The following is a 59,651-nucleotide window of genomic DNA, read 5'->3' on the forward strand; positions in this document are numbered from 1 at the left end:
ATCCAGTGGCAGAAAGGGTCCTTTTTCAAAGCTTTTTACTAAACTTCTCCGTGACGCCCAAACTGCCGGTTCGGTTTTACCTGTTGCCGACTGGTTCTTGAGGCCCGGTGGACGGACCACAGTCCAGTTGATGTCGTCAGTCTTCTGCAGAAACTGCTCCATCTCATACATGTTGCTGAGGACGCGTCGGATCATCGGCAGCAGGAGGAAGCGGATCAGGAACGGTGACTGAGCTCCTGAGTTAGCTAATAAACACAAATAAAAAGAGAGCAACACGGTGAAACTCAGGCGAGGCGAGTACATCTGCAAGATACTTTCCAAAAACAAAAATTTAGGAAAAAAATGAAATACACTGCGATAAATTAAACAGACATGCTGCAATGTAAGATATGAATACAATGTCAAAAATGCAATTTAAAAATGCAGTGGAAAATAGTCTTAAGCTCTGATTTAAAAGAATCAAGACTGGAAGCAGAGAGTATAAATTACATGCATGTAGGAGCAGATTTGAAATATGCTCTGTAAATTATATTGGTGTCAGTGGGTTTCACTGGTAATCGTCTATTTTACCTATATAAGGTAGGAACCTTTGTGGCTAGGTAGGGTTTCCAGCCGGAAGGGGACAAATCAGGTTTTGACCGCTAAACGCCAAGCGTGGAATGCTGCACGCCGAACGGCAACTTGTGAATGGGAATTTGTGCACTTTGGAGTTTTTTGGGAAACCAATAAAGACACTGTGTTCAAGGCAAGTTAAAACGAGTTGGACTTTCATCCGTTAGTTCGGTTATTAAGCGCGTCAATTCCGTTTTTATGGTTCCCGGTTGGAGGCTCTCAGTGGCTTAAAGTATTGGCTTAGGCCCTTTAACACAAGTCAAAAACTGCTCTGAAAAGTTCAACAACGGCTGCTAGGACTTTGTTGTCGCGTTTTGCTGGTGAGGACGGGAGGACAAGGGAGGCATGACGGTGGCGGAGGCTTGGAGGAGACACCTGAGCGGATCATCACCTGTTTACCTGCGTTCCTGGACCCATCTGCGGGAGAAGAGGAGAGACGCCGGTGAGGACGCGGAGGAGCTTCACGGTAGCGGCTTGGAATGATCAGTCTTCTGAAATAGGTATGTGTAGCTGCCATTTATAATGATGGCCATCTAAAAATAGTGTGCACACGTTATGGCGTAACCCCAATGCATTGGTTGGTGAAGTGGAAAAACATTTTGACTGTGTATTAAGTGAACTGTCGGACTTAAATGGATGATTGCGCGTTGGGTGACGTCAGTGTTTCACCTGTAGCTGGTAACCCGGACTCTGAGGCCGGCTGTAGTGATACACTGACTGAAAAATAAGCTAAACAAAGCAACCGCTTTAAGAAAAACGATAAAAGATTTAATGCAAAGTGGTAAAACTGATGAGGTACAAAAATAGCTGAATGAGTTTTCTGAACTATGTGGTGAAATAAAGTGCATGCATGATTCTTTAATGGGGTTAGGGTTCGAGTACTGCGCTCTCTGAGTGCTTCTCTTGTTCTTGATGTAATCTTTAAGTTAGAGTTGGATGATTTTGTAATTGTCCTAATGTGGATAAAGTCCATAACTACTAGACTGTTTATAGCCTTTTAGACTGAGAGTGAGCTCTTTTAATAGCTCTTCTTCGTGGTCAAAGACAGCTCCTTCAGAAAATAGTGTGTCTGCATAATTATAATAACATTTTTTTTGTTTTCTATAATCTCAGCCAGTCAGAGCAGACAGATATTCAATAAAGGAGTCCCAAAGAAGGGTGACTTGGGGAATTCTGCATCATTTTTGTGTATTACTAGACCTTCATCAGGCAAAAGTTGCAAAATTGTCCTGATGAATTGTCTAGTACTGAAACGTTGCGCCAGTAAATTTATGAGTGAGTGTGCCGGAGTCCGTTTTTGTGGCTATTGGATGCAGTCTTCCCTCTACCACGCACCTGCCTCATCAAATAGATTCTCCTCATGTGTTTAGATTTGCAATTAGGAATCACCACTAAATAATCTCTGTCCTCCACTGTGCATTGAGCCAGAAACTCTCTCCCAGTTTCTCAGTCTGTCTCATAATAAACTGTGGTCGACTGTGTCAAATGCAGCATTAAGAATCAGGAATGCCAATGCAGATACTTTTCCACTGTCTGTGTTAAAGATTGGATGTTCTGCAGGACTTAAACAAGAGCAGCTTCAGTTCTGCAGTGTGGTCTGAATCCAGATGAGAAAAAATCAAATCAACTGTTTAACAATTAGCCTTTTCATTAGTTTTATTGAAAGATGGGAGGTTTTATATGAGCCTGAGAAGCTTCCACAGCTGCCAGCATAAGTATAAATTCTCCTTCTGTTCCAGAGCCACAAAATAGTGCCTCTGTGTGGCTGTTTGATTTAATTTCAAGCAATTACACAAAGAGAAATGTGTTACAGAAAAGGAAGGGTTATCAAATTTAGTGCATTTAAGCCTCAACAGACCACAATGCAGCCAAACACTGCAAAAACTCGAAATCTTACCAAGTCTGTGCGTCTTATTTTTAGTCACAATGTCTCGTCCCACTCGATTCAAGACAAATTCACTTAACAAGTGACTTCTCAGCAAGATGGAGGGGCTTGTTTTAAGAAAATGCATCTTAAATATCTTGTTAAGTCAAACAATCTTGAAATTATCTTGTTCTGAGTTGAATTATACAAGAAAACTCAAAATAAGTTTAATACATCTCAAATTAGGAGGTTACATGAAAGCAAAAATCTATTTTGAGTGAAAAACTGCTATTTTTGTGAGCATGTCTGGCTTGTTTTAAGACACCTAAGCTTGACACCTAAAATAGAGCTTAAAATAAGTTTCCCCAGCTAATTTTAAGATCTCAATATTCTAAATATCGTATCTTATTTCAAGAAATCTTACCAAGCCATTTTTCACTTGTTCTATTGGCAGATTTTTTCATTTTTTTTCAAGGAAAAAGTTCCTTGAAATAAGCTTTTTTTTTTTTTTTTTTCTTGCTTTGAGAGGGGCATTTTTTCAAGTGAACCACCAGCCCCCGTTCACCAATCGGTTTGGAAACCAACTTTAAACGCTTAAAGCAAAAACGAGCCACCGGACCTCTGAAGAGTTTGGAACATTTACCTAAGAGCATCAAAAAGTGTGTTTTTCATTAATAACTGAGGAAAGAGGCCAATATCTGTGCGCTATACTTACGCTCTGTGTACCAGGAGGTCATGGTGACGATCCTGTTGACTCGGGCCTCTCGCATGGCACTGACCATAGCGCTCATACTCTGGGTGTAGCCCGTCACGGAGGAGAAGACGGAGGCTGGGAAGCCGAGGCACGACATGATCACATCCTGTCCTTTGAAATGAGGCTTCAGGCTGTCGGGTGAGAAAATATCAGCTTTCACCACCTGAAAACAGGGAAGGACGCATAATTGTAGCTTCTTCAGTCATCACAGGCAACACAATTCAAAACAGACAGCGACATTTCATGTAATTAAACAGATGAGGCATTTCAAATTGCAGAATTTATAATTGATACATCAGCGTAAAGGGCAGTCATACTAAAGGGAAGGAACAGAAAAAAAGACTCTTAAAACATCTGTGAACTGTAGTTTTTTCGCTTAAATCTTAGGAGATTTGCAATAAATAAAATCAGTTTGGGAGGCTCCTTCACATTACATTATTCTGCCACTCTGCTGATTAATTTATCTGCAGCTCTGTTCCAATGCTGCCATTTTGAGTCCTGTAATGTGAATTTTCACATTTTTTTCTTCTAGTTGTGCATTTTGTTGTCACATTAAGATGATTTCTGAAGAAGGTACTGCTCATTGGTTGTTTGTCGTGAGTAATACTGTACCCAAATTCCTAGTTTTTTTAACTTGCAGTTAACCAAATAATTGCTGCTGCTTCCAAGTACACGTTCATCAAAAACATACCAAACAACTCATCAGAACTTTTACTGTAATATTTGCAATAATATTGCTGTAATATTCTCTGATATTTCTAAAGCCCATATGCATGACCTATATTAAATAATACACTCTCTCAAAACATTTGGTGTCTATGCAAAAGCTTAATTTGCACCTAGCGTGTAGCAGCTATAGTTCTTGACAACTGGTTAACAGTAAGATAACACAAGACATACAGAAAGACATGACTGTGAACATAGCATGCACAAATCCTGCATGACAACACATCATGGTCAGTAAGTGGCAGAGCATATTAGAGGAATTAAAGAGTACCGTAAACAATGTGCAGATGACGCTATTAATAAATTAGACAACCACACATGAATAATACTGCTAAATTAAAACAACTCTACAGCAGCAAAGTATGTTAAAAAGAATTCAAACAGTAAAAAATAGTGTATTTTCAGGGATTAGTTTCAGCAGCAGATAGTTTTTACTGTACAGCAGTAGGAGAGTATGTAATTGCTACAACAAACCCTGTAGTGGGTGTGTTAAAGGCAGTATAACAGGCAGCTTCACTGTTTTTGGACACCAAATCAGATCTACGGCACGTAGGAATGAGATTAGGTTACTGTAATTTATCATTCATGGGACTTGTTAGCAATAGAACAAATCAAGTAAAATGCCAGGCTTATTAACGTCCACTTTGTTGCACTGTTGTGTGCACAAGGTCACACCCAGAAGTTAAACCTTCACGAAAAATGTGACTACTGGTCAGAAACATACTCAAGGTCTTGCCTCATACAACGCTGTACACTTTGAACCCGGATAACTACCTTTAGCTTGTCATGATGCACTGTGAGCTTGGCCGGGTTCCTGACGATGGCGGTGACCGTGTGACCCTGCTCCAGCGCCTGGTTGACCAGATACTGTCCAGTCTGCCCAGTGGCTCCCAGCACGGCGATCTTCATCCTCTGGCACTCAGAGCTCAGTCGGGACTGAAACTGATTAGTGGACGATGAGATGAATGTTCACAAACAAACTGCTCTGAGTGTCCCTCCCTGTTTCACAAGCACAAGTGTAAAAAATGGTTTATCACGGTGCAATAAAGAAGCCCTCTCTGCGCAATTAATGTTGTGTCATCTGACAGAGATTCTGTACTTCACTATAGAATTAAAATCATGTGCTGGCAGTATTCTTACCACCAAAATTCACTGCACAGAAGACATATTCACTATTACTGGCTATTTTCTGATCTATTAGCTTTTTAGTTTATAAAATGCAAGAAAACAGGGAAAAATGTCCAGCATGGCTCCACCAAAGCTCAAGCTGATGTCTACAAATAACATTTTTTGGCCAATTAACAGGTTTAAATCATATAAAACCTGACATTACAGAGCATGCAATCAGAAAATGTTTGACATCTGGTCTTTATTTATAACTTAAATGATTAACTATCAAACTTATTGCAGATTAGATATTTTATTGACCATTCTGTATAACTTTAACTCATCACAGGATTGTGACTTAACCTCAGAATGACTGACAGGTCTTTTAATATGACATTAGACAACATTTTATTAATTTATTTTGCACCTGCAGTACTTTTAGATATACGTGAACGGTTGTGAACAAATGTTTACATACAGTTGTAAAGACTATCTACACTACCGTTCAAAAGGTTGGGGTCACTTAGAAATGTCCTTATTTTTGAAAGCAGTTCTTTTCGATGAAGATAACATTAATCAGAAATACAGTCCAGACATTGTTAATGTGGTAAATGACTGTTCTAGCTGGAAACAGCTGATTTTAATGGAATATCTCCATAGGGGTACAGAGGAACATTTCCAGCAACCATCACTCCTGTGTTCTAATGCTACATTGTGTTAGCTAATGGTGTTGAAAGGCTCATTGATGATTAGAAAACCCTTGTAAAATTATGTTAGCACATGAATAAAATGTGAGTTTTCATGGAAAACATGAAATTGCCTCAGTGACCCCAAACTTTTGAACGGTAGTGTATACCATGGCAGTCTTGAGTTTCCCATGACTCATATTTTTCTGTGATGGAACTATTCAAAGAAAACACGCACGTCTTTGTCACAAACACAAGCATGTCTTTTGGTTCTTTTGTAGAATTATTATAGGTCTTCGAGAAATTTGACTAAATCTCCTTGAGGCTCAACTGAAGTTTGTGGCTGATCACATGGACAAAGAAAATGGTGTTCTGGATAAAGATTCTGTGGTCACATGAATCAAAAAGTGAGCTATTTGGCCACAATGACGGGAAACATGTTTGGAGGAGAAAGAGTGAGGCCTTTGATCCCTAGAACACCAAACCTAACATCAAGCATGGTGGTGGCAGTATTATGCTGTGAGGCTTCTTTTTTTTTTTTTTTTTTTTTGCTGCCAGTGGAATTGGTGCGCTTTTCTAGGAAAACCCAAAATCATCAGCTAGAGGGTTGGTCTTGGAGGAAGTTGGGTGTTCCAACAACACAGTGACCCCAAACACAGATGAAAGAGGTAAAGAAATTGTTAATTCAGGTTATAATAAGGGTTTTAAACTGGTTTTCCTAAAGTCCGGACTTAACTTATCAAGAACCTGTAGACTGTGATGAAGAAACAAATCTGTGTCAGAAAGCCAACAAATTTAGTTGAATTGTGCAAAGAGGAGCAGTTAGAAGTTACAATCAGACACTTGTGGACAGCTAACAAAAGCACCTAGTTAAAGTGAAAAAGGCCGAAAGAGGTTTAACCAAATATTAGCATTTCTGGAAGTATATTTTTGAAGAGCAGGTTTTATTATATTTCCAAAATATCTATGATAAATTTATGAAAGAACCAAGATGCAGACCTTTTGTGACAAAGACACATGGGTTTAAAATGATTCCATTACAGAAAATTAAAGTTATAGAGGTCACTGGAAACTTTAAGACTTCCGTGATATTCATGACCTTGAGTATGCAAACTTTGTTCACAACTGTAGCAGTTACACAAGACAACATTTCCAGTCATTGCCTGACAAGGACACTACTGAACTCTTCAGTTGCACATGAAAACACATCAAATAGGTCTGTGACATTTCAGATGGGACCATTTATCACACGATTTAAAGAGTACGTCTGCAAATTGTCTAACAAAGTGTTAAATTACTTCCCATTAAGTCAAACACTAAAGCTAAAGATTGTGGAATATCTCTAGGAGATACAAAGTTTTATTCAGCAAGCACAACTGAACACTGCATGTCTTTTTAATATCCAGATTGAGGCGAATGGATTACAACTGTGGCACCAAAGGATGATGAGTTGGTTGGTCAGATGCTCACGACGGATACTGAGCCGGCACTGTTGACTGAATCTGAACTGATGTGTGGATTTTCAAGCCAACTGCTTCAAGCTATGTTCAAGTTAACTAAGCCTGAGAACTACTGACATTTAAGTATCAGAGAAAATATGATGGAAATTTGTTTTGTTGTTTTGCATAGACCAGTTTTCCCTTGACATGAAGAAAGCAAGGAGTTAAAGCAGTTTTTCCTCTCAGGTGTGGATTACAGGGATGTTAAACATCAACAGGCTGCATCTGTTGATTTCTGTCCAATAAAGCTGGTTGGGCGCCTTTGTCATAAAAAGCAAGTGACTCGGTCAACAACAATCAAATACATGTAAATCTTTAAACACCAAGAATGACCTCTACCGTACTGGTCTGCAGATAAGACACCTTCCTTTTGCTACATCTGTTTCTGGAAAAATGCCACTGAAAGATAAGAAATTTGACAAATCTACTGTATTTAAAGTACTTAAATAGTGCAAGCCAACAATAAAATGAATCACTAAAATACTGACAAAACATCTTTTTAAAATGAATAATAGAAATTGTTTCAGGGCCATGTATTCCTTAACAACTTTTCATGTTAACAACACAGCACCATTTTTGCCGAAATCAAGGAAGACACTCGTACCATGAAATGTAGAGATGTATAAGCATTTATTACTTAATTTAGCACCATGAAAATATTCAATACAGTATAGTGATTTGTTTGAACTTAAATAAATTGCACTTATTTTTTTTGTGTTTTAGAGAACCTAATAAAATAAGAATGTCTTTCAGTACTATATATACTGGTTCTCGTCTTTTGTATATAAATGTGCCAAATATTAGGCTGATATGTAAAGGTACTAGAGTTTTACAGAGCAATTAGGAGGCTTCTTTTTGGGCCAAACAAACCAAAAGTGGCTAAACTGCTGCTCTTAACTCCATAAAATTCTTCACACATACATTTAAAAATTGTGAAAGTGCTAACAACAACAAAAAAAGGACATTTAAAATAGGCATAGAAAAAATACAGGTAGATGTGCTTGTGTCTACAAAGTTATCCTTCAGTGAGGCAGTATTGTCCATTTGTAGCACATGACTTGGCTTATTTAGCTGTCTTTACAGTTGTTCACAGTTATTTCCATGAACTGCTTTGGCATCGCTGGAATTCATTTTTCCGGCCCTCTGGCCCTCTGCAGGTCATGCCACTCCGTGAAGCAGAGACGGTCCGGGATTAAACACAGCGCAACATTACAAGACCTGCACTGGAAGAATGTCCAGTTTTTCTTCTTCAGGTCCAAACAGAGAACACAGTACTTCCTGCATCTTTTTTCCTCATCTTGATCATCTGAGGAGCTCACACCAGTTACAGGAACAGGAAAACAGTCATGAGGCCTCTTCTCAGCAACTTGTACCTGTAGTGCTGTAAAAGTAACATAAACAAACAAAAGATTGAGCTGCTTTAACACTGTACTGTGAAGGCCACTGTCTAAAAGTGTACAGTTATATTACATAATTTATCGCAATTAGTTTATACTTACATTAACTCATAAAATGTCAATGATTAACAATACATCATATTATTGCAGTTGATACCTGTACAAATGGTCCTGTCTGACTCTTTATCTATCACCATAAAAAATACTATACTTTTAATTGTAAATAAAGTGACTGTCATTAAAAATACTTTTCAAGCAACACTGAGGTGTATAAGGTTGTGTATAAGTCAGGCAACGTCCTATATGTATTCCAAATATATATAACTGTCCAAGTTGGCTGATGCACTATTAAATATTTCTTTAAGTGTGGCTAAGATATCATGACCGATACCGTTTTCCTCGCTCTGATGCTGTCTGAATTGCACACGAGATGGCCAGACAACTGCCGTACTTCACCTACACCTGGAAATAATTTAACAAAAATGCTTAACTCAGTAATGGTCAGGTACTTCATTAAAAACTACACAAGACTAAGCAACAGAAACAAGGGCCACATTTTTCATCGGCTCGTCAGTGCATTATCATTAATGTTGATAGTGAAAGAATACTGCTATACAAAGTAAAATCAATACAAAAGCACCATCGGAGAACCCTACAACAAACCCAGAAAATTATTTAGCACTATTTCCCAGCTACTTAACACTGACAACCCACCTCAAGCTAGTATTTCCTGTCTTTTTTTGGGGACCAAACTGAAGCTCACTGCTACAACAGTGGGGGCTCAGTAGCGTCCAAACAAGCTGGGATATGCAAAATGAATTTACCCTTGCAGGATCAATACATTTATTTTTTTTTTAAAATAACAAAGCTGCATGTGTAGCTTGTCATCCTCCTGAACTCCAAACACCTGTCTACCTGAATGCACAATGTCACTTTTTACTGCTTTCGTGCAATTTCCTGACATATTGTCCTATTTCACTGGTTCTTATTCCATTTCATATACCTCCCATATTGCACATATCTGACCTCCTTGGCATATGTTGTCATTTTTAATAGTTTTGTTATATATGTACATCTGATTTTATTATTTAATGTTGATATTTTATTTCTTATTGCTTGTTGTTGTGCACCATCCAGCAGAAGCTATTTATACTTTCATCATGCCATGTATGATGACAATAAAACCATTCTAAGCTTTGACCACACAGCAGAGTAACAATGCTAACAGCTAGCAACAGTTTACTGCGCATACACGGAAGTATCCCACTACACTGATCTGTTACGTGAGAATTAAGAAAACTCATGCATGTTATCTTTTATTTCAGCTAAAAACAAAACAAACACACACACACAGCAGAAAAAGTATTGGAAACACTATGACTTACATTTCGCGGATAACTCAGTCTCCCTCCTCACGGAAGGCAGTCCGTTCCGGCGCATCATCCTCTGGCACCAGCCGAGGCTCGCTTGGAAGCGGCTTCTAGATATGTTCAGCTGCTCGGCGACTTCCAGAGCTTTGGCCTGAATGTCGGCTCTGGACAGATGTACTCCTTCCGTACATTTCGCAGCCACATACTCGCACACCCTCCGTTCAAGCTCTTGGAAGCGACCCGTTTTGGGCCCGCGGAAAGCTTTTCTCTGGCCGTTAGCGTTGCTAAGATTGTCCTTCTGTGCTCGCCATTTCCTAACGTGACACTCGGTGACGCCGTATTTCTTGGCTGCCTGACAGTTGTTCGACGCCTCGGCCTCGTTAATCACCATTATTTTGAAAGCAGCGTCGTAACTTCGTCTCCGACCCTTATTAGTTTGCCTCGACCCCTTATTTTCCACAACGTCTCCGCTCTTCTCCATCTTCGGGGTCATCAGCCTCTTCCCGGACTGTCTAAAAATGTAAACAGTGCTGTCAGGTTTGACTGACACGAGGACGTCCAATCAGAGCCCAGGATCCGCCCAGCCCTTCAGGAGCTGGCCAATAGAATTGCACAGTGGGTGGGACTACTAGAGGGCGCCGCGGGTTCAGGTGTTTGCTAAAGCGCCATCAAAAGTCACAACGTGGAAATACTTTATATCCGTATTTATAGCATACTTTGTGAAACTTGCACAGCTGTTGTAACCGAATAAAAATACTTGTAGTATATAGTGGGTTGCTCACATAGACTGTATAAGAAATATCAATTATATGTAAATCTATTTATTGATCTATCTAGAGATAGATTTATCTTGAGATAGATATTTCTTGTATATCTTATTATTTTTTGATCTGGAACAGGTGCACAACACATTTCACTGCACATTATACGATGTATAATTGTGTTTTAGACTCAAATTCAGAATTTAAATTTGATAAATAATTCTTATTATACAGTCTATGGCTGCTCATCGTGGTTGTATTATTTCAGATTTATTTCTATTTTATAAATTTTAAATTTATTTTTTCCATTCTCATTTCTCATCCCTGTGCATATTGTAAATATTATTACTAGTATTTTATTATTATTTTTATTACTACTACTATGTTTATTGCTACATAAGCTGCTGTAACAATGTGAATTTCCCCTGGCGTGGGGAGAAATAAAGGACTATCTTATCTCTTATCTTAAATTGATCTTACTTCTTTTGCCTGTTTTAGTACTTTTACACTATTTTATTTAGTTTTACTCATTAATTTTTACACATTTTAAATTATCCTGACTTTGCACAGAATTGCACAGGTTGTTTTTAAACCTGCTATATACTGTAAATAAATGTGATCTGATTTGATAATCAGGCACAATGTCAAAGTTCTGTTTTAAAACTGCCTAAATATTTTGATACCAGTACAGAAACAATACCACGCCAGAAAGCTAAAACATCAGGAAACATACTGTCATAATAAATGACAAAACGTAGAAATAAAATTTGTTTATGAATTTAATGTCAGTGCACAGATATTGTAGTATTTAGACCCAGCTGCTTTGCCAATATGACAGAAAAATATGATTTTCTCAGAAGTCTCACTAACTAAAACTAGCAGCTGCAACATAAACTTTATGGGTTTACATTACACATTATGATACTTGTATAAAAACAAAATGCAACAAACAAGCAAAAACTAAGGCATTATTTTGGCTTAGTCCAATCACCCAGTTTTGCTGTATTATCTAAGCATGCTCACATAATTGAATAACAGTCCTCAAAATGAAGATAACCAAAACATTAACCTAATTATTACCCATGTGAAGTTAAGTAAGATTTCATTCTGGTTCTGCAGAAACGACGTGATGATGTTTAAGACTTACTCTTGTTAAATGCATCAGTGATCCCACTGCTGACAATCTGACAGTCTCACCATCTAGAGTCAAAAGACAGGAAAATGTCATCACTTTTTGCTTCTACGGGGTTTCTGCAGAAATCAGCCAGTCAAATTTAATTCTTTTTAATGCCATTTTAGTGATATACTGTAAACATTTTAATGCCACCACCATGAACTCAACAAATTACACGGGTCTGTTTTTTTTTTTTTTTTTGTAAAAGGTGATTTTTATATGAGAACTGTCCCTACATTTCACTATTTCTGAATCCGGAAACCACCCCTGACCACCCACGGGCTGCAGTCATTCTCTGAAATCCATGTTTTATCACCATTTTTGCTGGAATTTGCATTTCCCCATTTCCCAGTTCTCCTCCACCTGGTCCAGCCTGCCGGCCACTTTAATCCTCCTGTTGTCTTCATTTACGGGCACTAAAAAATATTGTTTTGTTGTCTGAAAAAAATTCAAAAATTCAGCAAAAAAAATCCCCAAATTTTTGAAAATCTGCAAAACCTTCAGGAAGAAAATTCCAATAATTCCTTAAAAGTTTCCCTTAAAAGTTTTGCTTTAAAAAAAAAAAAAAAAATTTGGCAAGAAAATTCTTGCAAATATTTTCCAAAAATGAGTAAAAATCTTCAAAAAAATCCTAAAAATATCTAAAGTGATTACATATATATCAGTAAAACTTCTAATATTTTCTTTAAGAACATTCACAAAAAAAATCAACCAAAATCCAGTGAATTTTGCTGGATTTTGGTTGATTTTTTTTTTTAATGTTCTTAAGAAACATTTTCTTTAGCATTTTTCCACCAAAAGAATGTTCAAAAATTTCCCCAAAATGTTGAAAACGTGGACATCAGAAGTTTGACTGTGAAAAAGTATTTTTTTCCACATTTTCAAACTTTAAAACGGGTGCCCTGCAGAAACCCTGTTCTGAAGCATTGAATAACAACTCAATCACGGTTCATTTGTGTAATGACGGCATTAATTATCAGTCTGACTCAATGTAATGACCCAACAATCAGACTCTTTCTCTAAGTAGTGCTTTATGTGGTCAGACAAAAAAAAAAAAAATTACACAAGGAAGTTATACAAGTTGGTGAGTAGGAAATAACCTCCCTGATTCTAAAGTTTAACATTGAACTAAAATATGACTCACTAATGGCCTGTTTTTGCTCGATATCTTTGGGGTTACCTGCTGTTTAACCACCAAACGGTACTTTAGCTGACCTCTAACGCTAATCAAACCACGGTGGACCTGTCTTCCGCTTTTGTTTTTGTCTCACTACTTTCTCAAACGCATTTATATTAGCCAACAGGTTAATCGACATGCATCGTGCAACATTTATCCAAAGTGTCAGTACAGTTTGGCGTCCAAATTTGTACACATACTAGAAAGAAAAGCATCTTATAGCCGTTAAAATGTAGTCCAAATGTTAGCTAGAGCCTCACTCACCCAATGCGCCATTATTATTACGTCACGTCCTGTCAAGGAGACATTCAAGAGCGGTGGCGTTCAGGTGCGTTCATAAAACAACTCTTTTAACAAGTTTAGATCTTTACTGTGAATTTTACATTATGTTTTCATGCTTTACGGAGGTACGTTGCATAATTCTTTAAGTCATATATCGAAGCTACTGCAAAACGAGATCCCAAATTGTGTATTTTAACGTGAAAGTAGCACCCAGCTAAACCTCACAGTTACATATAACCAGAAATTTGACCGTTTGTGTAACCAGTACGTCAAATGATCAGGTCACAGCTTATAAAATGCAACTGTTACGTGTTAAATTTCAAGTTCATATCAAACATGTGGTATTTTTGGACTTTGGTAACTTTGTAGAAGTTTAATTATCATGCTACCTCTCACATTTTATGGATTACGGATGAACTGACTAATCATACAAAGCACTAATTCATAATTAATGGGTCAGTGGTTCCTAACATTAGGCCTGTGATTCCTTCAAACAAAGCTATATGTGTTTACTTCGTCCACCAGCCTGAGAATTGTGACCATGCAGCTCATCAAAGAGTGACGATATCTTTTAGCGTGTTACTTAAATCACCTTTTGTCCATAAGAAGCGAGATTAAGCAATACTTTTTACAGGAAAAATGGGGAAAACACAGCATTTTCACTTCCTTTTTCTTAAAATCCTCTTTGAAACCCCTCTAAATTATGTTGCAATCCTTTATGCTGGTTAAAAAGTAATTAATACTCTGAGTAGTTTTTGAGAAAAGTACTTTGTACCTTTACTCAAGTATTTTTTAACACCAGCACTTTTACTTGTAATTGAGTACAATTTAAGCAATGTAACAGTACTTGTACTTGAGTACAAATTTTCAGTACTCTTTCCACCTCTGGTTCTAAGTTGCTTCTGCTTTTTTTTTTTAGGTATGGACCAGTTTTTAAATTCAGGCTATAAGTTAAATTACTTCCCAAAGAGTAAGTATAAGTAGTGAAACTGAGTCCCAACTATGTGTTTTGTGTGATTTTTATACGGTTCACATTGGGGACAAACCATTTGAGAAGTGAAATGAAAACATTAAAATTACTAACATAAAAATAAGAAAAAGAGAATCACAATTAAACCCAACTAAATGATGCAGAGCATTACGATTTGTTTTTCAGCGAGGGTTTTGTGCTTTTCTTCCCGCCAGGCCTCAGCACAGCTCCGGCTCCGGTCAAACATGGTGGTGCCATCAGCAGGTAAGCTCCTGTCAGTAACACGTCAAGATTTGACATGTTAAAAGATCTGATTTTGTTTTGCTCCACTACAATCACATGAGCTCACATGTAAGCACCAACTTGGACTCCTGTAATCAAAAGCAAGATCGAAAACAGACGCTGGCCAACCTCTTGCCACCCACGCTTACCTCTGCACTTTGCCATCTTCCTATATAAAGACCCGTCTAGTCGCATCAAGTCATTAGCTCAAGTAATCCACTTGTGGCTCGGTGCTTTGATTATGCGATCACACCGAGGGACTAAAGACTAAAGCAGCTTCTGCTCAGTCACAGGGGAGCTGCACAGCGTGGATAGCTTCATACATGAGGCCGCTGTGGTGAGTCGGTGGGTGCTGCTGTCATTCTTCCAGCTACAATGACCGGTCTGATTGACGTCCCGCAGTTCTTGACCTGATCCTGGCCGACTGGCGGAGGATGCAACAGAGCAAATGGCTGCTTGAATACTCACTGAAACCGCAAGCCGACAGCCAAATTACCTGGGAAGTGGTGACTGGAAAAAGCAGGTGACCACGTAAGTGAATTGGAGCATCTTCATGTTTCTACAGCAGTTGAATTAAATCCGTAAAAAGACCAGTAAAGTCTCTAAAATTGCAGGCACATTCTGGAAATTAGATATTATGCATGTCAAATTGCTCCTTCTCAGAACTCAAGTTTTCAAGTACTTCTCAGAGTTTGTTTTTACCCACTTAAAATGTCAGGTTTGCCCTATAGCACATCAGTGTTGATTTTCAAATGGTAAGCTTTGAAATCTCCGTCATTTCCTGACCTTAAACAACAGAGCGACATTTTAAAATGCCTCGTGGAAATAAAAGGGGTGTTAACTATTCCGTTCCATTAAAATAGCTTCAGATTGTCAGAATATTTCCTGGTTTCATTGGTTTGTCAGTGTAAGCTTTCGTAGAATTTGGACCAAAGCAGTCCTGTGCTGCAGGATTGAGGCCAATCATAGAAGTTAGGAGTGAACCAGGAGATGACGAGATTAAAAGGGCACAAAGTTGAACGTCCTCCAACCTCAGCTCTCCTGCTGCTGTGTTTAGTTTGTCAGTCTGTGAATGAAGAGGCCAAGACTGAACTGTTTAAAAAATGTGCCTGCTGAGGAGAGAACTTATCTCAGCCTGAAAATGTATGTAATGCCAGATTTGTGGCCCCAGAAAGTCATATCTACTTTTGTGATTAATCGTCAAGTACTTCAACAATTACATACAGTTAAATATAAGGACGACTATAAAACAGGCCCAACCATTCATCCCACAGTGTAGCAGAACACTGAGACTGAAAACCACACTGACGTCAGCTGTGGCTGTTTTGTGTCTCCGACTGTGCATCTTGCAGATTTCATGCATCATTTTGCATCTCTCTAGCACTTTGTTATCTCATATTGATAATTTGGTGAGTCTTTTTGGTCCCTTTGCATCTTGTCATGGTTGTTTTGTGTCTCCTATTGCTCATTGCTGCAAGTCTTCATAGTTGTTGGCATTAAATTTTAGTCGTTTGTCTTTAGTGTCACATTTGGAACTTTTTGTGTCTCTTTGTAGTTATTTTTAGTCTCCTTATGGTTGTTTTGTGTCTCATTTTGGTCATTTTGTTTTTGTTTACAGCCCTTTTTGTGTCTCTGTTGTTATTTTTCATTTAATCTCTTTATTTATGTTTCTTTTGTGTCTCTTTATGGTTGTTTTGTGTCGCATTTTGGTCATTTTGTATTTTTTGGAGACATTCTCTCTTTTTAGTCCCTTTGCATGTCACCATAGTTGTTTTGTGTCTCATTTTACTTATTGTTGCATCTCTTTGTAGTTGTTTGCATAATAATTTTAGTCGTTTTGCATCATATTTTGGTTGTTTTGCATCTCTTTAGTGTCACCTTTGGGACTTTCTGTGTCTCTGTGGTTATTTTTAGTCTCCTTATGGTTGTTTTGTGTCTCATTTTGGTTGTTCTGTTTTTGTTTGCGGCCCTTTTTGTGTCTATGTTGTTGTTTTTTGTTTCATTTCTTCATTTAAGTTTCTTTTGTGTCTCTTTGTGGTTGTTTTGTGTTGCATTTTGGTCATTTTGTATTTTTTGTAGCCGTTCTCTCTTTGCATTTCACCATAGCTGTTTTGGGTCTCATATTGCTTATTGTTGCATCTCTTTGGAGTTGTTTGCATTTAATTTTGGTTGTTTTATGTCTCATGTTGGTCATTTTGGTCATTACTGCATCTCTTTGTGGTCATTTGCATAAAATTTTAGTCGTTTTGCATCATATTTTGGTCATTTTGCATCTCTTCAGTGTCAGATTTGGGACTTTCTCCATCTATTTGTGGTTATTTTTTGTCTCCTCATTTTAGTTTTGTGTCTCATATTAGTCGTTTTGCATTTTTTGTAGCTATTCTGTCTTTTGTGGTCCCTTTGTGTCTCACCATGCTTGTTTTGTGTCTCATATTGCTTATTGTCGCATTTCTTTGTAGTTGTTTTCAATTAATTTTGGTCGTTTCGTGTCTCATTTCGGTGAATTTATGTCTCTTTGTAGCAGTTTCAGCTCTGTGTGGTTAATTTATGTTTCTTTATTTTGTATCTCTTCCTTTCCCTCTCTTTTATGTCTCATTTCAGTAATTTTGTGTGTCTTTCTGGGATATATATTGTATTTTTGGGGGGCACTGGCCCTGTGCCCATTAGGCCTGTTCTATCCATGGTTAAATATACTTTTATACTTAAATGTACTTAATATCGGAATCATTTCAGCTGATGTGAGGAATGTTTGTTTGTTTGTTTTAACAGGAACAGTCATGGGATGTGGCGTCACAAAGTCCGACCAGTTCCACAAACACTCAGGAAAAGGTAGCAATACTTTAAACACACACAGATTTACACAAATCACCATCACTCAGCTTGTACAGAAAAACTTCACTACATTCCTTTTGTTGTCTGCTCTGTTTTATTGATTTATTATGATTCCTTTCTTAAATTTTAATTCATGCTGTATTCTTGAATCTACATTTCTTTTTGCCTTTCTGTTCCGCTGCATGCAGCTGTCACAAGTAAGCATCATTTGTTTCAGTTTGTTTGTTGTGTTGATGTTGTTGCTGTTCGCCAGATGTTAGACATAAACTCAAAACTCACATTTCCTGGTCAGAGACAGTGATGGAAAAAATGATTGTGCACCACAAGTAGAACAAAACTGCTAAGTTCATTATCTTTAAAGAAAAGACACATATCGGAAAGACGATATATCAGGACGTACAGCTCAAACAGCAGTTTCTGATTGAAAAGTGACAAAATAACGTGTATGTTACTGAAATAAATGTCTTTAAGTAAACAAAAAGTACACTATAAAGCAATTAAGTAAGGCAGCAAGCTTTCTAGATAATATTTAGTGGAAAAGCACTTAGCTGTTTATCTTGACAAAGCGGACTTACTGGTTAGAGTATTACAGAATTATTGTATTTAGATTTGTGATATCAAAATCGGTAGCAGTTTGGCAGATGTATGTAATGTCACATGTCAGACTGATTGAAATAATGTTCAGTACAAGAATGTGTGTTGCATTGGAAAAAATAAAAACCACACAACTGATTTTGTTAGTCTATAGTTATAATTTTCTTATAAAGAGTAGTGTAGGAGTGTTCTAGGAGTACTAACTTTACTTTGCTATTATTGTACCTTCCATATTTTCTGTTTGTTATTCTTAGTACACCACCTGAAGGCCATTTCAGGATAATAATCAACTTGCCCAGTGCATAAATGTGATCAAGTTTCCAATGATGAACCAAAACGCACAACTTGCACCATCAAAGTTTAGCTTCACAGTGGTCAAAAACCCTTTTCTTGACAATCACACAGGACTGCTACATGTACCGACCTACAGGCTGCAGATTGTGAGACATACTTCCAAAGACTGTCTGTTTTTCATGAAACAAAATCCTGCCTGTTCTCTGTGTTTCAGCCATACGAGCTGCCGTCCTGATCCAGCGATGGTACCGTCAGTATGTCGCCCGCACAGAGATGAGACGGAGATACACCTGGCACATCTTCCAGTCCATCGAGTACTCTGGAGAACAGGCCCAGATAAAGGTGACGATCCACCAGACATGATCCAGTCTGAATGTTTGCCTTAAGTTAACAATAAAACTGCAACCTTCACGTCTCTTTTGTGTGCAGCTCTATAATTTTCTCGGCTACCTCATGGACAATTTCACGCCATCAAGCAATGAACGTAAGAATTCTGCGCTGATCTGTGGTTTGGATTCACATGAGATGTCATTCACCAGATTTATTTGTTTGAAACTAAACTTGAACTGTGTCGACCTTCCAGGAAATTTGATCTCGCACATCTTCAGAGAGAACGATATTTGTCGGGACGCCGAGTGGGAGAGGTATTTCTGCTACAAGAAAATCGAGGTGCCAGAGATTTACTCAGGACCTCATCTCACCTTCCCTCTGACGGTGGAGCAGGCAGTCGGCCTGGTGGAGGCCTTCAGGAACAAGAAAGTAGGTGCACATCGGAACTATTTACTATCATTCAGCAGATTTGTGTCACGGTAATGAGCAGAATGGAGTTTTGGTCATATTTATAAATGAAAGACAGTTCATTAAACCACTGCAACAATACATTGCATTTGCCTTGATGCATATATTTCATTTACAAGAGAAAATAGTGGAATATTATTATGAAAATAATAGATCCAATAAAGTTTATATTTGCTTCCAACCAGCAAATCGCCTACACTGGAAAAAATGCCCCTCTCAAAACAAGAAAAAGAAACTTATTTCAAGGAACTTTTACCTTGAAATAAGTGAAAAAATCTGCCAATAGAACAAGTGAAAACTGGCTTGGTAAGATTTTTTGAAATAAGATATGATATTTACAATCTTGAGATCTTAAAATTAGCTGGGAAAACTTATTTTAAGCTATATTTTACCAGGATTGTCAAGCTTAGGTGTCTTAAAATAAGCCAGACATGCTTAAAAAAAATAGTAGTCACTCAAAAAGAGATTTTTGCTTTATGTAACCTCCTAATTTGAGATGTATTTAAACTTATTTTGAGTTGCATTATAGTGGCACTTCTCTGGATTTAAGACCATCTTGTACTTGAAATAAGATTACAAAGGTTAATTGAAGCATTCTGAGATATAATGTCTTCTCACAGTTGGCTAGAAATCCTAATATTTAATCATGTTTTGACAGCATTTGTTGTGTTTTAGGGGAAGCCAGCTGTGCCGAAAAGCAGCTGTTTTTAACTCAAAAGTAGACATTTGCTTTTTAAACATTCATGTTGAGTACAAAATTTAAGATGTATTTTACTTATTTTAGGTTGTATAACAGTGACATGACTCTAGATTTAAGACCAGCTTGTCCTTGAAACAAGATTAAAAAGTGTGATTTAAGCATTTTCAGATATCTGTCTGCATACAGTTGGTTGAAAATACATTAGTTGTAAATATGCCCATGATTCTTCCTCCTTCATTTATAAATAACTCTACACCATGTAAACAAGTTTAGTATTGAAATCAACTATTTATTTTCAAATTTGCATGCAGCGCATTAGCAAACTTGACAATATGAACTAATTGGTGATTTTCCAATAAAATGCATTTACTTGAATCTAGTGAAGTTTATTTCTTAAATCCAGATTGTGTAGCTTCTACAAATAACAGCTCAGCTTGAAAAATGTATGAAAAGTAAAATGAACCTTGTTTCTTGTAAAATTCAACTCAAAACAAGATAATTTCCAGATTGTTTGACTTAACAAGATATTTAAGATGCATTGTCTTAAAACAAGTCCCTCCATCTTGCTGAAATGTCACTTGTTAAGTGAATTCATCTTAAGTGTGATGAGACATTTTGACTACAAATAAGACAAATAGACTTGGTAAGATTTTGAGTTTTTGCCGTGTATGTTTTGGAGAAAATGTTTATATTTGAGCAAAGGAACTGTTGCTAAGTGTCTGTACTGCAGTGACAAACATCTGTGCATCAGTGACCAAACAGCAATATGAAGCTGCTTTCATGTGTTTGTGTCTGAGACCTTCTTGCTAACGAGTCTCTCTGCCAGCAGCAGCTGCACTCGCGCTACGCCCTCCAGCTCCTCCTGGAGACCTGGAAGCTGCTCCGCATGTTGCCAAATATCAACCGCATCTCCACCTGCCACAGCAAAGAAATCACGATTTGTGGTGAGATTTTCGATAGATACAGACAGTGGAGAGGTGACTGGAAATGAAGGTAGAGAGATGTGAAATATTGTGGTATTCACCATATCGGCATCTAAAAAAAGAGTGACTACAATGCTAATAATCATCTAAGTAATCATTTAAGTAATTTTCTAAGCAAAAATTCTTAATACCATATAAGCATGTTAAATTATGATAGGCATTTTTTTTCTAGTCTAAAGGATTGAGAACAAATAATGTTTTCTGTTCTAGCCCCAGTTTTTAGTCCTTGAGCCTCCTCAAAAATCCCCCCAAAAGTTTCTCCCTGTCATTTCTAGACCGACATGTGAACCGTGCATTTCTGTTTTCTAGCTGATTTACTCTGTTAGTGTATTTATGTCTCTTTTTTCATTACAGGTGATTTGCATGGACAGCTGGAAGACCTGCTGCTGATCTTCTACAAGGTTGGGACTCTAAACTTCAGTCTTTGAGCTGTTACACCTGGATTTATGCTTTTTTATTTACATTCTATGGGCTATAGCTATTAGTTTTTGAGAGTGAGTTACAAATGTACATTACTATTGACACTAAGTTGCTTTGATATTTACAATGTAATCAAGTTACTCTTCTCCAGCTTTAACTTCATAGTTAAAAAATAAATCACAGGGTAGCATTGGTAGAGCTGCAAAAAAACACATATTGATGAATCTATAGATTTTTCTCTTCATTTTCAGAATCAGAGTTAGAAATACTTTATTGATCTCTGATTAAATTGCTTACGTTACAGTTGCTCCCATTCAAAGTCTTTGAAATATAAACAGTACAAAAAAAATAGATAAACATAAGTAGAAAAATATGTCGTGAAAGTATAAGCGTAAATAGAAAAGTATAAGCATAAAATGTAAATGTGCATTGTTCTAAGAAAAATAAAAATGTAAAAGTAATAAATATTAATGGAGTTTATTTATGTTGTTGCACAGAGACGTAGTTTTGCACATTATTCAGTGAACTGAAGAGGATTTAATAATTTAATGTATAAATATCATTATATAGCGAAAAATAAGTCCTGAAATACGTATTAAAGTATATTTTAGTACTAGAATATGTGTTTTTTGTGCCATAAATGTTTTATCTTTAGTGTTAGAGGATGTTTTTGACTGTGATTGTAGCTGCTGTAACAAAATAATTTCCTGCTATTGATCAATAACGTATTTTTCAACCTGAAATCTTGACAGTCTGGCTACACCAAAGAGTGAAAAATATTCAGTTTAAAATGATGTAAAACAGAGAGAATTATAATAGCTATAATTAGATGATTTGTGACATTTTTACTGGATTAAACAAAACAACTGAGATGTTTAGCTGCAGCATGTTTCTTCTTAGTCGTCTTAGTTTTTTGCTATTGTTTGTTTACGTTTAGACCATGGATAGATTCTTTAACCCAGTTTTTTTTTTTCTTTTCCTGCTGTACAGAACGGCATGCCGTCCTTAGAGAAGCCCTATGTGTTTAATGGAGACTTTGTGGATCGAGGCAAAGACTCCATCGAGATCCTTCTCATCCTGTTTGCGTTTCTGCTCGTGTATCCGAGCGATGTTTACCTCAACAGAGGAAACCACGAGGACCACATCGTCAACCTGAGGTGAAGTTTACCTGCTTCTCTCTGACCACATTCACCAGCTACAGTTAAGTCCTTGTTTCCTAACTTGCGTTTCTCTGGCTGGTTTTAGGTACGGCTTCACTAAGGAGGTGTTGACTAAGTATAAGGTAGGTTCAGCTCTACATGCCTCAAAGGGCAGCTCTTTCTTTGCCAGCAGTTTGGTATTAACACCTTTTCTTATCATAGGAGCCAAAAGGTTTCCTTATCTGTGCTATCTTTGAAGCACCAAGTTAAAATTGCCACATTCACTTTCGCCCACACATTTTCCGGAAAGCTCGATATAGGACGCCATCCTCTGCACACAACACCGGTCAGTCCTCCTCGCGTTAAGAGGATTTGAGGTCATTAAACCAGGTGGCCGGAGGACATCTGACTTCTGAGTCAGGAAGGTTGAGCTGCTCCGAAGAGAAAACCTCAGATGTCCCCGATGTTTGAATTCCTGCATAATTCGAACATAACTTTATTAACAATGCAGTGTTTCTGTCACACACTGGACCAGAGGCTGCAAAAAGCAACAGGAGTTCAATTATAAACACCAGAGACAATTACAACCTCAATAACTGATTAAAAGAATGAGGCAAAGAATTGTTTTTTGTTACAAATAGTTTTTTTGTTTGTTTGTTTCTACTGTTAATTTAAAGTTAATGCACACTACCTTTCAAAAGTTTGGAGTCACCCAGACAATTTCATGTTTTCCATGAAAACTCACACTTTTATTCATGTGCTAACATAACTGCACAAGGGTTTTCTAATCATCAATGATCCTTTCAACACCATTAGCTAACACAATGTAGCATTAGAACACAGGAGTGATGGTTGCTGGAAATGTTCCTCTGTACCCCTATGGAGATATTCCATTAAAAATCAGCTGTTTCCAGCTACAATAGTCATTTACCACATTAACAACATCTAGACTGTACTTCTGATTCAATTAATGATAACTTCATTGAAAAAAAAACTGCTTTTCTTTCAAAAATAAGGACATTTCTAAGTGACCCCAAACTTTTGAATGGTAGTGTATCGTGGCATGTAATCATAACAAATAATCCCCAGATCTGTGATTGAAATAATTTAAAAAGTAGCATTTTTGTTAAAGTTCAGTGTGAGAACTCAATTTAACTCCATTCTGTTCTTTACGCTTCTCGTTCTTTCAGTTGTGTTTCCCCCAAAATGTATTTATTTATTATGTTGCATTCATGAACAGGACAAAAAAGGTAGAATTACAAATAAGAATAGAAAAATTTATTAAACACACAAAAAAAATCACTTTTGCATTATTTAGTTTTTCCTACACATCTGTAAACCACATGTGCATTATCCAACACTAAGATCAGTATACCTCATGAAAGAAGAAAAAGGAGACAAGTCCAGACCATAATCTATTCTATGAGATACAAGACGTAGATATTGACAGCAGACTGCTGCTTTGTGTTTGTGTTTCATCTTAGATGCACGGCAAACGGATCCTGAAGCTGCTGCAGAAGATTTTCAGCTGGTTGCCGTTAGCAACAGTGATCGATCAGAAGGTCCTGGTCCTGCATGGAGGGATCTCCGACAGCACAGACCTGAACCTCCTCGCCAGACTGGACAGACACAATGTGAGCAACCAACATGTGATAACCTGATTAAACGAGGATTTTCAGCAGTCTGTACAATTTATCTTCTCTGTTTCCATCAGTACATCTCAGCACTGAGGCCTCCGAAGAAGAGAAACCAGAGCTCAGCATCGACGTCCATGGACTCGGACCTGGACGAGGATGTCTGGGGAGCCAACAGGATCTTCCAGCGTCGAGCCTCCCTCACTTTCCCCAAACCTCTCGGGGCCCGCGACTGTTTCCACAACCGCTCGCTGCAGGACTTCTCAGACCGGATCAAAGTGAACGTGGAGACGGAGCTGGAGATCCGCAGGAGGAGGCGGTCTGCTTTCAACGCTGTGATGAAGGAGCCAGAAACTGAAACGCCTACTTTATCCTTCGACTCTGTCTACAGTGACAATGCCAAAGAGGAATGGAAACAGGTAAAGGAGCAGAGATGAAACTCTTACGATATCTGAATCCACAATAAGACATTTTTATGAAGTGCTTTAAACACTAGGAGTCTGATTCATCTTCATTTTTGGAGCTCTTCTTGCTTCACAGTGCTGATGAGGCAGGATAATTCAGGCAGAAGCAACATGTTATAAACAGTCCTGTAAGTGAGAATAAAAAATAATGCAATAAAATAGTATAACAAGGAAAATTTTAATATATATATGTATACGCATGCACAGATACAGACATATTAAAGTCAGTCGTGTTGCTTTTAATGATCTTTTCTTGTCATATTGCGGGGCAGAGACAAGAAAAATAAACCAAAAACATAAATGAATAAAAATAATAAAATAATGAATAAATGCACTTTTTAAGAAATGATTGTCAGATTTCCATTAAAATACAGGTGATGTTTATGCTACATTTTAGATAGACTTGTCCCTAAATAAGTTTAAGTATAAATAGGTCTCTGTTAATTAATTAATTTATTGATAAATTCATCAGTGAAAGACAGTTTTGATTTTTGAGGCAAGTTCTTGAATGTGGGAATTTTCTGCTTTTCTTGGTGTTGCATTTTAGTAAATTGAATATCTTTGGTGAAATTGATACAGACCAAATGATTAATCAATAATTGCAATAATTTTGCTTAGCTGGATAAGCCCTAATCCCTCTACTATACTAGATTATTTTAATTTTTAACTTATCAGTACAAAGCGGGTGCACGATTTTGTATTCAGAAATGTTTAAGATGATCACTGAATCCAGCTTGTGTTGCGCTGTACAAACAAATATTATGATATTACAGAAAATATTTCAGCCTAGCAAAGAATCAGACGGCACTCTCATGTCTGTAACAGTAAATATGAAGCTGCAGCCAATTTAGAATAATTATTTAGTCACTGGCAGATGGATTTATTTAAGGTCTTGTGTCATATTCAGGGTCATTTCTGCAGAAAAGTGATGTGTTCAGTTACACTTTGCCAACTTTCAAACAGCATACATTTTCATTTGCTACAGACCTTTCTTTTTTTTTTTTTTTTTTTTTTTTAAAAACTGCTGCTTCCCAAGTTACAGTATTTAAAAATATATGTTAGTAATTCAAAATAGTCAACAACACTCTCCTCTGCAGGTAAAGGAGTCTAGAATAAGTTTAAATGTTCATTCTTGGCCTTGAAACAAGCAGCTGAGCAAACTCAGTTCACTAAACAGAACGAAAAGTAGACTCATATATACATATTTATTTTTAGTTTTAATTTGGATGCATACCTGGCGACTCTGAGAAGAGTCGTGACCCAACAAACGCTCCATCAGTAATCAACACTGATGTGGTTTGTTGGCTGCATGAGTGTTTAAAAGCTGTAATCCACCGCGTCATTAATCCTTGTGCTGTGAGTTCAATCAGATTTTGTTTAAACTGATCATCGCCACCTTAACAGCAGGCAGGTGTAAGCGGGTTCAAACTATAACGTCATCACTAAACTGTAGTTTAAAGGTATGTTAACAGTATATATGAACAGAAATTTAAGTTAATTTCATGACATATGGAGGAGACTTTCGTTTCGAGTCAGATTTTGTTGATTAAAGGTTACTGCAGAGACACATGTGGCCATTATTTAACTTGCATTACTCAGGTCAGATTCTGCCTTGTTTAATTAGTGACACTGTTAGTTGTTTCCCTCCTTTAAAATCCTTCACTGCATCTAGAAATCTGGAAAGAAATTAATATAAACTGTAACTTCGTTTGTTGGTAGAGGCATACAATCGGAAAGTAATTAGTTCTAATTACTTATATCTTTTATTTTGACTGATTTGTGTCTTTTTCTTTACGATTATTTCCAGTTCAGATTAGACTCGGTTTGGTTGTTGTGCTTCCTCCCTCCTGCTATTTATTGTTGTTTCAGTTTTTTTTCCCCCCTAAATATATTTATTCAATTTATGAACAGGTACATAATAAGAAGTAGAAAAGCCATACTTTAATTAAGCTTTAAGGTAAAATTAACAAAGAAAATAATAAAAATGAAATAAACACACCAAATAAATACATTTTTAAACATTTCCAATACATGAACCAAAAATAAACAGCAGAATATCAGCTGTTAATTTATCATGGTATGTAATTATGACAAATAATCCCCATTTCTATAAAAAAAATGACTGAAAAAGTTGCATTTTTATTGAAGTTCTGTGTGAGAACTCAAACTTTCATTTGAATGTTTTAAGTCTATGTACCATGTGTGCATTACCCAATGCTAAGAACAAATGCATACCTCAGAGAAGAACAAAAATGAGAAAAATATGAACTGTAACATAGTCTATAAGATGCAAGACTTAAATGTTGTCTGTGTTTAATCTCAGATGCACAAATCCATTGATACAAGTTAAATGCCAGACATTTAAGGAAGCAGGAGTAGGCAGTTACATCAGAAATGGTTGCTAAATGTGGAACAACAAACTAATTTATCCACTGAAGATCTCCTTCCTGTGATTCCTGTGTTTCACCAGATCCTGGACCTGCTGTGGAGCGACCCGATGGCTCAGGAAGGCTGCGTCCCCAACGAGGTGCGAGGCGGAGGCTGCTACTGGGGCCCCGACATCACCGAGGACTTCCTGAACAAACACAACCTGCAGCTCATCATCCGCTCGCACGAGTGTAAACAGGACGGTTATGAGTTCTGCCACAACCGTAAGGTCAGTACAGACATGGAGGTGTTGAGAGGCCCACAGTTCACGGCCTGAATTCAGCACTTTATTAGCAAAACAAGAAAAGCCCTCAGAGAGCACAGTACATATATACATCAGTGCAATGCATCTGTTTTCTTCGGTTAATTTTCTGTTAAACTTTCTAGTTTGTAATATTAGTATACAGTTTACACTTTGTGCCTGTGGTTTGTTAATTCATTTTTCTTATTTTAATTCTTATTTTTTTCTAGACAATTTACACACCTAAGACACTTGACACACTGACACTGCACACAAACACTTTTAGAAACTTACATTTTGTACTTTGCATTTTGTACTTCGTATTCTTTGTTATTTCTATTTTACTACTATCCTCTGTGTAATTGTGTATATTCCACTAACCTTTGTTTTTTTTTGTACTCTGGCAAAATAATTTCCTCTGGAATGAATAAAATAGATCTTGTCTTGTCTTACCTTGCCTTATCTTATCTTAGTACTCCGCCAAGGCTGCTCAGTCGTATCGAATCAAATCTTGAAAAAATTTGTAGCAGAAATCATGGCAGCATAGAATGTGTCCTTTTAATATAGATGTACCCACAAACAAAATGACCTTGCACTGAACACAGGTGTGTTTTATGCATTTGTACATTATGTACAGATACCGAATCACGTGACCTAAATATGTAGTGAATGGTGGGAATTGATGGGACTCGGAAACACCTACACAATTTAATCAGCTGTTCCTTGTATCATTTCCAACAGATAAGTCCTGATAAGTCTGCAGCGGTCGATTTCTAGCAGGATCACAATCATGTGATCGTCAGCAGGCAGCTCATGTAGTGTTCACTTGTTGTCGTAGTTACAGTGATGCCGTGCCACTATCTCATAGTGACACAGAAATCTTTCACAAATCCATGTATCCAGACTATAAGCCGCATCACTGCCAAAATCTAATCAGTTGGTCCTTGTGTCATTTCTGACCTTCCCTGAAAATTTCATCCGAATCTGTTAGTCTGTTTTTGAATAATGTTGCTGACAGACAAACATATGCCGATCGTCACGTAACTCCGCTGTTCCTTAGCGGAGTAATAAATGTATGTTAGGTTCGTTTCCAGACTCACTCATAGTATGACATACGGCTCTTCTGATCGGGTCCTTTGGTTTCCTTCAGGTCCTCACTCTGTTCTCTGCCTCCAATTACTACGATGTGGGAAGCAACAGGGGGGCGTACGTGAAGCTGGGTCCCGACCTCGTGCCTTATGTGGTCCAGTACCAGGCCAGCAGCATGATCAGAGAGCTCACCGTGAGGCAAAGGTACCAGAGATTATATATCTGTTGATTGCTTCGTTCCTTTAAAATGGTTTAATGTACAAAATGTCCAAAAAACAACAAGAAACGAGCAACGGGTCCAAAGTGATGACTTCAGGTTGCTTGTTTAGTCCAATGAACAGTTCAGTAGCCAAAGATTTGCACCATGCAGTGATGCAAAGCTAAGAAAGGTAGCAGATTTAGATTTTTAAAGACCCAAAACAACAGTTTGACATTTAGGAAACAGGTAAATTAGCTTTTTTTTCTACACAGAGATGATAAGATTGATTCTGCTGTTTTGTCTACCTGTTAAATTTGATCAGTCGTGTATTAGCCTGACTGGAACAGAGAGTCGGATATCTTTAAAATAAACTTAAAACTTTTTTTAGCTTGACTTTTATCTAGTATGTTTTTATTTTGAACTCTAACTTTGCTGTAATGTGTTACTCAGTATTTTATTATTACTTTATTATTGTTTATAATTATTAGTTGTTTTTTTCTTTTTAAGGTCAGCATGTAAATTTGTATTTTTCTGTGATTTTACTCGACTTTATCTGTTATTTAACAAAACTGAGAAAATCTGGAATTTAGCAATAAAAAAAATATGCACAATTTTTTAAACCAAATATACATAATTTTTCTTTAAAATCATGTTTGTTTTCATTTAAATGCAGAAAAAATGTCAAATTTTATGGTTAAACATTGCAGAAGAATACATTTCTATTAGCAGAAATGCAGATTCTTGATGCAAACGTTATTTACAGTTTGGGTCTGTTTTTGTTGTTTTTATACACGTAAATTTAAATATTTTTTGTGATTTACTTGATATTCTCTCTTATTATTTTGTACTTTATTATTAATCAAACTTGTGGACTTTTTACATCTTTTCATGTTCAACACTTGCATTTATTGCATGACTTGTGCTATAAAAAAAATCTATTTTATTAATGATTGATTGAGGTTAGCTTGACCTAAGATGAAGGTAAACAAACAAGATATGGCATGTTAATTTGTGAGCTTCAGAGACAGAATACAGTTATTTCCCTAAATGTCCAGCTAGTTCTTTAAACATTAAGTTGATTATCATATTTAAATTATCTTTCTCTCAATTAAGTAGTCATATTTTTACACAGCATTTCTGCACATTTTCAGCTGTGACTGGATTAAACAAGAACTTTGCACCTGAATGATAAAATTCATGAAGTTTTATTTGATAGAGAATCACAGTTTTGCCTCTTTTTGATAAAACATCTCCACGTTTTCTGTTGAATCGTCTGCAGTGTCGGCCGAACGGAGCGCTCAGCCCTCAAAGTCCTGCGGGAGCAGCTGTTTGCGCACAAGTCTGACCTCATCTGTGCCTTCAAAAAGTTCGACAGCGAGAACACAGGTGTGTGTAGTTTGAGTTTCGTGAAGCATTGCAGTCCTCAGCAGATCAGGTGTTGATTCGTTTTGTAGCGGATCTCTTGTGCACTTTTATTTTCCCAGGGACATTGGCAGGCTGGGGAGAAACATGAGCCCTCGTCTTTGTATGTTTAGTGGAACAAAATAATCCTCTTTTAGGATGAAAACAATTAGAACTCCAGCCCAGAACGCTTCAGTTTCACAGGAACTTCAGATGGAACACATTCAGTGATTTAATTGTATACAATCATGTGAAAAAATGTGGAAAGTTGGACAAGCATTTGATCCTGTTTGAAACATCCATCCATCCATTATCTACACACCACTTAATCCTCATTAGGGTCGTGGGGCATTGGACGCCCTGGACAGGTCACCAGTCTATCACAGGCCTACATGTAGAGACAAACAGTCACACTCACATGCACACCTACAATTTAGTATCATCAATTAACCTCAACATGTTTTTGGATTGTGGGAGGAAGCAGGAGAACCTGGAGAAAACAAGCATGCACAGGGAGAACATGCAAACTCCATGCAGAAAGATCCCGGGAAGGTTCTAGCTGCAAGGCAACAGTGCTAACCACTGAGCCACTGTGCAGCTCCCTCTTTCAAACAGGAGTCATGAATTCCATCAAGGCTGAATCCTAAAGGGTCTCTGTTAAAATCAAGTCTTGTTCGTCACTTGTAACGTCCACGGAGAAATGATTGAAAACTGTAGAATAAAGAACAGCTTGTACTAATATTTACATATATTGACATGACATACTGTGTAAATGTTACAGATTACAGCGTTTGTTTTCCTCTGCCACTTGAATTGCAACGAAAAAGCTGAGAATAGAACTGAGAAAAGTACATATTACAGAAAGTTCTGCTTTTGACAAAACAGTTGCACCACAGTGTCATTAGTGGCTATTAAGGAGCTGCTAGTTGCAGCTCACAATGAGGAGAAAAGGAGAGGAGAAAAAAAATAAAGCTGTCTACACTTTATATGCTCTACTTAGCAAAGTATTGCAAAGCTAAATCTAAATCTAATTCTGGGCCTTGGGAATAGTAGTTTGGCAAAATAATCTCAATTTAAAACCCAGAAAATGTCATAAATGTGCAAAAAGTAATATATTCAGGCAATTAACTGAATTTGGAACAAATGAATATGAAATGAAACGCTAGAAGAACTCTCTTTTGAAACAGTATGACCTTCCACCTCTGTTAGGTGTGGTGTCTCTGAACGACTGGGCCTCGGCAGTGGAGAGTGTGATGCACCTGGACCTGCCCTGGAGGATGCTTCGCTGTCAGCTCGTCACCCGCAAGACCAGCGAAGGCATGATAGATTACTACGACTGGTTCAACGAGCTCGCCATCATCGGGCCTAACAGTGACGTAAGGACACGCTGCTACTCTGAAGTAGCTGCATGAACAGATCAAAGACACTCTAGTAATAAGTGCTGAAGTTATATTTTGGATAAATTGAATGAGTGTGCATAGTCAGTATATCTTTACATGCATTCAGACCTCTGCCGTGCAATTGAAAACTCTGTAAAAATGCAAAAACCTGAGATTGTTATGGAAACAGGATCCTAAAAGTGAAAATAAGGAAATATTACAGCAAGTTCATCTATCACATAATTGCACATTAGTTTACCCTGCTAAAAATCACACCCATATTTACTGAAAAAGACTGATAACTTAGAAGCATTTTGTTCAATTTCTGGATTTTTTTTTTTTTTTTTTTGCTTCTGTCACATTTTTACTCACTGTGGGCTCATTTCTCGCTGCAATATAACATTCTGCATCTCTATGGAAACAGAACAACCATAGCTAGAAGTGAAGAGAATGTTTTGATTATTTATTTTAGAAAATTTTTTAAAAAATCTGCAATCAACATGTACAACATTTGTACAACAAGTACCCACAGGTGTTAGCAGTACTGAAATAAATACGTAGCTCTGCATGTTACAGATGTTTTATTAGTTACATTTTTAATTTAATCCATAGTTGTTTCATATCTTATCTTATATTATTCCCATAGTTTGGTATCTTAAAGTGATTTACACTGTTTGAATCGGGAGGTTTTGTGCTTTTAGTGTATAATTTTAACACAGAGTGACAGAATTTTCACTCAGTGAGTGTTAAAGGGTTAAAGTGTCTTTCCATACTGGCTTAATCAACCTTTTACCTGAATCTTCAAACTATTGTCTGTAGTGGAAACTTCTTTAGTTCCATCAAGCAGTAAAGCAGAGTTTGGCCATGAGTAGCAGGTTTTATTTTTGTTTTGTTATGTAACTCTGCTATATGTATTTTTGTGTAATGTACAAATGTTAAAACATATAAAAGCTTAAATGACAAAAAGAAGAATTTGTTCACTTTGTTGTTTCTTCTTTTTCAGAACATTGATCAGAGTCTGCTGGAAACGTTGTACCGCCACCGCTCCACTTTGGAGACCATCTTCAGGATCGTAGACACAGACAACTCAGGTAAAAGAGCCATTTATTTGTAAACCATAATATGTGCACACATTTAGACACCCCACTGTTTTTTCTACTCTTTAAATGGACGCTTTATTTTGTTGTTCCCAGCCAAAGCTGGCCTCCTAAAGGAAAATGTCCCTCATGTTATTCTAAGGCCTCGTGTTTGTTGTAAACACAGATAACACGACATCAAGCAGATACGTCCATATCAGAAATGTCAAGAAATATAAAATTTTACCATCAGTGACTCATAAATCTGTTCGTTTTGCGTCAAGGAAACACTTGTCGGAACAAATAGAAATTGAGTTTAGTTTATTTGCAAGAGAATAAAACAGATAGCAGAGGTGAGAAAGATGAGACGGGAGAGGTCACGAAGAAAGAAAAATGCACAAAAGGACAAAAAATGTGTCAAGAATAGAAAAAGAAGAAGGGAAGACATTATGAAAAGTACAGGAATAATGTCACATTTTTACTCACTGTGGGTTAAATTTTCACTGCAATATAAAGTCCTGCACTCTATAGAAACAGCACAACCATGGCTGGAAGTAAAGACAATTCAGAAATGTCTTTTACACAGTGAAGCAAAGTTATAACACCGACGATCAGAAAAAAGAAAAGTTGTATTTCTCTGAATACTACAAAAATGTGAACATGTGTACAATGGTTTTCCAGGTGGCCAAAGATGTTAACAATACTGGAAAATAGATATTTTACTACTTAATTTTTAATTTTGTTTCCATACTTGTCTCCTATCTTCTGTGTCAACACTGCCTGCAGTTCATCCGGGTTTACAGTTAATACAGGGAGTGCAAATTTTTCTGTGTTTTTAACAGAATCAGGTTCATGCAAATGATTTACTTTCGACCAATTCTTAAATGAGACATGTAGAACATACTGATTTTGATGAAATAATATGACTTTAAGCTTAGATTTGGAAAACTGAAAGTGTTTTAACTGTTGTAACTGTCTGAAACTTAATTATGTAATTTCTGTTTTTCAGTAAGTATAACCTGCCTTTCAAAACTGCTGCTGTTTCTTGGGTTTAGTATGATTGTCAATTTCTATTTTAAAAATGTTATAGTATTGCAATGTATAAATAAATATGTAGGTTAACAAAGAAACAGCGTGTGTTAAAATGCGTCAGAAAGCATTAAATCAGCACAGAAATGCTGCTGTAGAGTAGAAACTGTGGTCCAGTGGAGGTGTAAAGTGTGTCAGGGCTCTGATGACTGAGCTCATCCTCCATTAATCCACCTGTAGCGTGCCAAAGAGGTCGCAGCAAATACCGGCCTCCTGAATCCCACTGAGGATTAACCCACTGATCTATTGGTCTCTGGCTCCCCTCCCCACTTCTGACCATGACACAAACACACGCTGACGTATTTGTATCAGTGACCATCCTTTAATATTACTGCATCTCTGCTTGTTTAACCTCCAACATCCTCCCTCTCAGGCTTCATCACCATGGAGGACTTCCGGCAGACGTGGAAGCTGCTGAGCGTCTACCTAAAGATGGAGATCACGGACGAGGCCATCTCCGACCTGGCCGTCACCATCGACAGCAACCAGGACGGCAGCATCGACATCGACGAGTTCATGGAGGCTTTCCGGCTCACGGACAAGAAGAGCCGGCTGGAGCGAGGACGCAGCATGTTCATGGGCACGGCCACCGACCTCACCAAGCTGGAGGGAGATCCCAACATCTGACCAGACGGAGCGCAACGACCGAAAACAGGTTCCTGGCCAGGCGGCGGAGGGCAGGGGAGGGGAGGGGATGGAGATAGAGCCAACGCAAGCTGCTTCAATGACGCACACGAAGACGCAGGACGCTGCTGAGCAACAGCCGTGTGGATCATATGGGATTAGGAGGAGTTTAAAGGTCAGGACGTTTGACAGCGAATGTTCATTTCACTTGGTGACACAGTTTCACTCACAGGGGGTGGGAGGGTGAAACAAGTGCTGGAACAAGGAATGTGTCTCTTTTATTTGGTTTTGATAGTTAAAACTGTTAAAAACAAACACAGGACCAAAGGCGCACTATATTCAGACTGCAGCATTATTATAATTACAATACTAGATGTGTTTTTTTTACAGTTTATGTCCACAACTGACCTTACTTTTACTAACAAAACAGAAAAGAATGAAAGTATGCCTGCATGCTGGCTCCAGATGGGATTCAATAGACAACATGTTGGACATAAACATGTCAAAAAGACAAAAAATTCAAATCTCAATCAAAAATGCATCACAGGGTGGCAGCACACATGAAGGAAAATGTTAAATTTATGAGAAATGTTCCCCAAAAAGACTATTATTATCATATTCAAACTGTAACAGGTACAACAGGTATAAGGATTTTTGCACTTTATTGCCACTGTTGTTTTTAACAACAGAGAAGATTTTGAGTCCTGTAAATGTGTTGAAGTGGACGATGTATTGGTCCCAGTCGGGTTTTAATCACATCAGTATGTTTTAAAAATAGTCAACACAAGGGCAGTCAAACGCATAAAGATCTTAAAACGTTAAAAAATTCAACAACAACAAGTGCACAGCTGAAACTCAGTCAAATGTACATCCTGGGTGGGAGTGTATCAAATACATGATAAGATATAACGAAAATATATCAGAAACATTTCAAAAACTGTCAGTTACACCAAAACGAACACTACAGAATGCAATGAAACCCCTACATCAGAAAATCTTCACTCAGTTTTTTTTTATGTAGTGCAAAATCATAACTTATGTTACCTTAAGGCACTTTATTATTACAGAGAAGCCCCAAAACTACCCCATAATCAAGAATTTGACTCTTACTGACTAATTTTGCTATTGATTAATTGTCCTGTTTACACAGTTATGGAAAAATGTGAAAATTTTCCATCACAAAAATAAGCAACAATTGCCTGATAGTAAATACACAAAAAAAAGAAAATGAATAAATAAGGAAATAAATAAAACAATCAAAATTTATTGCGCTTAAATGTAAATTCTATATTTAAAATATTAAAATAATAGCACATCTTTAATAACATGCAGGTTGGTATAAGGCATAAAGATCCTCAATGAAACTCTATTAGTTTAATTTATAAAGGATCAGTTTCTCAAAATTTTAATTAACAACACTCCAAAACTGAAATGTATTCAGTTTATAGTGACGTAGAACTGTAAAAAGCAGTAGATCCTTATGATTTGAATGTGCATCAAACATTAAACTAATCATCACATACTGATATTTATTAGATCACACTTACAAAGTCAACATACAGTCATTTTTCCTCTTCTTTCAGTGCATGTGATGCTTTTTTGAGACTGACAACTGTGTTTTGCCTCCTGTGTTGTTCTTAAATCGCTCTTTGAGTGCAGTTTTTCAATAACTTGTATTTACACATGATGTTGGTACAGCTGCACTCCTTCTAAAGACTTCATAGATACCAGAAGCTACACTAAAATGACAATATTTGATAAAATAGTGCGATGGACTGACTAACTGCAGCTAAATGTTGCTGGTGCCTTCACAGTCGACGCGTTTAAAGTAAAGTCCAGCCTGCCAACGATGGGTTGCTCCTCATTTTAGGAGGGAAACGAACCTTCACCTTATCCAGAACGGAGAACTCATGAGTTTATTCATTTGACCTCTAGGATGTTTGTTTGAACCAAACTGCTGCTCTGAAATCCAGAATGTTTAATGTAGTATAGAGGAATAGTTGAAGAGATCTGGGAAATAAGCTTGCTGTGTTAGCTTAGCTTAGCATAAAGACTGGAAATGGAGGGGAAACGGCTAGCAGGCTTAGTTTAAAGCTAATAAAACCCGCTTACGAGCACGTTTCAAGCTCAATTATTCATCTATTATATCTTGTTTGTTTATTCTGAAGGAAAAACATAAGGAAAAATGAGAAGTTGTGGGGATATTTGACTGTTCCCTGTAGGCTAACTAGTTCCTCTTGTTTCCAGTCTTTATGCGAAGCTAAACTAACTACTACAACAACAAAAAAAGTGTATTTCCCAAAACTTTACATGCTGTATTACATGTTTTAGTTAAATCTGGTAGACAAAGTTCCCACATTGATGCATATTATTTAACACAACGACAGCAGAATGTTTGTTTTTCTAGCATGCCGACCATGTGAAGTATGTACGGTACTGTAAATACATCTCACAATCCTATTTGTAGCGTTTATTTTATGTCAGCCTTTGTGTTTATGAAATGCAAGAAGGCCTTTTGGATAAAGTATGACTATGTCCCTCGATATTATCAATATGTACTGTAGATTTCTTCTCAATTAGCCTCAGAGCAGCATTGTAAAGAAAATAAGGCATTAGCAGAACAAGATTTTAAAAAATAAATAAATCTACCTATTTTATATACAAAAATTCATTAAACTTGAAAAAAAAAAAAGACAAAAATTTGTTTGTTTTATTTGTCTATAATTTCCCAAGAGGTTTTCTGGACATAAGCAGCTACATAAAATAAATAATTTACAGATATTTTGTTTGCTTTTAATTTTTTTTCTCAGATGCATATGGTTTTTATTTATGCTGATTATTTCTTCATTAATTCTTAATATTTCAGTTATTTAATGGAAAACTCCTACACAAAATAAACCTGCAGCTAACAGATCTGCTGGTTATTTTTGTCAGTCAGCTTATTTTCGTTATTATTTATTTGTTTGTAAAATACATGAAATCTTCTATTATTTGCTAACCAGGAACGAGTGAATATTTAACCTTTTTGCATTTTTTGTAATCAACAAGCTTTATCTTAATTGATTTATATCATACTGATATTGCAAACTATTTTACACTGAGTAAACACTTTTCAACTTACTGAATCTAAATGAAATAATAGTTTAACAACATCTTAAAAATCTCAAACAGTCCACGTGTTGAAATTCTGCTTTAAAGTGCATTAAAGTGCATTTGCAGGCTCAGATGTTAAATTATTAGCTGTATTATGTGGTCATTTTCTGGCTGAGCAGTCCAGTTAATTCTCAGAATCACCAGCAGGAGGCGCAACAGACCGACTCTGCCAGCACAACTCAGGACTGATGAAAAGTAAATCCTCCCTGTCCATGAAGCATAAACAGGGCAGCCACAGAGGAACAGTGGTAGAAAGTACATTTATTGGACTGAAGTAGAATTTTGAGGTACTTTGCTGAGTGTTTCCATTTTATACTTACTTTTATTTCACTATGTGGCAGAGGGGAATATTGTACTTTCTACTCCACTATGTTTATCTGACAGGATTAGTTACTTGGAAGAGGAACATTTTAAACAATAGAACGCAACACATTGTTAAAAAAATACAGAAATCAGTGTGTCGTCAGGGTGACATTTCAGATGTCTGAGTTGTTGATCCAGTATTTTCCTAATGGTGTTTTTGATAAGAGCATAGTGTGTCTCCATCTTCAAGCTTGATTTATTGACTAAGATCCTTTTGGATGGGTTCTACTTTTTATTTATTTAGTTTCTTTTCATATTCAGAATCACAGCAGCAACTTACATGTGTTGTTGTCCAGAATGTGACTCCATTGGTTTAATTAAGGTTCAATAAATGAAATAAAAACAGTGATTTTTCTCTCTAAACTTCTCTCATAATGTTTAATTTCTAAAAATTAATGTTCAAATAATCCAATATGTCGCCAAAAATCAAAGATTAGAGAGAAACTGGAAACAAATTTTCTGTTAAGGAGATTTATCTGCTGTGACTGTATAAAAAATGGATATAAAGTGATTCAAACTGACTCCACCTGCAGCAACTAACAGTAACATGCTGCTGACACACTACTGATGCTTGACTATAAACCAGGAGCATCAGACTCACTTTAGTTCAGGTTCCACATTCAGCCCAATTTGATCTCAAGTGGGCTGAACCAGTTAAATCACAGCATAATAACCCATAAATAACCACAACTCCTAATGGTTCCTTTGTTTTAGTACACAAAAGTACGTTCTGACAATGTTCACATTTAAGGAATCATCTTTTTGCAAAACATCATGAACAACCTGATATTTATTAAGAAAAATAAGTTCAAGTTTAACAACATTATGCAGCAGTTTATCATTTCCACATTACAACTGACAGATCACAGAGAGTCTGCAAAGGAACAGAACATTTAGTCACAGCTATCTGGAACTGAACCATATGGTATTTTACTTTAAAAAAGACAAAAAACAACAAAAACAAGACAAAATATTACAAAAACAAGACACGTAAAGACAAAAGCGAGAAAAAAATGGCAAAAACATGAGACAAATGACAAAACAAAAAGACAAAAAATTAGGCAAAAAAGTTACAAAGCGACAAAAAAATGGACACAAACGAGACAACAAATGACAAAAGCGAGAAACGAAATGACAGGAATGATGCCCAAAACAATGAATAAAGCAAACCAAAAAATGACAAAAATGAGACAAAAAACACAGAGACAAAAAGGAAACACAAAAAGACAAAAACGTGAGACAAATAATAAAAGCCAGACGTAAAAAGACAGAAACGCAACACAAAATATTACAAACATGAGACAAAATGACAAAAGAGCAATATAGTATTTTACTTTATGATCAAAACAATTTGTCATGGGTCTAAAAAATATTTTAAATTTCTAGTTTTACAAATTTATAAATTGCAGTTAATGTCTTAATGTCTAGTGCTTTTATTTTTTGCAAATGATGCTCGTAGCTTCACTAAAGTGTAATTTTTCATGCACTTTGACTTGTAGTAGAGTATTTTGCATTGCTGTCTCAGTAGTTTCACCTAAATAAAGGATCTTCTTCCACCACAACAGGAGAGTTTGAGGTTTTAGGGACTGATAATACAAACTGTTCTGCTGCAGTAGACAAAGGGAATTCTTGGGGTTTTAGCTGCATTATCTCTCTGAGCTCCTGAAGTCAGGACAGCAGATTTCGTTGCACATGATCACCTTCTAAGTGGGTGGATGTTAGGACAGGTCCAGAGCTGCCTGCAGGCTGAGTAAGGCAGGATTTAAAGCATTTCACAAACCAAAGTTTACACGCATTTGTCTTTTCCCGGGATTAGGAGGAACATTTGTCCTGCCAGTGAGTTTCTACAGCCCTGTGTACAAACACTAACGGAATAAATTGTGTAACATTCGTGGAAATGCTGCGAGAAGCTTCACGCTGCTCGAATGAATGTTAGCTGATTAGCTTAGCATGAAGACTGGAAACGAGGAAAGTGTTGGACTGACTCTGTACAAAAGTAACAAAAGCAGCTGTAAAGGTCAGGAATTTAAAGAGTATTTTTAATTTGAAAGATGATACAGCAACAATACAGTCCACACAACATAAAAACACAGTTTGATTCATCCGTCTCCTCTGCCACCAAGTCTCATTTTAAATTCCTACATTTAATAGCTTCTCACACAAACCTCTCAGTTAATAACCTGAAGAAAGGACTTCTACCATAAACATGGAGCAACGAATTGCCCATCTTTAAGACAACAAATGCAATTTTCTTGTTGCAACAATAAAAAATAAATGCCTTTAAATCGCATTTCATTTACAGATATTGCAAGGAAGGAAGACATTTTTTAACGACAAATCACTGCAAACTTTACATTCTTTGTAGTTCTGTCAGTGTAAACATTGTACAGATCTAATGGAACATGCTGACACCGAGAAGAATAAGAGGATTTTAACCACCTTAAAGCTACTTAAGAAGGAAAACTGTACGTGGAGGGGTTAAATCCTGTTTTGCTAGCGTAGACTGGAGGGTGATCCTGAACTATGCGGCGAACACTAAACTTGTTTGTGTTGGCTACAGTCAGCACATGGAGTCACAGTGGGTTTACATGAGGAGAGGCAGCCTGAAGTTACCTACAAAATTGCTTAAAATCAAATGGCGGTCGCACTTAATCCTGATTTGATTGAGGTTTTCTCTGCAAAAACATAAGTGATATCAATCTTACTCCCAAAATGCACTTCTTTAAGCTCACCTTTTAATCAGCATTTAAAACATGACAGAAATAATCCCCAGGGACGGAGGCTGACGTGCTGCTGCCTCCACCCCCAACACTGAAAAACACACATCGTGGAGACTCGTGGGACAAAGACGGAGGCAGTTAGACCCAGTTTTTCAGAGTATTGTTCGCTGTCTGCAGGTGGTCTCACAGTTGTAAAGCTGTCGGAGTTCTGCACTAATGAAGACGTCTGAATGAAAAGCTCCTTTCAGATCAGGGATAACACTGCTGGCTTCATCAGTCTAGTTAAAGTGGTGGTAATCTGTCGCTTTTACAATAATGTTCCTTAGAGTTATCCAAACGTGAGTACGACATTTTTATATTCGTCAAATTAGACGGTGCATGAAATGACATTGCAGGAATAAACAAAAGATTCAACCTGAAACCACCATGCAACAAATGATTTATCTGAGTGGCCTTTTGTTAGATCCTATGGCACATCCTGTCTCCATGTTGGGGATAATTTACAGTTAGAATCAATCAAGCTGCTGCTATTGTTCTTTTTGGAGACGCTCATCTGGATCCTGATGCCGTTTAATGCTGCAGGTACAATAACCTGATTTTAATTTCAGAAATCTCCTCAGTGGCTTTCTTTGTTTGATGCAGGGCAATAATTTGACCCTTCTGAGACAGAGTAACATCCTTTCCTTGACCACAGGATCTGTCTTCCATCATGGTTGTTTAAGAAATGAGAAGCTCCTCACTGCATCAGCTGGAGTTAAATAAGTTAACGTTTTTTTGGACAGGCACTGTATTTAACCCTTAGATGCATAAGTAGGTCAAAAATGTTCCAGTGAGGCAGTATTCTTGCAATATCTTTTCCAGTTTTTCCTCAAAATACATGTTCTTTCTTATATCATTCCATCTAAATTTTAAAATTACCATTTATACTTTTAAAGAAATTGTAATATTTGTATTGCTACCCCAAGCTCTTTGTCAGTGATGATATCATACAAAAGGTGATGCACAAACTTGGAGGGGCAGAGAGCAGCAACAGCTGGAGGAAAAGACTGGAAAAGTGTCAAGAAAATGGACTGTGACATTCTTCTACTGCTGTTCTGTGTAATATTCTTCATTTGCAATTATCAAAATGTTCAAAATCTGTTACAAAGTGAAAAATAAACATATTTCAACCATGAAATTGTTCTTATGTGGACAAACATATAATGCAAACAATAATACAAATGATTATTCTCAGCCAAAATGACATCAAAACACATTGATTGTTATGTGGGTAATTTTTTGAATCACTTATGGAAGAGTGTAGGGTCCAATCGCTCGTGCATCTAAGGGTTAATAAACTCAGAAGAAAAACTCCTACAAACAGCTGGAGGCAACAAACTAAACTCTAGCTCGTCCTAATGTTTGGTCAAAACCCAGATAATATTTATTACTGTGGAGTTTCATTAATCTAAAATGGCTCTGTCTTGTGGTGAATGGATAGTCAGACAGGTCACTTGCACAATAAGGTTCCTCACAGATTCATTTAGACATGCCAACTAAAATATCATAGTAGTCCTACATGCATGATTGGACAGTACATCCAGTACGTGGAAAATTATTCAACTGTGTGACTTTCTGCTACATGCTGATCCTGTCTCCAAGTCTGTGATCATTTAGAATTATAATCCCTGAGGTTGCTGCTGTTGTTTAACATGCGTAAATGTGCACAACTCTTTCTGCTTGGAGACGCTCATATGGATCCTACTGCTGTTTGATGCTGCAGATAATTAATAAATTCACAGGAAAACCTCCTACAAACAGCTGGAAGCAACACACCAAACTGCAGCTCTTCTTAATGATTTATCAACACCTGGATTACATTTATGATCAGTCTTATTAATCTGACGACTCTGTCTTCATCGTGGTTACAGCGTAAGGGATATCCCTAATATTCAAAGGGAGCAGGGGAGTAAAAGCTAAACGTGTCGCTTTAAAAGATATTTTCTAAGCAAATCAGAGGGATCATTTCGTTCCCTCGCTACAAAACCAGACAGAAGAAAAACATAGCCATCAATCCACATTCATTATTCAAATCAGGTTATATAAAACTCAAATCCTGATCACACACAATAAAATCCCATGGATGAAGGCCCATGAAATAAACAAAATGCAAATTCTAATCAGAAACAGCCAAAACAGGATGCTAATTCAGCGTACTGATAGGGAAAATTAAAATAATTAATCAAGAAAAACCTTCCAAATGAAGTAAGTTTAGCTCAGTTCAGAGCATTTTAGATGAGTTTTGAGAGATGTAGGTGAGTTAATGTGAGGTGCATGAATGTTGTTGAGGACCTGAATATCCATGTGACAGTCCAAACAGGTGCGAAATCATTTATATCAAGTCGTAAACTCTCACACTTCTGGGTTCCGTTTACTTTAATATGTTATAGTTTGATGGCAAAGTTGACTGAAAGCTGGTTTTTCTTCCTGAGATCTGTTTTTATCTAACTTTAACTTCTCTCTCTATCATCCTTCATTCTGCCTTTGGTAGCAGCTAACAGGTGTGTCTGATTTATCGCCTCACTTTCTCCTGCCAGGTAGGAAAAAATGGGCTAAACCTTCTACTTCTGTTCTCCTTTCTGCTAGATAGTAAAGTTCCACAGTTTTGGACATTTCAGATCGTAATAAATGTGAATTTGAAGGGCAAAGCGAAGGGAAAGAGTATAGAAATGTTATGTGGACGATTAAAAGGACGATTTAATGTTGGAACATTAATCTGTTTGCCCAATAAAAGGTTGTGAATTAAGCAGAGTGCTCCAGTTCTCTTATTTTGTATTCTGAATGAGAAGTATTTTAGTTTTGGCAAACAAACTGTGTCTTTTGCTCTGTTTGTCATGTTTTTGTATCAATATTAGTGCTGAAATGTAGAAAAGTCTTCCCTACATCACTTTACACAACTATTCAGATTTGGTCAAATTACCAGAAATTAGTGCATTCTGTCATGGTTCCTGTCATGAGTGAGCAATTTAAATTATTTTTAAAAAAAGAAAAACTTTTTTTATGATTAGAAACTTTTTTCTTCATTTATTTTACACTATATGTTGACAGACTTTGCATTTTTGTGAAGATTTTTTTTTTGTTTGCTTTTTTTTAAATTTCAGGCTAAATCCTTCAGTATTTTATCAATAATTTAACCTAAATAGCATCGTTTTTTTCCATGAAATTCTTGAAAAGATACTGTGAAGAAACATGTAAATTCATCAAATACTGGATGTGGTAAAAAAAAATAAAAAGCCTGCAGCGTGAGTATAGAATGGAGGTTTGAAACATACATTTTTCAAGCAAAAATATTAAGGAAATGCCAAACATTCTGAGGTTTTGGTGTCTCAGATGACAGCATGAGCCACCTTTATCCATCATAAATAGGTGTTTGGTACTCTTGCATGCTGAAATGTCATTTTAGGATCTGGGTAGCCATATGCACTTCTGTGTTCTCCAGTTTCACAATTTTATTTGGCCTAATAGTGAAACTGATTAAAAAACACCCCCCCCCCCCAAAAAAAAATAGCAAATTAATCGATTATATAAGTAATGGTTAGCAGTAACACTGTTCTAATAAAAACAGTGGTTTTAAACTTAGACAAAGGGATTAAATGTGAACTTGGAAAATGAAAAATATTCTTACATGTCATGTTGATCAAAATAAATGAAGGGAATTTGGAATTATTCATATTTTAGGTGGTTTACAATGCATGAATAATTTATCTTTCAGCCAAAAAGGAGCTGGAATAAAATCACTCAATTTGTCAAAAACTACGACAGTTTGATTTATTTATTTTTTTCCTGCTGGATTTCTGTGTTTAAAAAGTGGTCAGTATTAATATTTTGATTGCCTATACCTGAAGATTTATATTTTAGCTGTTACTGTATTTTGGGTTCATATTTTGTAAAATCGACAACAAAAAAAAGTCTTATATCTTAAGATCTGCTACAGAAATGAGTCCAGAGGGTGCTTTCCACTCTACTGAAGGTCAAAGTCGTAAAAAAAAGGGAATAATTTACACCTAATTTATAAACTGATGGAGAAAATGTGCACATGCTGATGTCTGCAGACCCTGAAACCATCATCTCGAGGGCAGAAACATATGATGTTTTCAGAAGAGGAAAAACTGCCCCAAGGCAGAATAACAAACACAAGGCTGCTGCTGTGTACTCATGTAGCGTCCTTGTGGATTTGTGCATTTGTCTCTGATGCAGGTTGAGATACGTGACGGAAATCTGCGACCTCATCTCCACCTAAAACAACCTGCCTGAACTTGTTGCGTTTTTACAGTCAAAACAGTTTGAAAAGAAAGCAAAAAGTCTCGGCTCTTGTTTCCGGAGAACTGGATGTTTCTGCAAAAGGTGAGTCAAGAAAACGTCCTTGCTCTTTTATCATTCCGGGAAAAGAAGCATAATTTATCAAACTGCTCCGGCCCAGCGGTAAAGCCTCTTAGAGATGCTTAGTTAGAAAGAGATTTCTCCTCAGAAAACCTTCCTGCTTTTAATCTAGTGTTAGAAGACGTAGGAATCCCTGATTTCTTTTATAATGATGTATTTTATTGTTGTTTCACTACATTTTATACATAATATGACATGGAGCTAACCGCATTGAAATAAATGACTGCTGCTATGGACTTCCCACGATGCCCTGAGCTCCTCTGCTTTGCTCCCCATACATTTACTAATATACACCATTGCATTTCAATAGATGTGTGCTTTCTCTCTGTCATGGTTCATTTTTTGTCCTCTGCATGTATATCTGGCTGCAGCGCTACAGATCTGTTCTTCTCTTATGCACTGTTTGTCTGTTTTATATCTGCTATCCTGTTCTCTCACCCCTTTACCCTCATCCAAACCAGTTGAGGCAGATGTCCTACCTATCTGAACCTGGTTCTGCCAAAGTTTTCTTGTTACAGGGTGTTTGGTTTTTTTTTTATCCCACAGTTACTTAAGGGGAATCATTTGGTTTTGTTGTCTTTCTCTTAATAATCTTGGAACTATGTAAAGTGCCTTGAGATGATATACAGTGGTGGAAAAAAGCTTTCAGGCTCTCTCTTTAAAGAGAGAATGTGAGTTCAGTGTGCCATCACAGACAGTGAGATGACCAACACCAGCAGCACTCACGCATCCCCAAACCATTATACTGCCTCCACCATGCTTGACAGTAGGTACTTTACATGCTGGAGATAATGCTTCTCCTGATCTTCTGCGTACCCTCACATTAGCAGAAGGAAGATAAAGTTGGAAAATGGACTCATCTGACCAGAGAGTCTTCTTCCAGTTCCTGGCTGTCCAGTTCTTGTGTGCTTGGGTCCAACAACGTCGGGCTAACCTCTGTCTCTCATTGATCAGGGGCTTTTTAACAGCCTTGAAGGACCTTAAGCCATGATCTAAAAGTCGGCCACGTCCAGTGCAGGTGGAACACTGGACACCAGTTTGGTTTGGCCACTGCTGTTGAAGCTCCTGTGATGTCATTCGGCGGTTTTCCTTGCACATGTGGATCAGGATGTGCTCATTTCTACCTGAAGAAACCCTTGGATGCCCACATCTTGGTTTGTCTTCCAAGCTGTCGGTTCGTCTGTATTTCTGCAGTGAATCCAACTGTTAAAGGAGTGCATCTGCACTTCCTGGGTCCATGTATATTTTGGCAATTGGATTTTCCATTCTGAAACGGGTATTGAAAAACAAAAAAAACTGTAGTTATTTGATTTTCGTTTTAAAATACAAAAAATAAAATTGAAATACAAGGCGTTTTTCCTTATCATGATCAAAAAGGGATGTACGAAATTCTAAAAATGCTTTGATTTTCATTTTATATTTAGAATAACAAAAAAATAAAAATCAGTAAGAGACAGAAACAAAAAAGGGTCAGTTTTTTCATTTTCTGAGACCGGAAGTGGTCATCAGCAAGTGTGGAGCCAAACGACAACAAGATTCTCAGAGGGCGGAGCCAGAGAGCAGAGATTGGTCAGACTGACTGAGAGCCAGAGAGCAGAGATTGATCAGACCATAGATATCTATAGAAGACAGCGCGCTAGCGGATCTAGTCTTCTATATATCTATGATCGAGACGTCTGGCGGCATCTCTGGCTGCTGTTGATCTTGTTTTTGGAGTAAAACACGGTAAGAAGATAAATACTTCTAACCAGTAGCGTTGTCTTGTTGTACGTTAAGTCAGCGACTTGTGTAGAGTTGTGTTTTGTCGTGTTTGAACAGTTGGTCCAGACGCGTTAGCTAGCTAAGCGGCTAAGTTAGCTAGCGGGCTAATAAACACAGGTGGCTAACTTACCGCTGAACACCTGTGTTAGTTGCTGCTGCAGCTGTCCTCATTATTAGAAGGAACTTCTCAACCTGTGTTTCTCTGCTGTGTATTTTAGCTTTTAAAAAGTTATTTTACTTTAAGGTTAACTGAAACCCGTTCAGCTGCACTGAAGTTAAACATTCAGCTGGTTTGAATTAAACCTCGCTTAACTTAACATTGTGCAACATTACCTCTCTGAATCTCTGTAATTTCATTAAATTCCTTTTCTCTTCCACTGCTGAAGTTCAATCCAGGATATAAAGTGACATTAATAATGAATAAACTAACAACCAGCCATTGTATTTATTTATTATTGCATGTATTTGTAGTAAAACATGAGATGAAACATCCTACTTTTGGATCTAGAACTGCACAAGCCGTTCATTTTCAGTCACCTGATGAGTTAAACTCCCCTTTTTATGTAAGGTTGAAGCAGAAAGTCTGAGTTAACAAAGAAAGTTGTTTATAATTTGCGATACCTGTCATCTCTGACTGAGGCTTTAGCTTTTATTGAGCTGATTTACATGTAGAAACTTTGTTCAGGAAGATTTCTCAGTAGCTCAGAGGACAGGCTGCTTTTTACACAACCTTGTAAGAGAATGTGTCAATGCTTTCAGCAGAATTTAGGAACACAACACTTCCTAAACAGATATTTTGAGGCTGTGAGGTTGAACGTTTGAGAGTCTATCAGTGTGTTTGTTTGTGGTCTTTCTGTTTCTAGGTGGAAGTTGAATTAGTGAGGATGACTCCTGCTCCTGTCATCTCTAAGCTCCTCACACATCTTTACCTGCACATGAGGAAAATCACTCCTGTAGAATGCAGGTATGTTTGTCATTATTATAAAAAGATGTTGCCTGGTGACCTGTCAGAAACCCATCATACAGAGTCAGCCAAAATAATGTTTACACACATCAGGAAAAGAAAAACTTGCATACATATTTCAATACTAAATTTATTCATACATCACCAGATTAATAAAAGTTATCTTTGGCCTTTACAATTACAAGAGGTGCTCAAAGTGGTGGCCACTGGCTTCCAGACATTTCTGTTGTGTTGTAGACGTTACTTGTTGATGCTCCATTCATGAGGGTAGCGCCATCTGTTGGGAAAACATCGTACAACAGGACACAGAGTTATGGTGATTTGATCAAACTTAGAAAGAGGAATCTATATGTATAGAAGTACTTATACAAATGAAATATTTACAAAAAAATGTATTTTCCTGATGTGTGTAAACATTATTTTGGCTGACTCTGACTCTGTGAACTTAATGAGAACAAAACTGTCATTTAATTGTTGCTCTGAAAGCTTCTTTAGTGAAAACCAGCTGGTGTTCTGCTTTGAAACAAACTGCTGTTGAGGTCTGTGTTTTTAGGTTTAACCCCACAGTTTCTGAATGAACTGATAGTTGTGTTTTTTTCCTGATCAATGTGGACGTTATAATTGATGGTAACATTTACTGATCATATAATCAGCATAACAGAATAACATTCTGACCACCTGACTAATACTGTGTTGGTCCCTTTATGCTGCTAAAACTCCTCTGACCCAGTGGTTCATCAGAACCTCTGGGGATCCTGTGGATTCTGTGGATCCTGTGGGTTGCAGGGTGGGTCCTACCTAGACCAGGCTGATCCTGGACCATCCCACAGATGCTCAATCAGATGTGAATGTGGGGAGTGTGGAACCCAGGTGAACAGCTTAGCTCTGTCCTGTTCCTCGGACCACTCCTGAGTAGTTTTAATTTGTCCTGCTGAGGGCTGGCAGCTGGCATCAAGGACTGCTGTTGCCATGGAGACTAGGGGGTTGTTTGTCCTGCAGTGTTTAGGTGGTGGTACATGTCAAACATCCACATGAACGTCAAGGTTTCCCAGCAGAACGTTGCATTAGAACAAGATGACGGATGTTGTTCTCTTCAGCTGTCAGTGGTCACAATGTTGTGGCTGATTGGTGGATCTGTCTGCCTTTACTCTGACATCCAGAGTTATACAAAAGTGTAGTACGTGTGCAGTGCAGAAGAGATTTACTTTATTGTATGCAGTTTTAGTGGTTCCATCAGAGAAAATCATATCCATATACAGATTTTTATTAATTCCAGGGCTGGTTCAGTAAAGATTATAATAATAACTACATCAGATAATTCTTTGTCGCAGTTGGAATTTTGCAGACTGAGAGATGGTTGAGAAGGTTTGCAGTTCTTGTTTTAGCAAAATATGTTATAATAGAAGATCTTTATTGTCATTGTACATGAAATTATCTGCAAACCAGCAAAGTGCATCAGTCTGAGGTTTCTAAAAATAAATAAGTAAAGAAAAATGCTTCTAAAGCCAATAATAAACAGAATATTTTGAGGGAATATTCTAAAAAGGAAAGAAAAGCTCCATTCTCACTCCTCTCAGGATAAACTGTCATTAAAATTGACTTTAAATTTAGCTTCAACACGAGATAAAAACATTTACTTTCATTACTGATGTTGTCAAGTTTTAATAAAGTTCATGCTACTTTTATAAAATGATGAAAGTGAATAAATTGTATTTCTGTGATCTGTGTTTGATTTCTGTCTTTTCTCCTGTCATCCAGATGTTCAGAGGGAGATGATGCCACATCTGGTCCAGCTGATGGAAGGTCTTGAAGTTCTCTGACTGGCCTCGACTGAAGATGGTCGTCTCTCTGGATTTAAGGTTCAGATGCTCAGTAACAAACTCCACCAATGAGCCAACAGGGAAGCTTTAGGTTTATTAAATGTTGCTATGAAGGTTTCGCTGTTTTTCTTTGTGAATGCAATGTGCTCTAACTGAAACTTGAATTAGAACTTAGAAGTAAATCCTTCCATCTGAAAGGATTTAGTTGCATTAATAACCTCATAACATTCTAATTTTTACTCCAGTCTTAGTTGGAAATAGAATCTCTGTATTGATTCAGGTAAAAACTGAACTTCACAGCATGTTGGAGCAAAACAACCAGATGAAAACTGTGATGGTGTTGGATTGTCAGACCGTAATGTTGCAGCTCAAAGCAGCTTTTCTAGCTCAGTTCATTCTGACATTCAGCTATGAATCAACACAGCAGATGGTGATCCATGCTGTGGAAGTCTCACATCTCCTGATTTAATGGAGCTGCTTTGCACTTTTTACACTGTTTATTCACCAACACTTTATTTAATAAAAGTCCCATCTAGTTTTTATGAGGAATGTGATGTTTTAATTTCTCTGTGAATAACTGCAGTCTAATGGAACAGCTGGAATTGTAACATCTGTCCTGATATTGATCATGAAGTATTGATCAGAATACTTATGGTCAGCAGTCATCCCTGAAGGTTTTTTTTTAATTTTTTTTTAAAGTTATTTTTTTGGCCTTTTTTCCGGCTTTCATTCGAAAGGTGCAGTGAGAGAGAGACAGGAAACAGGGGAGAAGAGTCGGGGGAAGACATGCAGCAAAGGGCCGCAAGCAGGAATCGAACTCGGGCTGCTGTGTTGGGGGGCCAGACCCTGTACATGGGTCGCCCGCTTAACACGCCGAGCTATACGGGCGCCCATCCCTGAAGTTTTACATTAAAATCTTTACTTGTGTTGTGAACTTTGGTAAGAAGCAGAAATGTTAGCGTTGCCATGGATACATGAGTGTTAAATTCTGTCCATGTTTCCATTTTGGGAAATTCAGTCCAGCAGATGAGTTTGTTTTTACTGCCAGCTACCATTCAGTCTGAGATATTAAGAATAAATAAATGTGCATCACGTGGAAACGAACAGATTTTATTTTTATTTATTCCTACAGCTGCTGCAGGAAAGTTCCAAAATGTGGAGGAATTTAGTGTCACAATCACAGAAAATAAATATTATCTGAAAGTCAGGTTATTGTTTATCAGCACAATACAAAAAGATTCATGTTAGAAATATTCCAGTTAAGACTCTAGAGTATCATGATTTATGTAAATTTACCTCAATAATATGAATGTTCAGGTTAAGATTGTGCAGTGATATTTATTATGTAAGTTTAGCTGATAAAAGTTTATGACTCTGCACTACAATATTATTTATTTAAATTTACATCATCATTATTATAATATTTAGGGTCAGACCCTACAGTATTGAGATTAAGAAATAAAATATTCTGTAAAATGTAAATACACTGAACTAATCTGGATATATTTAAGTGAAACTACAATATTATTTGACACAAATCTATCTAAATCCAAATTTTCATCATTTTTCTCCAAACATTTACTGGACTGATTTAAATATTAAAATCACTCCTTTCTAATCCTCTGCTGTACGTTCAGACCTGAGGCCTTAAATAGAAACACACAAGTATGTGATTGAAGGAACTTCTGCAGAGTCCTGGTTCCAGAACATGATGATAGAATTATAGACAAACTTTAACAAAAGCTGCCTGAGAGTTTACAGGTTTTTATGTTAGATTTCTTCAGTAATTTAATGAGAGTTATCAGAAAAAATCAAGTGTTCATTTGAATTGGAGCTCATATCTTTGGCAGCTGTAAAGTTTCTGCTCCTTCAAAGTTCACAACACAATGAATGAATTCCTAAAACACTCTCAATGCTGGAGAGCGTTTGTGATGCTGAAGCAGTGACCAGTTTTTCTGTTTCTTCTCTGGAGATGCACAATGAGGGACGTCTGCAGAGACTGAGAAAGAGTCTCACCACATCCTGACATGAGGAAAAAGACTTTATTGAAGACTACAATGAGAAAAACTATCAGACAGCAGACGGCTGCATTCAAGGTGAGCTCTGAACATTTGATCTGGAACAGGAATTCAATCACAGCAGCATGAGCTTCATTTCAGTCTGTAGCTGCTGAATTCATGGATGAATCATCCCAGAGTCTCACCCAACAAACAACCTACAGAGTGAAGACCTCCAATCTGATTGGACGGCCTCCTATTCAGCCACATGTGTGAACAAATGCCTCTAAGCTGATTTGTTTTCTAAAATAAATCCAGTTTGAGTCCTAATCTATGCCTGTGTGTTTGCTTCTTTCCACCGCTGTTAACAGTTTAGGCTGTTAGGTTGTTCCAGATAAGACGAGTACAAGATTCTTCAGAGCCGTTCTACCACGAGCCTGACAGGAAGAACTTCAACAGCTACTGAATGTTCCTCTGGTTCCCTCAAGGCTACAGGAGGAGTCCTACGAGGACGAGCCGGTCCACCTGATGGAGGCCAGTCGCTGCGGATCAAAGCCAACACCGACTACGTGGACTTCTACTGGACCACACGGAGGCCTTCAAACCAGACCAACAAGTTTAGTGACTCCCCGACTCGTGGGTCTGAGGACGCCGCCGAGCCTCGGTCCAGCCGGCCTCCTGTCTGTGGATGTTTGAGTGCTGAGAGGTTTGTGGATGCATGTGAACGTTCTGTGTTGAAACAGCAGCTTTGGACTCAGTAACGCCGGGAAAAACCAAGAGCTCCTTTATTTGTGACTTCCACTAAAAAAACTGATGAAAATAAGTTTGCCAGGGTTCTGACTGATAACAGATTATTAAATAATGAAAACAATCGTTTAAATATTCCTTTAAACAATCCTTTTAGGTCTACATTTCCTTTACACTGACTTCTTGGTATATGTACAAGTATTTTGGGTGGAACATACCAATAAGCCCAATGTTCAAGGGTTCTTCTGGGAATATACCATTAAACCAACCTTTTAGGTAAATGTTCCAGGATGTTGGGTAGAATATACCATCAGATCAACCTTTTAGGTCTACATTGGAAGATTTTAGAGTAGAATATTACTCCAGACCATCCTTTAGGTCTACAGTTAAGGTGGAATACTCCTTTACACCAAGATTTTTTGGTCTACATTGAAGGATTTTAGGTGGAATATTCCTTTTAATGAACTTTTTAAGTTTATGTTCAAAGATGTTGGGTGGAATATACCATCAGACCAACCTCCAAGGTCTACAGTAGTGAATTTTAGGTGGAATATACCATTAAACTCACCTTTTAGGTCTACATTGGAGGATTTTAGGTGGAATTTTCTTCCAAACCGTCTTTTAGTCTACATTTAAGGATGTTTAGGATGGTATATTCTTCCAAACCAACTTCTCAACCAAACCAACTTCTCAGGTCTACATTTCCTCCATACTAACTTTTTTGGTCCACAATGAAGGATTTTTTCTAAACCAACCTTTCGGGTCTATATTTGAGGTTTTAGGTGGAATATTCCTTTTAACTAGCCCCTCAGGTCTCTGAGGATTTTAGATGGAATACTCGGTTAAACCAACATTTTAGGTGCATGTCCAAGGATTTTTGGTGGAATGTTCCTTTAAGGTGGATGTGTGAGGACCTTGTAGGTGGAATACTTCCTGAAACCAACCTTTTAGGTCAACATTCAAAGATTTAAGGTGGAATATTCCTTTAAACCAACCTAAATTTCATGTTTTGATCATTATCAAGTGAGAAACCTCAATCCAGACTCCTCATAATGACGTTTGAGATTTATGCTGCTGTTATTTTAGTCCAGACTAAATGGCAGAAATCCACAACTGTAATTTTATTTCAGGACTTGGTTATTAAATGTCCAAACAATCCATGTGTCTCTAAAAACTCAACAGCTTTACAAACTCTAAGATTAAACTCTCCACAAGGATCCAAAATAAGTTGGACTTCTACATGAGAGCTTTAATTATTCTTCATCTACTTCCTGAAAAGTTTGGAAAATAAAAAAGACAAAAACTAATATTTTCAGCTGAACTAAAGACAGACTTTGTGATTTTTCTGCTCACATTGTGTTGCTGTAAACTTCCTCTTTCAAATAAATATCCTCCTAACCCCCTGGAAACCAGCGTTTGTCCTGTTTTTGTGTTGCTCCTCCGTGACCCTAGACAGCTGGGTCGTAATGTTTTTTGAGCAACACACCATACTATGACGTTTTTACAATGATGGTTCTACTATGGAACCAGTTTGACGTGTTCAGGTGTTCTTTGTGTGAAAACTCAGAGATTTCAGGTATCAGAGGTGGTTTTCAACTTTCTTTGTTAACTTTCTGCTTCAACTTTAAACTAAATTTCCTTCACTAACCCAGCCCTCTGGACTTCCAGGAAGCTGTGTTCCTATTGGCTGTCCAGGTGGCTGCTTGGTGTTATCAGGAACACCTGAGCAGCTCAGTGTCTTCCTGCTTTATTTAGCTGCAGCCAAACATTTCATCTGTTTCTCTTCACCACTGAACCGGGTTTGGCTCTGTTGGTTTAGTTTGTTCTTTAGGCGTTGGCTTGCAGCTTCCAGCAGTAAAATAGGCTTTAATGTGTTTCTTGGTGTGTTTTAGGGCTTTGTACTGGATAGTTGTCTTGGTAAATGTGGTTCTTTAGCCACAGTTAGCACATGGTGCTAATGTGTGCAGTGATTAGTGGATTTGCTGCAGCTGTGTCTTTATCTTGGCTGTAGTGAGTCTTTAGAGGTTTTTGGTCAGACACATTCTGTATTCTTGTTTGAGAACCAGCATTGGTTGTCCAGAAGGTAAGAGTTCCTGTCCTGATTCTCTGTTCTCAGAGGTTCTCTGGTAGGCTGCAGGAGACTTTAGCGTTTGGGTTGTGCTAGTTTGGTTTTTGTACGGTTTCATTTGGACGACTATCTTGAGGCCCCTCCATGTGGTTTAGTGAGGTTTTCTGGAACAGTTCTACAAAGCAACCTGCAGCAGAAGAGACTTTGAGAGTTTTTAGGAAGTTCTGGAGACCAGACTTTAGAGCAGCAGAAACATTTGTCAGCAGTTTGAGCAGGAGAAGGTGAGCTTCAGAGTAGAAATGAGACAGAAACCTTCTTGACCCGTGTGGTGAGGTCCTGTACCAAGAGTTTGAGCAGGTTGTGAAGAGTCTGTAGTTCTTTGGTCTGAAAGCACAAGAAGAGTCAACTCATTAAAGGAGAAAACAGGAGATATTGTTGGTTCTTCTGTCGCTCTGCAGTTTCCAGTTTCCTTAGACTGAATATCAAGTTTATATTTTAAATGATTTACCATGTGAGCCCAAGAAGACTTCAATAAACTCTGTCCATCCCCTGGACACAACACATTTTATTACCATGTTAAATCTTTTTTTTTAAAATTATGTTTTTGAGTTTTAATCTTAGTTTTAGCATAATTTTTTTCTCTTTGCATGTTGAGTTTTGTCATCTGTGTGAAAGGTGCTAAACAAATAAAGTTGAATTGATAAACTGAATAATTGACTAACTCATGATTGTGACAACAGAAATATTTTCATTGTGATTTAAGGGTTTGTTTCATTTTTAATGTTGGGGTTAAATCTTGACAGAAAAAAGATTAAAGAAATAAACTACATTTAAAAAAGCAATTAAAGGAAAAAAGCATTTAATACAGTAAAACTTTTAAAAAGAAAATTAAACATTAAATACAATTAAATTATGTTAAACAGACAAAATATTTAATTAGACAATTAAACAGAAGATACAAACATGTAATTATGAAATTAAACCAAATTTTTTGAACAACAATACTAAACATTAAAGATGAAATATTTTAGATAATTAAACATTTAAAAAGTACAATTAAACAAGAATATTAAACATTTAAAAAAATGCAAAACATGTAATTAGATTATTAAACCTTTAAAAAGACAAAACATTTAATTAAAAAATTTAAATGTTTAATTAGAAAATGAAATCTTAAAACAATAAAACTTTAAATAGGAATTAAACAGAAAATACAATGAAGCATTTAAAAAGAAAATTAAACATTAAAAGGTGATAAAACATTTAAAAAGAAAAACCTTAAAGATTTAATCGAAAAATTAAACATTGGGAAAGAAAAGGAAATTTTTCAAACAAGCCGATAAAACATTTGAAAAAACAACAAACATTAAAAAGACAAAACATTTGGAAATCAAATCAGACATTAGAAAAGAATAAAAGGTGAGAAAAGAGCAAAACTAAACATTTCAGAAGAATCAAACTAAAGACAAAACATTTGAAAATACACCAGTTAGACTTTAGAAGATCAAATTAAATAGAAGAGACAATAAAACGATCAAAAAGAGCAAAAACCGAAAAAGGTCTTAATGCGTTTTCTAGTCTGAAATGAAAACATCAAGTTGTTTGTTCAAACATTTCCTCTTTCTGTGTTCTTGGTTTGATTGTGAACAGATTTACTAAGAACTCATTTCAGAAAACTGCTTTCCAGATAAAGTCTACTAGTAGTTGAAGGCATCGATCAAACTAATGTTACCTTCTGATCTCCACAAACTTTACTGTTCAGTGAAGAGAATTAAAGTTTGTTGAGGATTTCTAAAGAACCCACAGGTGAAGGTCTGAGAAGAACTCAGATGGATGGTCTAAATGTGAAATCAAGACTCATGGTCACAAGTTTTAAGGCTTCTGTTAACCAGCAAGTTGAAACTAACAGAGAAGTACTGAGAAACTTCTAAAATTTCAACCCTCAGACTGTCTGAAGGTTCAAACTAACCTAGAACTACTCAGGAACTTAGAAGATATCAGTCCTTGGACTGTCTGAAAGTTCAATCTAACAGAGATCTACTGTGGGACTTTGAAAATTTCAGCCCTCAGACTGTGTGAAACCTCAGGTCCTGAGGACTTGGGAGGTCTGGAGGCTTTGGAATGTCTTGGAAGTGAGGGTTCCACCCTCCAGCACAAAGGCTGAAGTCCAACCTCCTGCGAAAAATGGTCGAGTCGAGACCCGAGTTAAAAAAAAACTCGAACATGACAAAAAATAGATGATAAATGCGCAAAAAAAAGAAGAATTAGTATCTGAGCGAATAGCTCAGGGGAAAAGAAGACGGACTACCAAGTGGAAGGTCGCAGGTTCGAGACCAGCCACTGGCAGTTTTCTTTCTTTGTCTTTGTCAGAATTTTGAGAAAACTTAAGAAGTGTCTGGTCTTGAACCAGCGACCTGCAGCTCCATAGGCAAATCCTTAACTCACTGAGCTACAGATCAGATAAAAAGAGATAAATTCGTCGTCCCTTTGGCATCGTAGTTCCTGAAGTGACCACATGGGTGGAGCCAAGGTGGAGTCTGGGTGGAGTCAGGGCGGAGAGTAGGTGGGGAGGTGGGTGGCGGCCTCCCCCCTCTACTCCCCCACCTCCCCCCACCACCCACCACACCTTCCCCCGCCCGACGAGTTCTACGAATCTCCACGAGTTCTTCGAGTCTCCACGGGTTTTCCCGAGTTTCTGGAGTTTCCACCAGGTCCGAGGCAGAACAACTTGTCATGAAGAGGTGTTGAAGTCGGCCAGGATGGACTGACTTTTTACAGCGACTAGAAGGAAGACCACGAGAAGAGCAGGTCTTTAACCACCATCCATAAAATCCATGGAGTCGACTCCAGAGAAATGAAGGGAGGTCAACTTTTATCAACCTCCATCCACATGTTCAACTTGACCTTTTTACTTTGAGATTTTTAGCACCACAAACCTTTAGTATTACACTTTATTATCATTTATTTGGACTTTAATGGAATCCACCAGCAGATTTAGTTTTTGTTGAGAAACTTTATTCTTGTCATCGTGGGACTGCAGTATTTAAAACTCTTCCTTCTCTTTGACCTCATGTTTATTTGTTTTAGTGGAGAAAGTTAATTTAATTAGTCTCTTAAAAACCAAATAATAAATTGGATTAGTCAAGAGCCTTAAATTTCTTACTTTCTCATATTTTAAATATTACAAAAAATATAAAAATAAAGCGTCTTGAGACAATTTGACCTGTAATTGGCGTTATATAAATAAAGTTGAATTAAAATTGTATGTATCTTGAGATGTTGGAGTAATTCAGCCATATATGTTGGAAAACACACTTTCTTAACACATGACTTATGATTAAAACACATTAATCTGTTGAATAATGGACAAAGTTTACTGTCATAAAAACCAAAAAGATTTACATTCATGATGCAGAAATCAGGCAGTTTTTCACTTTTTATCTTAGGTTAGTCAGAAAGATAGTTGATAATGTGTGAATTGTTGCAGCTTGTGAGCCATAGAAGGTTTTAATCTTTGGGGCCGAGTGTCAAAAAACATTTAGAAACCAACATCAACAAAACACTCAAAGATTTGAACATCATTAAAGGGAAATCCAACTTTTGCATGACAATGTCTAATTAAAGGACATTTATTTCCAACGTAAATGTGTGATATTCATCCTCTGGAGCTTTCTCTTCACATCGTCTTCCACCTGGACTGGTTTGGTCGGGAGCATGTGCAACAAACATTTGAAAAACTGCACTTTAACATCAATGAATGACACTGAAGTTTAATCACTACATAAATGAGACTGAGTCTGGATGTGCTGCTCTGTCATTAACTCCTAAGTTTAGGGAAAGTTCAAACAAAAGAGGACAGTTCAGATCAGACTTTAGAATGAGCTTATTTTCTAACAAACATCTCAGACTTTCTGAGCTTCAGCACCTCTAGCAAGATAATTTAACAACAAGCAACTCAAGATATCCAGAAGTTGGAGAGAGTTAGCTTTAGCTGAGCCAAAGTACATGTGGGACGCTAAGCTAGCAAACATTTCAGACTTTTCTCTGTGAATTCTGAGAAATAATTTACTATTTAATGACAGAGCTACACATCTTAACTCAGTCTCATTAAAACAGACTCTAATTCAGTGTCATCCATCCATATTAAAGTGCAGTTACCCAAAATGTTTGTTGCATGAGCTCCAACAAAACCTGTCCAGGTAGAAGGCCACTTTGACAAACAGGAAGTGGAAGATTCCAAGCAGGTTTATAGAAGGGGGAACCGGACTGTACTAAGTGTGGTCGAGCATAGAGGGGTGTTTTGTGGGTTTTTAAGGCTGATAATGATTATTAGAGAGACATTTGGAGTAGATATTCATTTGCAGTAAAAGAAAGTATTTAAAATCTTGGAGTTAAACTTAGAAGAACACAAACTCCAACAGAAAGCTTTGTTGATACGTTTTTGTTTTGTTTACAGATGTTAACTTAAAGGAGTTTTATTCGTGACGTATAACCAATCAAATCACTCCAGAAGACAGAGCGACCACAGGTAGATAAAGGTTCAGAGCCAAAGTAGCACCATTCTTAAATTTATTTATTACTGTAAATCAGTAAAAAATAAAATACTGCTAATCAGTAAATCAGTCAGTCCACAATTACTACAATTCTACAATGTATGTCTCTTTGCTTTGACTTGTTATTTGTACAATATACAATGTATATGATGGTGTTTTTTCATACCAAAGGCTATACTATCATGTTTTCTAAGAGACATACCATGCTACTCTGTTTGTTCTGGCTCTGGGCTGCTGCACTCCTCCTCTGTTGTTTTCTGGATTGTACTCAGCTGCATGCCTTCGTCCACCAGGCCTCCGTTGACTCGTCCCGCCTGCCGTCTCTGGAGCTGAAGCTGGATTGGAACAGACCAAAGTACAGTCCAATCACGATGCCAGCTGCCTCTCAAAAGGCTCCTTCATCTGGCAGGTGGCGCCACTTCTTCTGAGGGGAAGCTGAGATGGCCCAGCAGAACTTTGGAGATGTGTTCCAGTGGTTGGTGGATGTGTGGGGAGATAGAGAGGGACCTTTGAATTGTTCAGAAAGGAAAACAGGGAACCCATTGGTAGTTTTAGTTTAGGATGCTACTGAGGTGTGTTTTTGGGTTTTAAGAGGTGAACAGGAAGAGATTTTTTTCGTATTGATTATCTTTTACTTTGTTCCTGGTTGGAATGCTCGTCAATGTCAACGTGAAGTTCACTTTTAGTTCTGTTTATTTATTTTTATTTTACTAACACCTATTTGCTTTTAACCCCCTCACATGTTGTGTTGTTGTAAACTTACTCTTTCAAATAAATTCTCATCTAACCCTCTGGAAACCAGCGTTTGGACTGTTTTTGTGTTGCTCCTCACCTACTTCAGACAGCCGGAACAAAACAACGTTTTTTGGACCAAAGGCTATACTACGACGGTTGTTGAGCGACATACTAAACTATGACGTTTTTGATCAAATTTTGACAACATACTATACTATGACGTTTTTGATCAAATTTTGGACGACATACTAAACTATGACGTTTTTGGTGATATTTTGGACGACATACTAAAATTTGACGTTTTTGG

At 37.2% G+C, this 59,651-nt stretch overlaps 1 protein-coding gene and 1 long non-coding RNA gene across 6 annotated transcripts; both read left to right on the forward strand.

The window, feature by feature from the left end:
* The first annotated feature begins 623 nt into the window (after positions 1 to 623).
* On the forward strand, positions 624 to 36,825 carry ppef2a (protein phosphatase with EF-hand domain 2a). 5 transcript variants are annotated; one of them, XM_055011373.1, is made up of 20 exons: positions 624 to 1,112; positions 14,329 to 14,379; positions 14,595 to 14,643; positions 14,949 to 15,192; positions 17,431 to 17,490; positions 18,596 to 18,723; positions 18,811 to 18,865; positions 18,965 to 19,140; positions 20,709 to 20,823; positions 21,217 to 21,263; positions 22,273 to 22,439; positions 22,528 to 22,564; positions 23,906 to 24,055; positions 24,136 to 24,474; positions 26,990 to 27,175; positions 28,338 to 28,480; positions 29,755 to 29,861; positions 31,086 to 31,252; positions 32,259 to 32,346; positions 33,794 to 36,825. In XM_055011373.1, the coding sequence occupies exons 5-20, from the start codon at positions 17,439 to 17,441 to the stop codon at positions 34,045 to 34,047; spliced, it is 2,211 nt and encodes a 736-aa protein (XP_054867348.1). In that variant the 5' UTR covers positions 624 to 1,112; positions 14,329 to 14,379; positions 14,595 to 14,643; positions 14,949 to 15,192; positions 17,431 to 17,438; the 3' UTR covers positions 34,048 to 36,825. The 5 variants fall into 5 exon arrangements, with proteins under 5 accessions (XP_054867348.1, XP_054867350.1, XP_054867347.1 ...); XM_055011375.1 differs by having other exon boundaries at positions 15,064 to 15,192; XM_055011372.1 differs by lacking the exon at positions 14,329 to 14,379.
* A 10,497-nt stretch (positions 36,826 to 47,322) lies between these two features.
* Positions 47,323 to 51,189, forward strand: LOC129349068 (uncharacterized). The gene is made up of 3 exons (XR_008601910.1): positions 47,323 to 47,424; positions 49,183 to 49,918; positions 50,147 to 51,189. It is a non-coding gene; the product is annotated as an uncharacterized LOC129349068 (long non-coding RNA).
* Positions 51,190 to 59,651: the final 8,462 nt, after the last annotated feature.

This window comes from Amphiprion ocellaris, chromosome 6 (assembly GCF_022539595.1).
Source record: "Amphiprion ocellaris isolate individual 3 ecotype Okinawa chromosome 6, ASM2253959v1, whole genome shotgun sequence".
In the NCBI taxonomy this organism is placed as follows: domain Eukaryota; kingdom Metazoa; phylum Chordata; class Actinopteri; family Pomacentridae; genus Amphiprion; species Amphiprion ocellaris.

Coding starts and splice junctions, on each gene's coding strand:
- ppef2a (XM_055011373.1), top strand. CDS start 17,439: ATGGGATGTGGCGTCACAAAGTCCGACCAGTTCCACAAACACTCAGGA. Junction 20,824..21,216: donor CAAAGAAATCACGATTTGTG/GTGAGATTTTCG, acceptor TTTTCATTACAG/GTGATTTGCATGGACAGCTG. Junction 27,176..28,337: donor AGTTCTGCCACAACCGTAAG/GTCAGTACAGAC, acceptor GGTTTCCTTCAG/GTCCTCACTCTGTTCTCTGC.